Genomic DNA, 62,379 nt, shown 5'->3' on the forward strand with positions numbered 1-62,379 from the left:
TTTTTTTAGATTTTTTAATCGTACAGTTTTCTTTGAATGATTTTCTAAAATAACTTAAATTCTTATGAAAAGGAGGGTTTTAAATAATTGTAACAAAATATAAGAATTTTGAAGAGTCATATAGATTTAAAGAAATGGAGTTTAAAAAACATTTTACAATTAAAAAACTAAAGTTTCATTATATTATTTTTGTGTAAGAATATGAATTATTCAATTCTCTTTAAATATGACTTTATACTAATGAAAACGTGGCAATGTTTTCATTACAATTATCAATGTCTAAATTAAATTTAAACAAATACTATAAATAACTTTTCTTTAATATCTTCTTCACATAAATATTTATTATTATAAAAAAGTTTTTTAATAACAAATTATAGTTTCACTGCTTAAATTTGATTTATTATTTATTTTTCAGAAGACGATAATGACATTTTTTATATTTTGTGCTCTCGTGTTAAGATAAGAAAAGTCACGTGGCTCCCCTTTACTTTTTTAAGTTGGAGAATCTTCATAATATCACCTTTTTCATTTTTCGTACTATTGTAATAATTTATATTTTATTATAAAATTAAAAATTTTTGTTTTTTTACACTTTTAAACGAATGCTAGCGCGATGAAGGACAATTACCACGCGCGTTAATTATCATGAATTACAGTGCAATTAAAATTTTCGAGCTATCTTTATGGACTTTTTTTACAGAATTAAAATACAAATAGGAAGGGTATGCCGATTTCGCAAAAAATGCACAAAAATAAAAAAATTAACTTATTTTTGGTTCGTATAGCTGTTACCTGATTTAAAGTTTGCTTAATATAAAAGTTCTATAATTTATATGAGTAGCATAAGTATCCAGTGGACCTCAGATTACTTGAACGAATAATACTGAGTATGTAGAACTTAGATTGAAAGTCTAGAAAAAAATGTTTAAACGTAATTCACGTGTCTAGCAATTGTGTCTAGTAATAGATGCTTGATTTTGCAAGAGATGGCGTGCAATGTTAGATAAAAACCGACATATGTATTCGAGACAGAACAATAATGTAATAGATCAATTAAAGATACCACTATTATCGACATTTTAAATTTGAAATTAAAAAAATCTATGCTGTCAATGTCGATCAAGTCCGGCCGTCGCGCTAGCATCTCCTTAAAAAATTTTCAAAGTAAAACAGATGTGAGCAATAGACACAATTAAAAATTAAAACGATTTCTTAGCAGAGTTATAAGAATAGTTAAATGATTCATTAATATAATTGTTATTGTATATTCTACTTTTCTGAAAAAAACAAATGTTCCGCCTTACATACGTACTCGTGAAGTTTTACTTTAATATACACGTAAGATTTCTTGATCTATACAGAATGTCCCGAAGGTACGTTCAGATGCAACAATGGTCAGTGTTTGCCAGCATATGAATTTTGCAACGCAGTAGTTTCCTGTAGGGACGGCAGCGATGAACCCAAGGGAGCATGCAGAACGCGCAATCGGGGTCGAATTACCGCAAGATATTGTCCGTTCAGATGCGACAATGGAAGATGTCGTTCTGATGCGATAACTTGTAGCGGTCGAGATGGATGTGGCGATGGTTCCGATGAGAAACGCTGTAACGTCTGCAGTAAGTACTTTTGTAAAAGGAGAAAGATTTAAGATATGACGAAAAATGCATTATAAATTCTCGGAAGATTCATCTGACATTGTATAAACAAAACAGGACCTTATTGAAACGTTAAATTTAAACTCGCGCAGTTTTTCTTGTGATTTGTATCTTCTGTAGTTACCTCTATAGTCACTTTTGTGCCGTGTCTCTTTAATTTACAACCAAACGAGACGTTCGCAATTTGTTGAGAAAAAAACTATGTGTTGCAATTAAGATGGTTCTTTAGTAAAGTGCCGAAAATCTGGGGTGCCGAAAATTTAGTTGCTTTTGACTTTTCGAAAGCATTCGACACAGTTAACCAGCTTCTTGTCAAGCTTAGTTCCCTTGATCTATCCGTTTTTGCCATATTCCTAATGAGTTCTTTCCTTACAAATCGTTCCCAGAGAGTCCTGCTGTAGGATCTGTTTCCCACTTTCTCTCTTCCCCGTATTGTTTCATCTGGAGTGCCCCAAGGTTCCGTTCTCGGATTATTATTCACCGCGTTTATTGCTGATCTCGCTTCTATCCCCACTTACATCTAAACTCTACATGTATGCTGATGGTGTAGTTCTTTTGCATTTTTTTTTCATTTATCTAAAGTTTCCTCCGCTTTTATGGCTATAAACCGTGATCTCCACTCCGTGGCGGAATGGGTTTCGTCAAATGCTTTACATCTGAATCCTTCCTACTTATTGTAGGTTCCTTCTTATTATTGTCTCGTCTTCCTTCTTTCAATATTTGCATTAATTCTGTGCCACTTTCATAAAGATACTTGACATCTACTTTAATTCCTCGTAATCATTTAATGATTATGTCATTACCAAGTGTTGGTCTGTTTTCTTATGCCTTCGTCTCTTATATCTCTCTCATCGCATCCTTTCAACCTCGCAAAAACTTCTTGAATCACAACTTTTTATAATCTTCTTATTCGATTACTCCGATACAGCATTATACATTCCGGCTTTGACTCAGCGAATGCTTCAGCGTATTCAGCGTATACAGAACTCCCGTTTTCTTATAATATTTGCAAAGATGATCACATTTCTCCATTATATCTAAGCTCCAGTTGGTTAAAAATCCAACAACATTTTATTCTCCATCTATGTTGTCTTGTTTATCGACTTCTTCGCTCTAATGCTTTATCTATATAATCTTCTTCACTACAATTCCGACTTCCATTCCCGTTCCACTCCAGATACCCGTTATCACAATTATTTATCCTCTCACTTCCATCGTTCCGCCAAATTCAGAGCTTTGTTCTCTTATATATCAATCAAATACTGTAATATGTTACCTTCTTCTATTCCCTTTTCCTCCTCGTTTTTTTTTCGCGTTAAGGTGGCCAATTTTCTGTTATTAAATCATTGTTAACTTTGTTCTCTTTCTGCAATTTTATTATTATGAATATTATATTTTACATTTTCCTATTATATTGAAAATATTCAATGTATAAGCTTGGTCGTATATCATATTTGTCTCGTCATATTGTAGACTGTCTATCTATCTACTATTAGTATTCTTCCGGTATGCCTATATAACAGCAGTTCGTTGCCGGCGCTTCACCTCTTGTGTATTTAGTTATTTCTGTACCTTTCAATATAAATATAAATGTAACTCTAAAAAATGTAATTCTAAAAATATATACACAATTAATTAAATTGAATTAAATTAAATTAAATTAAATTAAATTATATAAAGAAATTATGCATTTCTATTATAACTCGATTTACTAAAGAACTATCTTAATGGCCACTTTGGGATAAAAAAATATCTTTGAAACAAACGTGAGAGATACTTCTTTTCCGTTATTCTCAAATAAATAAATAAATAAATAAACAAATAAAGCGTTGCTTACAAACGCGGTTTTCTTTCCCTGAAATTTTTATTCTCAACAATTGCTATCTTATTTATATGTTGTACATATCTTCAAAACATCCAGGATAACCGCGATTCGATGCATCAAAAGGCCGTCGTTAGATCTGTGCGCTTATTCGCTTCCTAGAACCTAATGCGAAGTTACGCTCGCGTGTAATTAGAGCGGGATGCATCGATTACGTTGTTATCTTCCACAATAATCTCTACACGCATCCGGAAGAATACAGTAAGAAATTACATAAATGAATGAGTCATAAACGAGCGTGTATATCTTGAGATGGAAATAATACACGCGCGCGAATCGTAGGCATTGTCCATGCAGATTGCTTTTGCGGGCTATTTTATGCAACTGAGATAAGAACGACCATTCTTGTAAACAATAGTCACTTACAACAGAAAATAATAGAACATTTGCAGAAATAGGGAAAAAAAGAAAAGAAAAGGCATTTACGCGATTATTTTAGGGAAAAACAATATACTATTAATATTTTGATTATTTTATGTAATATTTCGTATATCAAACAGAAAACATATAAAAGAATAAAGTTTTGCTTAATAATCTGTCATTAAATTGAATTTAAAAAAAAAAAGATAAATTACACAACATATGCAACCAAATGGGAAACTCAATTTTTAATTCGCTTCTTTGTTAAAATTAATACTCAAATTCATTGAAAAATATGTGTGACATCGAACTTTCTTGAATAAACGGTCGTAATCCACTTCTTTTCGAACGCTAATTGTAGTCGCAGCTTATCATTCTTAGCGTGGGTGCATTGTTCTACATTAATGCATGCGACAGGACGTCGATTATCAAACTGACATGTTGCAGGATGCGGAACAATGATCTAATCTCGACCGGCCGATCTTTTCGCCACATCGTCCGACGATAGGAAAAAGAGAAAGATAACGAAAAGAACAGAAGCAAATTACCAACTGGCTTGTCGAAGGGTTTCGTGAAATAAGTGTTTCCAGAATTGAGTAGATGGGCGTAAAAGTAAGTGTGACCAAAGATCGTTAAGCCGTATCGCGGTGATTACGACTTCCAACGCTCCGCGATTTTGAGACTGAAAAAGCCGTTTTTACTCAAGCCGGGTACAACTTCGGCACTCATAATGAACAGAGGTAGAGTGAATTTTCCGTCGCGCCTCTTGCGCGAGATCTTTCATTAACTCGAACCGGGCCAGTGACCGCCGCCGCGCGCCGCGCCGCTGTAATGAGTCGCGATCTCAGAAGGAATGATAGCGCTCGTGTAATAGTGTGCCTTCCAACAAGCGACATAGTGCGACACAGTAATCATGTCATCTTTGTTTAACATTGGCAAACAACAAGGATGTAATGATCCATTGTGTCACACGTATCATTTGTGTCGCTTGTTGGAAGGCACACATAAGCTATTGGAACTGAAAAACGACTGTTATTTGGAACTAATTTTTAATGTAATTTTATTGATTCATAGGATCATTCGACATGTAAATAAGGTAAAAAAAATGCTGTTAAATTAAGCGTTTTCGAGACATATTAAAAGTAATGAAAAATGGCACTTTAGATTTAACTGACTCCAAAAAATATCACTTATTTAATAGCTTTTTTTTATCTTATTGATTATATGATCGTATGAATCAATAAAATTGCACATTAAAGAATTAGTTCCTTTTAAAAATCTCCAAGCAATAGGCTATAATGGTACTTAATCGTCGTTATATAATAATACCGTAAGACGGGTATAGGTTGCACCAAGGGATAACTTCGTCGCCCTGCGAAGAATAAAAACATGTACTCAGGTTCTTTTTCAGGATTATCTCTGACAATATTTGATAATAGAACAATAGAATATTGATAGAATACTGTACGTTCGAGGTTCCTATTTTAACAAATAAATTTTTAACAGACAATGAGTTAAAATTCAGATGCAAAGATATGATTGACATTATTTTTTGTTAACAAATGGATGCTAGATTGATTAAACTCATAAGATAAGCCCTGAGTATCATTTCGTATATCTAACGAATAAATGAAAATTTTGGAAACATTAGATCGCTTTAAGACAAAAATTCCATGTTTTGAGTTTCTAGTTTCCGTGCTAGTCATATGTTGCATAATACGACTAGTACAGAAACGCAATATCGTAAATAAAAATGTCATTAAAAACATGTATGCTGATAGTATCAATATATATTCATTTAAAGAGTAGGTAGTTTAAAATTAAATGTAAAACGTATTGCATATATTCAGATTCAATATTATCCAGCGAAATATACCAAACTGAGAATACGTTTTCCGTTTTAATCAGAGTTGGTATGAATAGTATCAGACAGGTTTTTTAACCTCTGGTTTTAACCGCCCCAATCAAAATCAATTTTGAGCAAAATTTAGTAATAGTTTTTATTTTTCCCTGCATTACGTTATTAACATAGTTTTTAAGCTAACTCAATCCAGAGTTAAGATAGAGATAGAGAGAAACCAGTTTTGACCAGTTTTTGACTGGCTCAAAACAAAAAAGGAGGACATTTGTCAATCCTGGTTTTTCCCCGACGCACTTTATTTATTAAAATAGATATTAAAAGAATTGATATTTTATAAATGTCAGAAATGTATAAATCATATAAAATTTTCAAGGCAATAAGACTAATAATAAACAAATACTTTTGTACAAGTTTGTATTGTTGTCGATTACTGTTTCGACAGGATGTCTGACATGTTTCGTATATTTATCTTGTAATCTATATCGTACGTACCAAAATATGAAATAAAATGTAACTTAATAAATTTTAATAAAATATAAAAACATGTATTTATTATATATATATCGTTATAACAAAAACCGTCGTTCTGTCTATATGAACTATAAAACTTTTGTATTAAGGAAACATCTACGTCAGGTGACAGCTTTATGAGTTGAAAAAATGTAAGTTTTTAACTTCTTTTTTTCGATTTTAGTATAAAGTCCACTGCAGCACCTCTCAATTTTGCGTCTAATACTTCAATCCTGTAAAAGGATTTTTTATTTCATTCGGTAAATTCGGAGATTTTTATCGATCTGCAATGTCTGTGATCTCAATAATTTGGTCACTCTCTTTAAGTAACGAATGCATTTTACAGTACATAGTAGCAAGCGTAAATAGTGTGAACCTTGTTAGCGGGTCATCGATAATTTGTATTGAAAAATGCGGCAACAAAGGTTGTATTATAAATTGTTTCATTACATCAGTGGCCTACTTTACACTATAGAGACCCTCTAATAAGCTGCATTCCGTTGCACGTATAATGTGCATAAGGTATCATTTTATCTTTGTTGTTCGCAAAGTGTTAAACAAGGATACATCATGTGCATTTATGCATGCAACGGAACGCAGCCTCAGAGTCGCGACACGAGCTGATTTGAGCCAACTTTTGTATGCAAGGTAGTAGTTTCAGAGTAAAATCTATAACAGAGAGAGATATATACTGTATCTCCGTTTAACCTTAATGTGTCTCTAACTTAATCATAAACTTGCAGTAACGGAACACGTGTACTTATGTTGTATACGTACACGTGTAAAAAATATGATAGTAAATCAATGGCGATGCATAATAATTTGTAAAATAATTAAAATAAATGTTAAAGGTATAATTGTTCAAATGTATATATTTAGTATAGTTATCATACAATAATATAAAATTAGCACACGAAAACTTGCTTGACTCAGATAGCTTCTCTCATTACACAATTTTGAATTGCTATTCAATTGAGCCTCTTTATTAGATTAATTTTAAAGGTATAAACAAATTTTATTTTTTTTACGTTTTACGTACCAGAATATTGATTGTGTATCTTGAAACGTGCGGTGAAAGTTACAGAATTGAGTAAATTTATTAGATATTAATGAAATTATAAATATTTCAGTGAATTTATTCACTTTTGTAATTTTAACTTCGTTTCAAGATATACAATCAAATCTTTAAATTTTCAAAATAATTTTGTTAAAAAAAAGGTGTTAAACTAAATAATTCTCGCATGCATTATTTCGACACGTAATGTAAAGAAATTTATTTGTTAACATCTTTAAAATATTTAATTTTAATTGTATTGTTGAAATTTAAAAGTAACACGAATATAGGTACCTATGCAAATATAGAGTGGGAATTCTTGAAACATGACAGATCAATCAACGTGCAACTTTCTCATGTCGTGACTCTTATTAAAGAATCATCACTAGTTTACATCATACGTTTAGGCCACTATAGGTTAAACAAGGATAGCTATAGATTAAAGAAAAATGCCTATCATATAGGCAGCGGCCTAAACCTACGATTGATATCGACGGGTATATAAAGATTGCTTTGATTGACAGCGAATAAAAAACAATACAAAATAATGAAATTAATATTATTAAGTGAAAATTAATTGATGGAATTAAATACATGTTGTGAAAAATGCCATATTAGGTCAAGATGGTTTTTCGTGCTTATAATATAATACTTCTTGTGAATTTAACTATACAATTTTCAGTTTGAGCAAACTATACACCGATTATTTGTTTATCTTGAAATACAATTCTGAATCGAAGTTGAAGCAGTACCATAAATTAAGTTGACAAGCAATTTAATATTATTGATGCTGTGATCCAGGTTCGAATCTCGGCTGAGGTAATATTTTTTGCAATAAAATTTATAGGTTTTTAAAGATGCTTTACTACCATCAATGATATTAAATTGTTTGTGATTACAATTAATTTGTGATATTATTACTCGCGAGCAGTATACACCTCCGCTGACACACACAGAGGGCTGCGGTGGAGATGCATTATTAACACTTAAATAAGAATCACATAAAGAATATAAAGAGCGCAGCATTTGGCCTGTGAAAAAAGCCTTCAAAATTAGGTTTCAAGGTGAAAGTACATGAAATGTGTTTGTGACAGTAAAATTTTATTTAAAAATTAATTCAGAGATCACAGAATCTGAAATTTTTAAGAAAATTATAATTTTGCGGAATATACATATATATATATATACACACACACAGGGAACATTCTGTGAATATGGAACGATGTATGAATAGAACATTTAACGATTATTTGTTGCTTTTACATTCTGTAAATATTTCGAAATATTCCAGAATACTTTTGGAATGTTATTTTGGAATTTTAGAAACATTTTACACATATTTCAAGAATATTTAGCGTTAGCTGGATTAATCTATTTGTTTATCATTATTTTAATTATGAGGAGTCCTATTAATTAGTTAAATTAATATGACCATAAATCATTTGAATACCTAAAAATATAACAATTATGACAGTATTCGATGAGGTAACATGATTAGAGTAAAAATTTTAGTACGCTGTATACCTTTGTGCAATAAAATGTCGGTCGTTGTTTATGCGGTTGATGCTGGTCCCGAATAATTCTGCGACTGCGTGTCTGGCTTCGTTGGTGCTCGTCGATAACAATCCGTACGATATATCTCAGAACGGCGTGCACGTGCTGCAGCAGGTACGTATTCTATAAGCAGACTTGAAGACTATACTCTGTAATACCACGCAATAATGATGATCTAAATTTTTTAGCTTTTAGAATCAGCAGTGACATTTCAATAACATTCTGTAGAGAAAAGAAATTTTGTATATTTATAAATTGTTAAATCATGTTTTCCATTTCGTATTTTTGAACCTTCGAGAAATGCTTTTAAATTATTAAATATTACACAAACACATTATATAAAAAGAAAATTGGAAATAATCGATGGAAGTTGTTAAATTTGTTGGACCGCAGTGCGTTATAGTGTTTGAGAGTTAATCTTATCGACAGAAGTACCGTACATGCTTTAAGCACTACGTGGGTAGCTTTTGTAGGATAAAAGTTAAATTAAGTTAGGGTTTAATTAACTTTTGACCATAATCGCATTCGCTTTTTTCCTTACCACGTTCCGACTTTCAATCCCGGATCATTAGGGCGTAGACCGAGAGTAATTGAGATCTCATTTTTTATCGCGTTAATGTCGAAAATTCGCGACGTAGAAATTAACTGATACTTATTAATAGCGCGAATGGAGGATTAATGGACTTTATCTTTTTTTAAGCAAGATATATAAATCTCGCCATCAACGAGGATTCAGTCAATTTTAAATCAATGTACTGTCATTATTGGATATGGTGGTGACAAAATTAATTATTATAATATATATTAATCTGAAGAGGACCGACGATATAAAATATTATCCCACATCAACATGTTCAGACTAGAGATTTTAATATCAATTTTAATTGTATTCATACCGTACTGAAGAAGATTCTGTGAGTTGAAACGTTTATAGAAGTATATTATTTATTTATTTATTAATTAAATTGTAATCTCTTAAATATACCTTGATTTACTCGTTTTTGATCGTTATTAAGAATTTTTATTGCTTTGCAAATTGTCGAGCGTTATTAACATTGTTTATCTTTTTTTATTTCGCCTTACTTCTTCATATTAAATAAAACATGGATGATTAGGATGACGAAGACATCAACTTAGATTTCATATATGTATAACTGTGATAGTGTTAGGGATCGCACAATTTGCGATCATGTCGATTAAAGATGAGGAATTCGCAAGCCCAGCGGGGCTTTGTTTCAATTATGCGTACTCCGTCAAAGATGATCTGGCATAACGAATCGATTTACGCGCACATACCAACATGATCTATGCATGATCGAGGTGCGGGGGAAGTTCCGCTTCTTTCGTCGTGTTTGAACCACGCGAGAAACTGCTTCCTTTTCGAAGCGTTCTAGTTTTTGCTCGTGCGGTGACCAGATGTGTTTTCGCAGTTGCGGTTGTGACGCTGCTTCGCGGCAAGATTTTCCGTCGTCGACGTAACCAAGATTTCCGTCCGCGAGATGGATTATCGTCTACATGGCAGAAGGAAGGTGGAATGAAACTCGTTTCGCTTGGAAAGTCGTACGCCTCATGACAGGGGGGAAGATGGGGTGGAAATCGTTTCGTGTGAAAAGTCTAATGCTCCGAGGCAGGGAGGAGGAAGGTAAAATTGAAATCGCTTCGCTTGGAAAATCGTACGCCCCTAAGCAAAGGGGAAGGTGAGGTGGACCTCCTTTCGCATGGAAAGTCATATGCCCGTCAGTATATAACAGAAATAAGACATTATTTTTTTAACATTATTTGTTAATGACTTTTGAACGAACAGTGACCACCGAAAACTTTTTGAAGATCACTTACAGTCATGACCTTAACAACATATGTCAAGATCAAGGTTATCGAGGAGGTGCCTCCTGATGTAAAGATTTATCGTAGAATTTTTTAATAACATAAAATCTAAATTCATTTAAATGAATTAATTTCAGAAATTATAATTGCGTGCCGATATGGTTGTCGGACTTTCAACGCAATCAAATCTGAAATATTAATAATCCCCCCAAATTTCCCAACTTAAAAACTGTAATAAACTTATTGCGAAAAATAATGCCTCGGCCGGGAGTCGAACCCGGATCTCTTGCATTCCGTGCGAGCGTCCTAAGCCTTTAGACTATTTGCCTTTAGACTACCGAGAATTGTCTCATATTGATAAAATATTTTTCAAAAAAATCAATGAATTTTATAAATTGGAAAATCTGCAAGCAGAAATACTCAATTGCAAAGTTGCGTTCCGGTGTGGAGTCGCGTGGCGCGCGCATCGCGAATTGGGTCGGCAGGCGCAGACCGGCGCGGCGCACGAGTGGAGATACCTATGCTGATGGTCGTCATCGACGCGACGACGACGACGGCGACGGCGACGACGACGTATGCGCAAATCTCCGTCAGTCAGTGACGGAGTTGCCTGGTTGTAGCGTGGGTGGTACGCGCGCGCGTTGGCCCGGCCAGCTCGATTCGATTAAACTTTGCAGCAGCCCTCGTTCGTCGCGAGCGGGGGTGAGACCTCGTGCCGTGGCTTGTTACATGCCGAGCTTCATTATCCCTTCGTGCATACGTCAGAATCGCATCGCAGGACGCGAATCGGGATAAACGTGACAATTTGTGCATCTGCATCCCGACGTAATCGGAGGACTTACACCGGAAACTTGCTGCTTCCCATTCGTACGACGTCACGCGGGTGCGAGAGGTAATTGAAAGGAACTTCGCGAGGCTATTTCTCATGACTGTTCGTGCGCGTGCGAATGTTGAGATAGGTGCGCACCGATCGTGTTCCGAGATATCGTCGTCTTTGTGCCTGAGAGCATGAATGTGCAATGTGCATCTTGTGTATCTTGCAGATGCGTCGCCGCGATTTAAAAGTTCCGTAGTTTCCAAGATACCAATCGTATGGATTGTCAAGGTTTTCACTCAAGATTTTACTCTTTGAATAAATACCAATTTGTGAAGCTTTAATTGAAATACCAAGTAATCATAAAGATAATCAAATTAATCATAAAATTAAATCAGGAAAAAATCATTGTTGCACTTACTTGCATTATAAAAATTTAATTTTTGATATTCAAGAACTTCGTTTAAAGAAAAAATCAAATTTATCAATTTATCCAAAGCTATCCGTATGTAAAAGAAATAGTACGATTTTAATTTTGTATGCAGATTGTGTCCAGAAGGAAAAGTCAATACTCTAGGAGGTAATGTTATCTGTCATTTTAATTAAAATGTTCATACGAACATTTTTCAAACATCCTGTTTCGAACGTTTCCGAGAAATTTCCGAGAAAAACGTTTATATAAATGCGTTCCATTCCAAACGGTGTTCGAGACTGTGCAGTTGCAAAATTACTATTAAAAAGGAGATATTACGTACGTTTTCTAATAATTCATTGTTCAGGTGATACACTTTTTAAAGTTTATAAGAAATTTTCGAAAATTCCACCGTTAGTGAACAAATAAAGTAAGATAACGTTCGTTTGTTTGCAAAGCAAAAATATCTTAATTTAAACGACCAAGAGACGAGCAGGTAAAATATTTAAATAAAAAAATCATTTGATTATTTAATAAAATAATGTACCTGCATAATACATAAATGCATAAATAAGTTTTGGCTCACAGAGTCTTTCAGTTCAAAATTAAAATATAAATGATAAAACACTTACAAAATTTTAACATATCTTTTTTTTAAACCTCAAAATATGGAGTAATGAGAGGACGAGTCAATAAACCAGACAATAGTCTCCATCCGCATATAATATGGCAATTGAAGATACTTAAATATATCGTGTCCAATGACAAATGTAAGTAGTTAACATCAAAATGTAAAATTCTAATAACGAATTTATCGTTTGATGGCGAAAATCATGTTTAGTTCAATATATAAAGTATGTTGTCAAAAGTATAAAATTAATTAATCTAGGCAGTTAAATTCCATGTAAACAAAAATGTTAATAAATTTAAATTTATGATAATATGGTGTGAAGTAACATATCGGAGATAAAAATTTAGATTGTCTGGTATTTATTTATTAGTCTCTTATTGCTAGCGAGTTCCTTTTTATATATTTAAAAAAATCTTTTTTTGTTGAAGTGTTGCCTTTTCCTCATCAATCGAACTCTAGTCATTTAATATTTTTAACTTATTAACAAATAATTGTTTTAATCTTTTGTTAATGACGTCAAAAATAAAATCAAATAACTATTGTTTAATAATATATCAATATATAACTCAATTTTCTTTCTGTCCCTCCAAATCTTGCATAATAACATTTGCAATAATTGGTGATAACGGAGAACCCAGGAGTATCATAGGAGTTTATAAATTACATTATTAAAAATAAGGTAAATGATAATACAAATTTAATTGTAGATATAAATTTATCTTTTGCAAATTTATTAACTTTGTCTGGTTTATTAACTTGGCCTCTCATTATTTTATATTTTAAGATTTAACATGTTAAGATTTTGTAAAATTTTTTATCATTTATATGTTTAATTATGAACTGATGAAGACTCTGTGAGCTAAAACGTATTTATGGATTTATGTGTGTGTGTGTGTGTGTGTATTATGTATGCTATTTAATTAAATAGAATTAAATAATTCACTTATTTAAATATCTTATTTGCTCGTCTCTTGACGTCGTTTAAATTAGGATATTTTTTTGTATGTTTCTGTTCAAAACAAGACACACGTTCATATGAATATTTTTGCTTAATAAGCAAAAATATTAATAATAACCAATATTAATAATAACCTCGTCTCTCGTTGTCAGAATATATTAACTTTTCTTCCTGAGACACCTGTATATTTGAATCATTCCATATTATACAGAATTAAATTTTGATGTATTCTGCTAATTTCGACAAAATACGCAAACCTTTACTTACTTTATTTACTTACATAAACCTGTTCCTTGAATCTATTAATGTCACGCTTTACATTTTAACGTTACTTTTGTCGGCTACTGTATCACGCAGCACACAATCCGCGTCATTCAACATCCGATATTCAATTATACATACACCTACGCTTCCTACGAAGGAGATATATGGAGGGGATTAAATTTTTTATCTGGCCATCCGCTCTTCGCTTATGAAGTATGATATTGTTATCAAAAGAATGTTATCTTCATTTCAAGGGCTTTTGTGTTTTTATATGGGATATAATCAAATGAGGAGAGGAGGAATTTTTTTTATTCAGTCCACGCGTTGGATATAGCTATAATATCATTTCAAATATTAAATTATTAGACAGCAATAATATCGTTTCAAATATCGGATTATCTGAGAGAGAGAGAGAGAGAGAGAGAGAGAGAGAGAGAGAGAGAGAGAGAAGAAAATATCATTGTGATTTATAGTTTACTCTATAAATCCTCAAGTAAGAGATTGGACACCGTTTAGACAACTTCTGACTGATTCGCCATATCTTTCAAGACATATATAAGATAAAATGAGATACATGGATATCTCATTCCCTATCTTATGCATAATCTATCATTCATATTTTATGCAAGTCCTGAGAAATATGATGGACCAAATGTCATGGTGTTCAATCTCTTACTTGAGGCTTTCTAGTTTATCCTAATAATTTCTCTTAATTTTTTTGCTCTTTCGTGCACGCTAAATATTAGGCCTGGTCTACAATAAGCCTGTTCTTTTTGACTGAACTTTTACACCAGTTCATCTTTCTTCCTCTTCTTTCTTCCTGGAGAGAAAATGAAGAAAGATGAACTGGTGCAATAGTTCAGCCAAAAAGAACAGGCCTAATGTGGAGTAAGCTTGGTGTAAGAAGTAAGAGTAAGAATTGACCAATTACAGTTGATTATTCTTCTCACATTCAACTATGATTTGATTAATTTCTTACTCTTACTTTTTACACCAGTCTTACTCCGCATGTTATAAACCAGACCTTTACACACAATAATGAAGTATATTTACCATAACTCGTATATTGAATAACACCTGTGCATTATGTAAATACATTCCTGTCTCTCGATAAATTACGACTATTTTTATCTATGCACAAACGAATAAGCGGAAAGCGTGCGCAATCAAAATTCATACATTGACTACATATTTACACGGCACTCTTAGAGTCTCCTTCGACAACTTTGATTAAGGCTAACAGACGGTTAACTCTCAGTGTAATACCAACAGTAGTCTTAGAAGAAGAAGAGGAGATGTGATACATTGTATTGCTGTTAGTACTACTGTGAGTTAACCGTCGGTTAGCTTTAACCGAAATTAGTAAAAGAGATCCTTAATCAGATTTAATAACATCCGTAGTTATAAAAATGGTCAATCACAGTCATTCCATTCTTTAGAGAAATAGCTATGACTGGTCAATTTCAAAACTATGAATGTTATTAAACCCGATTAAGGGTGCTGTGCGTAAACGTAGTTTATAATAAAAACAAGAATTGCAAAGCGTAATAAGATATTATTCTGTGATAAGATGTTATTCTGTGCATAGTAAAGAAACAAAACGGATATACTTATTAGGAAACATAATCCATTATATTGATATTTATAGTCGGAATTTATATTTAAGACCGTCTTAAGTACAGTCTTAAAATGTTATAAGCTAATCACAGAACAATATTAGATAACTTGATGAACTTGATTCAGTTAGAATCTGATTTCTTAAAAGTAATATACGGACAATGTAATTTCACATTAATTTACAATACGTTAATATAAAAGTTTCATGATAGGTTCTTCGCTCTGTTGAAACAATACTTCAGTTTTGGAAATCTGTGAGTGACTCCAATGGACTAATGAACTAATTTGCATTATTCGTAATTTATTGCTGAGAAGAACTCCAAAGTGAGTCGAAACGTCCAATTTGAAAAATTTGAATGATGTCATGATGTCTTGATGTCATCTTGCCATTAATGCAATAAAGGTTTTTACACATTCTTTTTCTGAACATCATAATCTGTGCTGCACTTTCATTAGCTTTTTAATTATCGCTACTAAATTAGTCAAGCTGAAAGCGAAAGAAAGTATTCATTGGACAAAGGAATAAAGGTTTTGATAAATAAATAATGTTCTATTTTTGTAACAAGACATTGACAACATTCGATTTCAGAACAAGGCTCATCATCGAATCAAAGTACGGCGGCTGCTCGATGACCGTCTTGCCTTGTCAAGAGGACGAAGAAGCCGAGGACGAAGAGAACAATAATTCGCGGAAAGACGGATGTTTATGTTGCAATTGGCGATGTTATGCAAGAGAATTAGGAGACGAGTGGCGAACAGTTGAGATGTCCTTCACAAGGGTAAACCAATTGCGAAATATAACGAAATTTATAGAAGTGCGATGCGATTCGCAATGATGCAGAAACACTTTTGATTTCCCGTGACCCTGAGAAAGGCGTGACTACGACAGCATAATGTGGAAGACGAAATGGTTACGTTTCACCGAATGCTTCTGCCGAAGGTCCGGCCTCGTTCTGGTTTTACTATGTTTGATGATTATCATCCTCTACCTCGTTTCCGTCGACGAATACGAGTACGACGTTTTACAGTATCCGTCCTTCAAGTCGTATAACATCGCCGAAGGTGAGTCTCATTTCCTTGTATTGTCTTACCTCCTCATCATTTGAGTACCCGGGAAAAAATGAAGATTTCACTATATATATGTAGATCTCATTAGATCTAAAAAGAGATCTTAAGAGATCTCATTTTGACCTGATCAAAGTAGATCGATGTAGATATACTTTGATCTATTTATATTCTAATATATAAACATTGATCTCATTAGATATAATATATTTTTAAGCTTTAAAATGCGTGGTTGAAAACTTCTGAGATTTTTTTCGTCAAGATACTTAATTTTTCGTAAAATGCGATAAAATTGCAATTGTGTTTTACTGCCTTATATGTTTGGCCAGAAGATTGTAAATCTATTTTGTTATTTATTATTATATCTCTGTAGATCTCTGTAGATATGTATGCCAAGTTTTATCAGATTACACTTGTACATATATATAAATCTTCTTTGACATTATTATATCATCGCGATACATTTGATAGCGTTGTCAGCGATACGTTTTAACAGGTCGTTCGCGCTTTCAACTTATCGAAATCATTCGATCTTTCGCGATATATGATATCCTTAAGGTAGTCCAAGAGAAAGAAATTTACATTAGATACATCCCTTATGCCCGTATCAGACTACGGATTGATGATTATGATCGATGGTTACCCGGTTCTATTTCAACCAATCACGATGTAGCGAGTCCATCATAATTGGCTGAAATAGAACCAGGCAACCGTCAATCGTAATCGTCAACCCGTATTCTAATACTTCCCTTACAGAAAAAAAACTGCTAGTGCATAGTATAGTGCACTACATTATCGAAATCTGAGGTCTAAGTGGAATTATATCGAATTATGTTTGGCGATAGGCATTGTGGATGGTTACCTCGTATGGAATTCAAAATGTCATATGCTGTCCAAAAAGCCTTTGGATCCGTCCATCGTGAAATTCGTGAAGAAGGAAAAACTGGAGAAATGCCCGAATGATCGTGTCTTTTCGCAAATTTCAAGGGAACCTAACGGCAGCGTATTTCTTTCCCTCGATCCCGCCATAAAAACCATGTATAGCGACGTTGCCTGCTGCTGGTCGTCCGTAGTCAGGCCCAAAGTGGATAAGCCCAAGAAGGACAACTATGACTCTACGATATCGTAAGATTTATCATCGTCACTCTTTGCATTGAAAGTTCCAGTGTCATCTTAAAATATTCAGGTGCCTTAAATAAACAAAATTTAATCTGCTGAGAAAAGAATTAAGAATTGAAAAGAATTAAGAAGTGGCAAGAATTACTTTGTTTATTTATTCACGATATAATATAAAAAAAACTGTACCCCTGAAGAGATCGAAGTCGCAAGCTATTTGGCCTATATGATTAGAATTTTTCCTGGAAAATACTTGCCGATCCTTTCTTCCCAATAGAGTCAAGCAGTGCGAGAATTTCACGGGACAAGTGATGCTTCCGCGCGAAATGGAGGTGGTGTACGTATCATGCAAGGTGAAGGCGAAATCGAAGCCCAAAACCAAGACGAAGAACACGAAGCTGTCAACTAATACGGTGTATGAGAACGTTCACGCAATCTTGAACCCGGAGAAGGTACGCGAACGCATAGATCATAATGGCAGCCAGCCCGGAAACTTTTCAAGAAAGTTGAGCGTGCTCGTCCTTGGCATCGACAGCGTCAGTCGGCTGAATTTCTACCGGGCTATGCCGAAAACCGAGAGATATCTGCGCGAGACTGGATGGATCGGCCTAAAAGGCTATAATAAAATTGGCGACAATACGTTTCCGAATCTGATGGCGATTTTGACCGGTCAGACACCACAACAAGCATATTCTCGGTGCAAGCCGACAGTGGCGTACAAACTCGACAACTGCCCTTTCCTTTGGCACAACTTCCGCAATGCTGGCTACGTAACGGCCTATGGTGAGGACGAGACTATCCTCAACACGTTTAACTACCTCAAGGTTGGCTTTGTCGAGCCGCCTACGGATTACTACTTGAGACCCTATATGCTGGCCAGCGAGAAACTTCTTAAAATCAAGATAAGGTAATGAGTTAACTACTACCGTCCAAAGAGCAATATGATCTTTTTGCTGATTGATGAAATTTTCATTCGCGCTGTTTGCAGATTCAACATGAAATACTGTACGGGTCCCAAATTAAGCTTCGAACGAATCTTCGATTACGCTGTGAACTTTGCTCAAACCTTCGTCGGCGTGCCATATTTCGGATTTTTCTGGACAAACACGATCAGCCATGACAATATGAACGGCATTTCGTCGATGGACACTCGTGTGTTGAAGAAATTCGAGTTTCTAGAACAGGAGGGAATACTGAACGACTCGATGATAATCTTCCTGAGCGATCACGGTATGCGGTGGGGCGAGTTTCGCAACACCTTTGTCGGCTGGTACGAGGAGAGATTACCATACATTTACATCTGGTTACCCGAATGGTTTCGCCAGAAGAATCCCGAGGCCCAACGAGCTCTTGCAGTGAATCAGAATCGACTCACCTCGCCGTTCGATCTCTACGAAACGCTACGGGATGTTCTCGCCATCGGGGGTGGTGATGCTGATGCCAGTCCAGGATGTTCCACCTGCCAGTCCCTTTTCGCGCCAGTCCCTAGAGAGAGGGGCTGTCAGGACGCGGGTGTGGTTTATCATTGGTGCACTTGCACGGCTTTCAAGTCGGTTAACGTCAATGACAGAATCGCCAACGGTGGCGTGCAGAAGTTCCTGGATCATGTTGAGAGTATCGTAAAAAATTACAAGAACAAGAAGGGCCGGCGACTATGTGCGCGGCTCAAGCTAAAGAAGGTGCACCGGGTGGATCAGATGATCGACTTCGGCACGGATAACCTGTCCAGCATCACATATTTCTATATGATTCAGACAGCTCCTGGTAACGGTAATTTTGAGGTAACCATCAGATATCATGGTGATGGCAATTATACTCTATCTGATAGCGAAGTCAGCAGAATCAATCCTTACGCCGTGAGTGCCAAGTGTTTAAATCGCGGCATGAAACAGTATTGTCACTGTGTAAAGTAAACATGAACTCACCAAAATTTGACTTTATGCGCGTTGTCACAATTTTGTATAACATTCTGTTGAATCCGATCGAATCGATCGAAAAGAGTTAACTTTTTTAAGCTAGAAAGTCTATAACTGGCTTTGAAAAAACGCTATTCCTAAATTGAAAATATATGACGATGAAAAATATTCATGTTATTTTAAATAACTTTCCTCGAACGTAAAACCTTGCGATGCATTTGCATTGCGATGGTGTTGTAATAAATTTTCAAGTTTTATTTTTGTGTTAAGTTTTATTATTGTAAGTTGTACTTTACATGTATTTTTTCCGTAACGATCGGTTGAACTTTTAATCACTTTATTATAAATTATTTTATATAATTATATCGCGTAATCTTGAATCGATTTTTGTGAAAATATGTAAGGCATAGTTCTACTGATTTGCTTCGTACATATCGAACACAAAGGTTGATTGCCTCATCTCAAGGAATTAGGGACCTGAGTGTGGATATATGTAGATATTTGTTCGTTTACTAAGAATAGCTAAGACTAGAGTTTTCTAAAGCTATAATTTAAATTTTAACATTTAAATAATAAGTGATGATATATAGTCGACATCAATGAGTTAAATTCATTAATCTTTCTAAATATGTAAAATTATTATTAATGAATGGAAATTAAATATAAGCTAAGTGTCAAAAATTATTATAACATGAAACATATGATGTTGCATATGTTTAAATTTATAAAAAAGTATGCTACTACAGATATTTATAATATTATATGTGCAATTCTGGATAAATTTTTGACAGTTAGCTGATATTTGTATCCACTTTTCACTATCACATGTATGTGTAGTTTAACAACGAAGATATAATCATGAGAGCATTGTGTAAAAAAAGTTGAACTTAACACCTTGATAATTTCATACATTAATAGTACCTAAGTTATCATACATATCTTATCAGAGGTGTTCATCATACGGGTTAATTTTTTCCATGCATTGTTGCACCACGATTGATTGTGAATGTACGACACAATGTTCGTTCGAATCGATGTGCATTAAAACTGCACGAAGGCTTAAGTGCGATATAAGTATGTGAAAGACATAAGAACGTATCTGGAAGAGAGGATGATCGAATATACTTTCGTGGTGACGTTGCAATGGTGACATATGATGCTCGTCCTTTCTTATGAATATGTATCACAAGGCATTAGTCGTTTGTAAGTAATGCGTGTGCCTGTCTTACAAGAAGTGCCAAATACGTTCTGTGTTAATCTAGGTTTGAAATCATAGACCTTATAATAAGCATGGACTGGCATTACAAGTAAGATCGTGTCTGTATTTCTCTTTTTCAAAATGTCTGAAAATACCCCCAACAGCACAAAACTTGCAGCAATATTGCTTGCTATGATATGTTTATTATACATTGTATGTTTCATTGAGATTATCTCTTCATATACGGTTTTACAAAGTTTTGTTTCGCATATTTTTCAATTACTTGCATTTTACATTTTCAAAGGACTCTATTCAACCAACACTAAGTATTCCTGAAATATTTATAAAAAGTTCCTGAAATAAAATAAAAATTCTAAGAATATTCTGGAATGTTCCGAAATATTTATAAAATGTAAAAGCAACATTCAAATATTGGTTAAAAATTCCATTTGTATTTCGTTACATATTCCGAGAATGTTCCATATATATTCCGCAAAATTTTAATTTTTCCAGAAATTTCAAGTCCGGTCATTCGTGAACTACTTTTTAAATAAAATTGTACTATGAAGAACACATTTCATGTGCTTTCACCTTGGAGCCCAATGTTGAGGCTCACTCACAGGCGAAATGCTGCGCTCCTTGTATTCTCTCCGAAGTGATTCTTGTTTATAGTCCGAGAAGCCGCGTGAAAAAATTGTGACCATTTTATAAAATCTAGATTTTTTATATTTAGTTGTATTTAGGATAAAAATCAAAATGCTAAAATCAGCAGGTCAGGTGTTAGAACTCCTGGTGTCGGCACTCCTTCAAAAACTATAGGCACTGATCAGTCCATACTTATAAGGTCTGTGATTGAAATGAATTTTTTTACTTCCTGCACCGATATGATTGCCATAGATTATGTTATTTTACGATACATAGGGTAAAGTCACCTATTATATGAGATACCTTTTTTTAAAAGCTTGTAATTTATTTAATTTATAACCTGAATTTTTATTTATAATTTATAACCTGAGTTTCATGTCAAATTTATGGGAAATATATTTAAGTTTTGTCGCCAAAAGTTAGCAGTCGATAATAGCTATACTTTATTATATGTGAAATTTTTTATCAAAAGTGCCGATCATTCAAAAAAAGAGTTCCTAATATGAGATACAAGGGTTTTCTTGTATGAGGTGGTATCTCATAACAGGAAACAAAAGAAAAAATAAAAATAAGTTTTTTTATACACGCTTTTATTATATTACATACAAGTAGGAACAAAGAATTTATAATTATTATGTTATATACATAATAATTATATAATTTTTCGATGTGTGTGTATGTAAGTATGTGTATATGTGTGTGTGAGTAATCTTAACAAATAGAATCGTCATTTTTAACATTTCGTTCGATAGTATGCTTTGAGATATTAAATTGTTTAGATGCTTTCATATTAGCTAGGAATATCCTGAGTATCTCATATTACGACTTTCATGCCTTGCGGTTTCACGATCACCAAATCTAATCTTTACAGTTAAACAAATCATTATATCATGTGTTTTCCTATGAATACGATCTTCTCTATCACTGTATGCAGATTTTATTACCCAATATTTATTTTTGTATAATAAAACAATATTTAAAGACTAACCTCAATAAAATTTGACAACATTCAATTTCATAATCTTTTTTTGCAACGACTGCACGCATGATCTAATAATGAATTTTCTACTAAACAGGTTTCACACTAAGAGTAAAAAGTTCATGATAGAATCAAACACATGCGCGCTTGTTAGTTTAGCAGAAACCCCGCTATCTCATATTAGGAACCTATCTCATAATAGGCGACTTTACCCTACATTACAGCTTATGCGAATGCATAAATGGGAACCAAAATATTACGTTTGTGTGATAATGAGAATGAAAGCCGGACTAATAAATTTATAACATGTTTTAGACCTACCAAATAATATCTTAGAGACAAGTTTTTTGGAAATTTTTTTCTCAACAGAAATATTAAGAGAAATTTGTCAAAACTTTTCAGTTTCGTAAAAAATTTATCAAAATATTTATTTCTAAAATATTCTTTGGGGGCCTAAGATAATCTACAGAAATAGAATCCAAGCCAATGTGAGTCAACATAGATTAGTCGTATATACAATCAAATATTTGAGACAAATATTTGAGACAAAAAATTCTTTACAGACATTTCAACCTTTGGTATTGGATTATCTTCAATGTGAGATTAAACAGTTGTATAATAATCGTTTAACAAAAATAATAGAACATTTAATATAAAAGTCGCTAGCTGCTCGTTAACTGCTGTCAATTAGTAAAAATTTAAATGTCGTCCGTTATATTTAAACAAAAGTTACAAGGAAAAATAATCACTTTCAGCACACATTCCAAAGAAGGTAATTTTTGAGAAAACTTTTTCCATTAGCAAATTCACATAAATACGATTTTACATTTTCATGAATTTCGATATAAAGACACAAATTCTCTTATGTGTAAAATCTTCGTCACATTTCTCACATTTGTAGGATTTAAAATCACAGGATTATGTCATTTTTCCATATGTGAAGACACATGTTGTTTTAAAATTTTTAAAGAACTTAACTGTTCATCTTTAATATTAAGGAGGATAATTGTTATAAATTGTTGAAATAATAAAATTATTAAAACCACTAAAAATATTAATCACGAACTACTTACCGCAAAGATGACAAACTTGCAGCATTTTTATTATTGTTCGGACTAAAATGTTGCAGAATTTCTGTTTTAACAGATGTTGTTTTTATTTTAAATTTTCTAACAATACGTTTACCTTAAAGTTTAACAATAATCTATAAGATTCTAGATAGATAGATATTACTTACAATTAATCGTAGTAGATCTTGCAGAATTTAAATATCTACCTGTTTGTTGACAAATAATCTCGTCAAAATCTTCAGAACAACTAATGTTGACCAAAGGTCTATCGTATATATTTATACATATCTGTACTTATATACAAGATTGGGTAGTAATTATAAATATCAAATAAAAGCTATAAATATCAAAAACTATAAATATTAAATAAAATTTGTATATAATCACAATGTCATTTAAAAAACTGAATCAAAAACTTACATTGCAATCAAATTAACGATATCGCTAAATGACATTATGATTAAGTATAAATTTTAGCTTTTTATTTGATATTACAGATATTTCTAAATGTTTGGTTTAAGTATTCGGTTAAATATAACAGACGATATTTAAGTTTTTTACTGATTAATGACAGTTAACGATGAGCTGGCGACTTTTATATTGCATGTTCCATTACTTTTGTTAAACAACTATTGTACATACAACTGTTTATTTAATTTCACAGTGAAGATGACTCAATACCAAGGGTTGAAACGTCTGTAAAGAATTTTTTGTCTCGGATATACGAGTATATGGATTCTACATACGATTAATCTACGTTGGCTCACATTGACTTAGATTCTTATTCCTGTGACTTATTCTTCGGAGCCTTTTATAAAGATTAAGATAATCTATTTCTTTACAATGTATATAGATCGTTCTCGCATTTAAGAATATGAAATTTTACTTGTAAGCTGAAAATAAAAGCCAATGAAATGTTTGATTATATTTTACTACGACGTTATGTATGCTTTATTTTAAGCAGTATGAATACGTAAGTCTTAATCTAATTAAAAAATGTAATTAATGAGAGTATTTCGAGATTATTTGGAGATTGTCTGTGTGGGATTTTCGTCGAGAGTTAATCAAGCCAAATTAAACAATATTCCTCAAATGGCAGAAGTAGAATTAATCTAGTTACCAAAAGTGTGTAGAATAAGTATCACATTCTTCGAGCATACATTCTTAATTACAAGATTCCAGTGTCAAAGACAAACACAAATTTATCGTAAGTTGTTTGACAATTTTCTGAATAGATATAAATGGAATTATTAACTCAAAAATCATCTGTAAATATTTGCGTATACGTCTTTAAGAATAGTGTTTTTTATGATCATTAAATTATTATTATCGTTGTATCATATAGAATTCTTGCTTCGCTCTCCTTTTCATTTTTTTTCTTCTGAAAATAAGATTTCATAGAGTTCAATCTGATATTGCGTGATTCATTACTTTTGACATTTAATAATTAATTATTATTAAAAATTGATTTTATGCAATATCTAATTATCAATGTACCTGTACATAGAATTTTTCTATCTTTTTAAATGTTAATTAATTTTTTTATAAGCACAATGTAATTTTTTTGTTATTTAATTCGATTAAACTAATATATGTAAGTCAAATTTTTTTAAATTGCATTGTCGAGCATAAGTAAATTAACTTGATAATAAATTATAATAATGTCACGTGTGTGTTTTTAAGTTCTTCTTCGTTTGCTTTTTAATTAAACAATTAAATTTATACAGGAAAGTCACCGATACTGACATCTCCTAAAAAGTCATGCCATTTCTTGGAAATTATTGCACTTTATTAATACTGATAAAAACAATCTATTTAGATAATTAAAGAAATAAAAGTTCATAATTCATACACTTGTGGTTTGTTTCTATAATTAACTAAAAATGAATTCTTACAAATGTGAAAATAAAATACTTACGATTTTCTTTTGCAAATTGCGTAGTTTAAATAATAGTAGCTATATTATTGATAATATTACATTGTTTTACATGTTTGTAATACATGTAGTTTCCTAAATTAGTTTTATCTATTTATATTTTTTCTTTTTCATATTTTCGTGATATGGTTTCAAATATAAAATAGAGATGCAACATAAACTGGAATACCTGTTTGTAAGATAGATCATAAGCTTACCTAATCTTTATCATGTTGCGTTTTAGTGTCAAATAGTCATATCGGAGCTAGAAGCAATCGTATATTTATAGATAATATGTAGCATTACTGCCTGCTGTGTCAGTTTTGGGGTCCATTTTGTCAGATGCTCATTTTTGCTGATCTTAATGAAAAAGTTAATTACTGCAAATTTGCAAAAGATGTGCAAGAATGTTAACTTTCTTTTCAAAAAAATGTCAAATATCATTAAAAGTCATTCTTTTGACATTAAATCTCAATTATCTTAGAAACCTGACGCGCTGGAACTTTTTAAATTACGGCATCGTTTTTAGCATTCAAAAATTTATAAGAAACACCTAGTTCGGTTTGAAGTATATAATTTTTTACTGTGTAATTAACTAGTATTATCAAAGATTATATTATTTCGAATTTTTTTCATTTTTAATTCATTATCAGTGAAATTTTCATAAATTAATTTTTAGTAAACTTCGACATGTAGATCAATAATTTATTTTCTTCGATCCTTACTCTGTTTATAAAAGAAAAATTAATTACAACTATGTATAATTAAAAATCGACCAATATGTGAATAACGCAAATAAGCGAAAAAAGTTTTATTTAGTTAAAGCTAATCTTTGTGCCTAATAATATCTTTCTGTAAAATTACACTGCTCAAAGAAATTAGGGGATCATTTTTCTCAGTAAATTTTTTGTCCATTTTTAAATTGTAATTACTCAGTGAATAATTAACGTAAAAAAAAAGATTACAAAGGATTTTACAGGGCAAACTCCCTACTATAAGGTGTTTTTGTACAATTTTTACTTAATTTAATATTCAAAGGCATGGTCAGCTTTGAATAAGAACGTATTTGAGATATCTAAAATCTTGAAATTTGCATGATCTTCTACCGACTAACAAAAAAATCAACAAACATAATCATTGATACCATCTCAAAAGTATGGACTTTTAGCTTATTTATGTTAATATAAGTGCAAATGCTCGATTACTTTGTTATCATTAATCAGCTTCGTCAAACGAAAACGAATTAATTTGATGGGACATCTTCGTTGGAGCGCCAAGTACGAGCGCGTATATATCTTTCTCTTCTTGTTTGTTCCGATGCAATTAGACTGCACGTGGGTTCGTGCTTTGGTGTACCGAATAGTATCACGGTGACCGAATGTCGGTGTTCATGATTGATATTGGAGCTTCTTCGTGCTAAATACGAGTCGAGGATCTTAATGCCTTCATATAAACTGTCCACATCGCAGCTGGAGTGTCGACGATCACTATGACGTAATCGATGGTTTTGAGTAATGCAAGACATGCTCTTCGGTGTGTCGTTCAGCGTGTTTGCTATTGTTTTAGGACTGATATGTCCGACGCTGTTGGCTGCTTCCGAGACAATCTCGAAATTGTCTTGCATCTTGTCACAACAGTTGTTAATCGTTGAGATCTTATTAACGCAGCTATCACAGGAGAACTTTTTGGAGGAACAATGCAGAGGCGATAAAGTGGTTGCTAAATTGGTGCTGTGACAAAATGGTTTCGTCAATTTGGAACCCAAACATTTGACGATAGCACTTTTTGAAGCAAAAAGATCTTCCTCTTGATGCTCGTCGATTTTCCTCACGAAAGAAGACACGATTGCTATTTGATCGCTTTCTGACTCCGGTATCTGACAATCTTCGCTTATCATAGAAGTTGATAGATTACCAACTAAAAGATTTTGTAGGTTGGAGCAGCTAATAGCACAGCCACACGCGCCCTCGCAGGAGCAACTAGTATTCCTTTCATCCGAACTATTAACCCTTTAATTAAATAATTTAATGTGAGCAGCAGTTAGAGAAATAATATGATAAGTAGATAAGCTAGGCCGTTCTAAACCATTATGTGTTAGTACCTATATTATATATGTGATGTGAGGGTTAAGGGAGGAGGGAAGTGCGTCAACAGACGCTGGGTCCAAGGGGCAAGAAACAAGACAAGTGGACAAGTACGTCGCTACTCTGACAGAAAAAAAAAATTTTACGAAAAGATACAGAATAACTACATAAATTGAGACAAGATCTCAAAAATTCTTAATTTTTCGTAGATATTCGTAGTGGGACGTAGAGTGAGGTTTGTCTGTCTTAGAAATTCTTAATTTTTCGTAGATATTCGTGGCACGTAGAGTGGCGTTATTTGAAGGAGCAGGATTTCTAAGTTTTTCATACAAACAACGTCGCTCTATGTCTCACTACAAATATCTATGACAAACTAATAATTTTTAAGGTCTTGTCTCAATCTATGTAGATTTTCGTAAAAGTTTTTCCCCCAGGGTAAGTATGCGGGAAAAGGAGATTTTGCTCTTTCTCGGACTTAGCTGTGAAACTCGTCTGTGACGCTCCAGTAAACACACTGTGTTATATTACAGTTATCTTGTTGAGCCGACATTGCATGTTACACGTATGTTACATGTAACATTGCGTTCACTGCACTGGGACGCTTCCTCCCTTCCTTGACCCTCACACATAGGCCTAGAATCGACCTAGCTTACTTACTATGATACACATAAAAATTATGAAATTACTTATCAATGAGCTCTTCATAATCCTCTTCTGAAACATGTCCGTTATTCTCTTGCAATACTACCGTAGTATCTTCTTCAACAACTTCACGCACGATCCGATCTTTCGGGGGACTTTGGAATTGTTGATTCGTACTCGAAGCGATACAATCCGTCTGATATGTATCAAGAGTCTCAGCGTTCATGAATAAGGATGGACCACTGGGAGATGGACGATCGCCAGAGGAGGCCTGAGGATGTTGCGCGCTGCATCGGAGCCGAGCAGGACAAATTTGTTTCATCGACGTCGATAAATTAGCTATGTTTCTCAATATAGTTCCTGGTGGTGTGATATACGGAGGCGGTGGACTTTCTGATGTACATAGTACACGTTGGTTGTTTTCCGATGTTATTGGAGTTGTTTGGTTGCTACGGTCGTTGCTCGCGCCCTCCATGACCAAATAAGTAGAAGAATTTGCATTCTCGTGCCTTTAATCGCAAAGTTTAAAATTGAACTTTTAGAAATTGTAGGTATAGTTTTGCAAAAATCAGAATTTGATTACACTATTTAATAGAACATGACTTTTGCTAGCAAAATAAAATCAAATTTAGATAATTGTGCAAGCAGAAAAAAAAGAAAAATGACATAAAGAAAGAATGAAATTGCGAAAGCAACTGAATAAGTTAGATAAGATATTAGAAAAGTTATAAAAATATGAAAGACTACATACAATAAAAGTTCTTTGATAGTGTTTTGATAAAAATGAAGAAAAAGGAAGCAATCCCCAATGATCTTGATATGTTGTCAATGTCACGACCCAGAGTGACTTTTAAGAGATTTTAGTCGTCGCTTGTTATCCGTTAAAAAGTTATTAACAAAATAATATTCATCAATAAAACGTAACTTTTGGATGCTCCGCTGAAACAATTTCTCTGTTTTAAAAACACAAATTATTTTTTCGTATAAGTTTTGTGTTTTTAAAGTAGAGAATATTTTATTATGTATAATTTATACTCTCTTATTCTTTTTACAGGAATTGAAGTTTAAATCTAACATTTCTTTAAAATGAATACTATAACTATAATACTTTTTTGAGGCTTTCAAGGATACTTCATATTTGAACCATTTTCAAGCCCCCAAGGAAGATCGGGGAAATCTTGAGAAATTCTAAAGACTGAAGTCCTCCACTGAGTTCTGCAGGAGTATATAAAATATCTTGCTATTGCGGCAAAGTACCTATACATCGGTGAAACTAGGAAAATGGTTAAAGTGTGCATGAAGGAACATCAACGGGATGTCAGATTAAAATACGTCACACAATCAGCAGAATACAGCACTGAGTCAGAACATCAAATACTATTTGACAAAACGATTACTATAGCTACAACAGCATTGTATTTTCGAAGGAAGTACAGGGAGGCTCTAGAAATACAGAAACATCCAAATAACTTCACAGACATGGGCTATAACGTAAGTAAATTTTGGAAGACCGCAATCCTTCTCGCCTCTCCCCAAACACCCCTAGGAAGAGGTTTTTCCACACGTAAAACAAAGTCCACTTTACCTCCCCCCCTGCCTAGGAGAAATGATGCTGAAGTATGTATCTTGTGTTAAAAATTTCATTCATAAAAATTGTTTTTTATTTTGTTTGTAACTTTTTAATGAATAGTGAGCGACGGAAAAGGTCAATGACTTTGATCTTCTTGAGGGTCAAGGTCAAGGTCGCTCGGAGGTCATTACTCGGGGCTAACTGTGTAGAAGGGAAACATTTACCAAACATTTCTTTGAATCGAAGAAACCTTTCTCTAGTATTTTGGTATACGAGATCATATTTAGCACTTAAAAAACTATAGGAAACGATTATCTTTGTTCTTAATTTGCATTTCTTTGTTGAACAGTGTTATCAGAATTTTGTATTTAAAATCTATAAAAATTATTTTAAATTATTTAATAAAAAACTAAAAAGTTTGATCAACCAAAGTCCAAAATATATACACAATAACTAACCATTTATCTATTTAATTATGATTGATATGTAGTTATGATAGATAGATAAATTATCTTAATTTAATTTAAGAAGAAAATTTATATCATAGCTTATAAAGAACATCGAAATTCACTTGTGACGCAATTAAATTTTAAAGATATAGAGAAAATAATTAAAAATATTTTTAAATCTATATATATAATTAAAAATGTTAATTATACGTATACATAAGTATATGTGCGTACTTTCATAGAATATTTTAATATATGTACATATATAAGAAAATTATAAATTAAGTTGTTGCAATCAATAATCTATTTGCGATAATTCGAACTTATTGAAGAATTTGTACTTGAAATTTCGCTTATTAGTTTTGGACAACGTTTTGCTGCATACAATATATAGGGTAAGGTGATATAATTTCGAACATGGTATGAATCCAATTTTCGAGGTTTAAATTTGTCAACTCTCTTGTACTGAAAAGTATCAAACAGGAAAAAATTGAACTTGGACTTTGAAAATTGAATTTAAATCTTATTTCGTTCAGAATTGTACCATAGCCGAAATTGTATCACTTTACTCTATAAAATAAAAGAGAAGAGCGTATGATTTGAAAAGTTTCTGTTGAAAGTTCTGTCGCATTTCAAGCATTGAGCCTTCTTTGACAAAGCAAGCTTTGCGACTTCTTCATAATCTGGCGGAGCCTCATAGCCAGGAGGATCATCCGAAATAGATATTTCATCGATTCGTGCACCGTCTGTAATATCAAAAACTGTCCGGAGTATCGTGAGAAATGTTTGCTCGCACTGATTTATGGGAGCTAACTAACTCCCATTAGTAGTCAGTATGCTAATTCACATTTTAAATTCGCGATGTAGTCTATTAATTTTCATATAAACAATCTGATAGAAATGTATCAATCGCATTTTTTTATCTCTAAAAAGTACAAGTGAATTTATACAAGTAAATATATGTTTTTAAGATAAAAATTGATAATAGGGGACCCAACTTCGATAATCTTGACCTTGATATATGTTGTATAAACACGTTGCACGTATAATTACACGAGTACAATTATTAATTTCAAACTCTCTTTTCACTGGTCCAGAACATAGAAGACTTTCTGCAATATCTGCAAGCATGAGAGAAGAAAGCTACAGAGAGAAATTATGAATTTATAACAGAATCCACGTGCTATGGACTAAAAGTATCCTTTAAAACAGCCCCAGAAATTTGCACTTTTTTGAAAAGTCTTCAAAAGTGCGATTTCAGATATTTATAACGCACGACTTAATCAAAATAATCTAGAGGTATACAATCGTTTTATTTTTAAATTTACTGAATTAGCACAATGTAATTTGCATAAAATCGGTTTTTTTAACAATTTTATGCTTTTCTGCATTTTCGAACGATCTTAATAATATTGAGAGTGTCATATTAAAATCTAAATAATTATTGTTGCGAAAAATATTACTTCGGTCAGGAGTCGGCTCAGTGACATATTAAAATCTGTAAATAATTAATTCTTATTGCGAAAAATATTATCTCGACCTCAGTGATCTAAAGGTTTTGGGACGCTCGCCCAAAAAGCAAGAGATCCAGGCTGAGATAATATTTTTCGCAATAAGAATTAATTATTTATAGATCGTTCGAAGATGCGAAAAAGCATCAAATTGTTAAATTACTAATCAATTTAACTCGTGATGTTACTGCGGTAATTTAGTAGAGTTAGTGTTTTAAGACCGAAAAATCATTTCGGCGCGCGTTTCAAAGGACTATATGTAGTATATAAATTCACACAGAATCATACAAGCATTTAAGATCCAGTTAGACCGTTTAAGACATTGATTTCTGTAGTTTGTGTTATCACGGTCCTATAATATATTATATCGTTTCTTTTATTTCAGTTTTTCGGCATGACGCGGAATTGCTGTGGGTCCAACGAACATCCGGACTTTTTCATTCAAATGTATAAGCTAATGTCATCATATTCGCTAGTTAAATCGTCAAAACGTAATAACCTATCTGGCAGAAGACTTACGAATGTTCTTTTGAGTATAAAACATAAAAGAGACCGTAATAAGGCAACAGCAATAGCTAAGTCAGATTGACACTATATTAGGCAAAAATGTCGAAATTCTTGCAGAGGCTGCTTCTACACTTGACAAATATGACTACTTCTTGTACACTTCCGATTATGCGTTAAGTTATATTGCTGAATACATTGCCAGGAAAGGACCAAGGATTGCCAAATTTAAGGATCGTAAGCAACTCACAGTGTGCGATTGTCTTAAAACCTTAGTATTAAGACTAAATGATCCAATACCAGAGAAATATCGATTACTATTGCTAAAAACAAAAGGGAGCTTTATAAACACTCGTCGGTTGCACTAGTTGATTTGCTAACGATTTTAGAACAAGAAACAATTGGAAGCGACTAAAAGGGGTAACATAAATGCCAATACGTTATTTAAAACAAATAGAATAGTCCCCTTTGCTTGTAGCGATTGCATAAAACATGACAATGAGGTCACGTAAAAAATTATACAATTTTTTTCTAATCACAAGGGTGTTTTTTCTGCGCAAGTAAAGATAAATAATAATCTGGTGAAATACGGTGCTTGCTGAACCAATTCATGAAAATTTGCGATTGTAATTGAAGAAATGTAAACGGGTGCATTGTCATGATGGAATCAAAAGTTGATTGTTTTACACGAACGAAATAAAGAAACTAATTAACGCATTTGTCTGAAATTTTAACAGTAGCCGTGTAAAGGATCAAACTTGTCTAAAATTATAACAGTTTAATGTTTGTGGCATCATTTCGGTGTCAATCCGAGAACTTTTCGAACTATCCTCGTACAGGTCACAAATCAGGATCATTTTTTCGGCTCGCGCTATCAAGTTCGGTCTCCTTCTTTTTTACTTAATGTGATCTATTATTATCAATTTTTACCTCGAATAACATTCTTGTGCTTTGTTTGTTTTTGTGGTTTAAAAGAAATATATTATTTTCAGATCACACACACATGCTTAATTCAAACTTTCAAAACAAATAACTTTTTTAAATTGAACAATTTTCTTTATTTAAATAAATGTACTACAAGTGTCGAGATTCTGAATGAATATTTTCCGTAGAAAAATCGCGAACGCGTACCTAGAAGCTCGCTGATTGTATCCAAACGAGACTGCAGTTCTCTTTGCTGTCTGGTTCTGGCTCCAATTCTGTATAGCAGTATAATGAGAGCCGATATTAGAACGATTAAGCCAAGGCTACTGGCAACGAATATCAAGGTAGCCGTTTTCAAATCAGGATATCGATCGATCTTCGGAAAGTAATAATTCGCTTTGTTCATATGCCATTTACGATCGCGTGATTCCATCTCCCAATCTATACGACATTTTATTTGGAAATCAATTTATAAAAATGGTACATATACCTATACTATATTTAAACATCTACAACAATATGAAAAATACATATTGTAATAAAATGTTATTTAAATACATTACATATAAAAAAATGCATATTGTAAAACAATACTTAAATATTTTATATATATTTAAATTATTGCTGCAATTTATTTCATTAAAAAAAATATCAAATTGTTACATTGCCATTAATTTCGATATAATTTTCTTTGCATTAAAAATAATTTTAACACTCTTACAAGATCTTTTTTAAATAAAATATAATCGATTGGAATAGATACTTACTTTGAAAACACGTCGTTGGTTCATCGCTGTTATCACCGCAATGATCAAAACCGTCGCAATTCAGCTTGCTTGGAATACACCTGTGATTCTGACATAGAAAATCGGTGCCCGCAAAGCAATCTGCAACATATAATCTAGAGCTGGGCAATTTTCGATTTGGTTCCCTCCCCTTATCTCACTATCCCGCGCGCAGTCTAAATGCCGATCTGAGCCAATTTAAACTTCGCGCGAAATAGTAAGGTAAGAGACGGGAACCAAGATGAAAATCGGCCGAAATGTGCAGATGCCTAGCTCTGGCTATAATCCAATAAAAAAAAAAACGAAATGTATATTAAGGTGGGTCTTTAGTAAATCGAGTTAACCATAAAAATATCTAATTTCTTTATATAACAAAGTTAAGTTAAAGTACCGAACTTGACTAGTTCAAAATTCTAAGGTGGGTTAAGGATGAAATGAAATAAAAAAAGTTGAAAATGTAACTTTTAACATATATAATATTCTGACGTATTCAATATTCATCATTCCATCGATATTTGCACATTCTGTGACGATTCTTTTATTGCTTCGAAATATTCGGCACATTGGGAATACATAATTAAACTTTGTATGAATATTTAACATTAACTCAGATGTTTCCTTATAATATTTCCTTAAGATATACAGTTTTAATTTTATTTAATTGCAGATTAAATTCAGATATTTGTGATTTTGGGTGAGATACTCCAAATTTACAGCACTTTTTTAAAGAACCACCTTAAAATGCTTCATTGGAATAACCATCTTGCATCTCATTATCTCATTATTAAGATAGACTTACCCATATAACTGAAGGCTGCATACGCCATCGCCAAGTGAGAACTTGGACTGAATGTACCACGAAGACTCACATGAAATCCGTTGATAACTGGCGCAATGTGTTCCCTGTGTATTAACGGTTGTAATTGATTCGCTGGATGTCGAATAACTTCCAGTGACGTCAGGGCCGAAGTTGGACCCTCCTTGATGATTAACTCCGTATTGCCAGCTGAAAAATAATTGTGCTCGGTACTTATGGAAAAGCCGATTCTGTCTATTTTTCACAATCAGAATCATGCTTCATATTAATTTCATCTTTTCTATGAGGTTGCACCATTCATGGAAAAATAGACTAATTTAAATTAATTGATAAAAATGGAAGGAAAAACAAAAAAAGTTTTATATTTGATTTCTATCATTTTTTGTCGATTCCTTCTGTTTTGCTCGTTTTCTAAGATTTCTACAGGACATTTATAGAAATGCAATTGTCGTATTGTTAGGTATTTTAATAAAATATTTAATTTGTTTTGCAACGTACCCATGCCAGCGAAACTCACTACCTTCAGATACATGTGCGTCTTCATATGCAAGAAGTTCTTAGGTGGTCTGATTAGCCAAACGCAATCATAGATCTTTACTCCTCGATCGACCATGTTCATCATCGTGATGGTGCCGCCTAGATTTTTCACATATCCACCGCAGTCGGTGATCGGTTGTACGGATTTGTCATATGTGTGACCGATGACGAAGGAATAAAAGGCCTTATAACCAAGACCTGTACCACCATTCGCATAGAATCTTATCAGTAACGATGAACCAGAACTCACTATGATTGGAGGTCGAAATCGGGCACCACTACTCACGTCCAAACGTTGTCCGTTCCAATCGTAAAACTGCTTACGATAAACGAAAAATCAAAAACATCGTTTAGTCATGAAAAATTATTCAAACAGAATAGAAATATCCGAATAGATGTTCTAATATATTAAACTTTATTAAACATCCTTCAGATTTGCGAATTATGTTTAATTTTTATAAAACACTAAAGATGGTTGTTTTGGAAAAAGAATCAAGATAAAATCAGAATATTTGACATCAATTTGTTTCACAGAAGTTTCTTTGATAATATAATTAATTAAAAGATAATTAGAAATACACACCTCTATTATAGAAACCGTCGCTAATTGAAAGTCGCTAAACAACAATTTGATGCGACAGGAGGGAGCCTCACTAGGGCACGTTATGATATATTCCAAGCCCAAGTCACGAGGATATTGAGCCGGAAAAAATGGCGACATCAGAATACCTCCGCCAGTACCGTTTAAACCCTTTGTCGACGCTTTTGATGTCATTTCTGTCCCTTTCAGATGCAATCTATTTCCTGTGGAACAAAAGTGTCGATTACAGAATACTTTATCCGCGGCCACGATAATATTCGATTTAAAAAAGCATTTATTGTATACTGCCGTAATGAGTAAATACGCCTATTGGAAAATTCGTGTCAGCATTCTGCGAGATTTCTATAGTTTTAAAAGAGAGGATCGGAAAAAATCCAATTTTTCCAATTTTTTCGCGGATTTTTTCGGTTTTTTTCCCAAGGGTAGAAAAATTCATTTTGGAAAAATTTACGCGTGCTAAAACCACGTTTGCTTCTCGGTTCTTTCCGTAAAGCAAATAATTGCGTATAGGATACACAGTGGGAGTTAACAGAAATTTTGAAATTGTATTATATAAAAGATTGAGGTCGCATAATGTATTCAATAAAACATACAAAACATACACTATTGCATCATTAATGTAAGAATTAAAAATATAGAGTCTAAACATCATGTTTACATGATAATAGTAGGTCTAGAAAATAATTTGGATTTAAACTGAATTAGTAACACAACATTTGAAAAAAAAAATAAACTACAAAGAGACACTTCAGGAGTTCATTAGACCGGAGTGTGACAAACTAGAGTTAAAAATATGTCTACTTAAGCTTTGCTATACTAAAGAAAGGTTAGATTAGGTTTTACTCTAAAAATAGAAGGATAACTAAAAAATTTTAATAAAAATAATGTTACATAATTTCATAGATCGCATTAATTTTATAAAGGAATTTAGAAATTACTTATTATATCTTTTACATAGCAAAAACAGAAATTTTTCTAAAAAAAACCAATTTTTTGGAAAAAAAAGACCGAAATTTTTCCGATTTTTTCCAGCAATTTGAAAAAAGCGGCTTTTTTAAAACTATAGAGATTTCACAAATAGAATTGCAATTTACCGTGAATAGAATAAAGATTTAAAAAAGGATTTGTCTAATCTAATTAAAACTCTGTATTATTTTAATCTTTCATTCAATATTAATATTTGAACACTACTTTGTATTCGACCATTAGTATAATATTGAGTCTAAACGTATATAAAAAAAATCATGGTGTCACGATATTATGGCAAACTACTAAGTAAATAATTTCATAAGTGTGTGTGTGTGTGTGTGTAATAACTAAAAATTGCCACCTAATAGTGGAGATATTAAGAGATGTCATTACAATTATACATTAGACGTAATACCATCTTCTCTTCCGTTACAATGTTAATTACTAATTTCCTTACTAACTTTCTGCCGTATATTCGATGGTAAACGCGTGCTTGTGAAATTGGTTGTAGAATAGAGTTATAGACAGAGTTCTCGTGCTCGATCTATATGTGATCGGTGCGTACAATCCACAGAAAGGTGTACCGGAAACCTCTTCGTAGGGTGGTTCCGAGAGCCATACGTAGTCGCATCTATAAAACGTATATATGTTTCAAGATGAATTATTTTCGGTTACCACGGTGTCTTCTGTTAAATAATATAACAGTTTTTATAATACTATTTGCAATTTTGCAATAATTAACTTTTTTGTAAGATAAGCAAAAATGAACGTCTGACAAAACTGAACCTCAAAATTGACACAGTAGGCAAAAATGCCATATATTCTTTTTTTCCTTTTACAGGAGTTATATTACAATACATGTATTTTACATAATTATAGGACTGTTCTTTTTGGCTGAACTTTTGCACTAGTTCATTTTTCTTCCTCTTCTTTCCTCCTGGAGAGAAAAGAAAAAAAGATGAACTGGTGCAAAAGTTCAGCCAAAAAGAATAGGCCTTTTATATGTATTTTTAAAGAAATGTGTGATAAAAATATATATGTATTGTTTTAAGTTTTAACATAGCAGTCTGAATGTGAATGAGTACAAATAAAAAATGTTTTAAGTTGAGTTTTATCATGTTGCGTATTATATATGCAAATATAAGCAATGTCTAAATCGGATAAAATTCATATAACAGAATAAATATCAGGTTATTATTCATATAACAAAATAAGTTCTAAAACATGCATGTTCTAAAAGGTCATTCATGTCTTACAGCCGAATTCGACATAAGATTTTATTTGATATTTCACTGGATAGCATCTTCAGTGATCACCGATGTATTGATATCCCACCTGCATGGGCTATCCATGATGATTCCTCCGTCGCCACAATAATGTGGAAGCGCGATATATTTGAAGGTGAGAACTATCACACAGGACGGACAAGTCACTAATTCAAGGCTGCAATGATGATGTGAACTGTTAATCGTCGTGGCGTAAAGACGCGGCATCAGTTGTCTCGATAAATTTTTGACGAAAGTGACATTCTTTGCATAGAGGATGCTTCTCTCGCCCAGCTCCAAATACAGACGTCTACCATTATAAGATCCACAGATGTCATCGTTCCGAATAATATTCGCAGTCGTAGTGAGGATCCACCAGAATATCGCAAAGAACACTGAATCACGATTTTGTAAAATAGAAACGCGCAAAATACAATTTATTTTATTTCTGAAAATTTATAGAAAATACAATCTTTGTGTGTGCGTGCGTGCATATGCGCGCGTGTGTGTGTGTGAAGAGGAAAAATAAGGTGTAAGAGAGAGATAAATAAAAAGAAAACATGTAATTTCCTTTCCATAAGAATTAATTCCAAAAGAACATTATTTTTTTACGGGAATATATTTTTTTAAAAAGAGATAATATAAACTAAAAACTTTGCAAATGTTTCCCGTGTAAATTACGGTGAACTAACGACATCGATCATTGTATTGCTTACCGTATTTGAAATGAGACATATTCGTAGCGCGAAAAACGACTACTGCATTTTCCGTCAGGAAACCCGACGTGATTGTGTATAATTTCGTTAACGCAGTGACGGTGCAATATCTCGCTAATATCGAATAAGGCACTCTTATATGGTATCCCTTGAGTACATGCCTATCTATTCCGCTAAGTTCAACAATATCATATCGTAATAAAATCGATATAAAAAACTATCTTATAAGCAATATAATTTTATTTTTAAAGTTTTGTAGCTATAAGTTCAACAGATTATTTTGCTTATCGAAGTCATCTGGTAATTGGATCTATGATTATAAAATCCAAGTATGTATAAATAAAGTGCAATTTATTTCTTTCTTTTGAAAAAATTATGTCACTTTGTTTATGATCTAATTATGATCTAATTTTTTCCGTGTTGTAAAAACAAATAACAATGGCAATTACAATAAGAAATATTTCTGTGATAACTTTCTGGCAGGGAAGGGGGTCCCGTTTGCCTACAAAATAATTGCTTACAGTTCCCTTTGCATACGATTATGGATATGTTCTTTTTTTCTGTCAGCAACAATCATGACATTACAAATAGTCCGCTGTCACAGCCGTTTTGAAATTATTTTGATACTGCCAGTAGCACTGTGATGTCGTATTTCGGAACAATATTGTAGTAGTTGCAATAGACTTATAATATAGACACGGATAAATACATTAAATCAAAATGTCAATATGTATAATAGCATCCCACACAGCACAAAGCTCCGATTAAGTTCCCAGAGAGTTCATTTTGCTGAGCTCTCGGGAAGCTTATAAAATTCGACAAAACGAACTCCCAGGAAGTTTATATTGCTGAACTTCCAGAGAGCTTACAAAATTCGACTAAATAAGCTCTCAGTTAAGGAATTTATTTTGCTGAGCTCCCGGGAAGCTTAAAAAGAACTCCCTGCGAACTAAAATGAAGCTTCTAGGGAACTCTTAAAAGCGGACATAGGAGTTCCCGGGGGTTCTCTTTGAAATTTAAATGAAGTTCACAAAAATTTTATGAGCTCCAGGAGAGCTCCCCGTGCTGTGTGAGATATTAGAGATTTTGAACAAAAACAGCAGTGATAATTCTTTCGAAGAACTTATTCATTTCTAGATCTAATAACTATTTTTGACATTTCTTTATCAAACGCTATATTACACTGTGACTGCCTCACGTCGAGAGTAGTCGAGAGCTGCAATAGTCACAGTGGCAATTTATGTAACTATACTATTTATGACATTATTGATGGAACTAGCACAGAACGTTGAAAGAACGTTGCTGAGATGTTGCAATGTTAAAATGTGAATGTTTTATCAATGTTGAATTTATATTGATTTTTCTATATTGATATTAATGTTGCTATAAAGTTGAAACGTGACATTGAATAAATTATATATCGATATTTAAAAAATGAACAAAAATAGAATGTCATGTAAATAGAAAATTCAAATTACTTATAGTTATATTGATCTTTTAAAGAAACTCATTTCAAACGATATATATTTACGCGGGAATTAGCCGCGCGCGCAAAGTGCTCGCTCGTGTGACAATAGACGAGTTCAAGACGGCACAGCGGCTAGGCTTACCGAGCGATTGAATATGATTGGTTGGATCTATAAGTAACAACCAATTATGTTCATTTGTTTGGCGAGCAGGCTAGCCGCTTTGTCAACTTGAACGCGCCCATTATTAGGCCAGAGCCCCTATTCTTGAAAAAAAAAAACGTATACGAAAAACTAGGGAAATTCTACAGTATACGTAACGTACATTATAGTTTATTATCCTTTAGTTTTTCGTAGACGTTTCTTTTCAAGAATGGGGGCCCTGTTCATTTTAACTGAACTTTTGCACCAATTCATCTTTTTTCCTTTTCTCTCCAGGAGGAAAGAAGAGGAAGAAAGATGAACTGGGCCTCTATTCTGTAACTCTTGACGCAAGTTTCGTTATCGTTATAACATCGTTGCGCAGCTTTTTTATCTGGTAAAAAAGCTGCGTAACGACGTTATATCGATAACGAAACTTGCGTTAAGAGTTACAGAATAGCCCTGCAAAAACGGCAAGACCTGTGAATTGTGAAGCATGCTTGCCGAGCGAATAAGTATGATTGGTTCTTATCTGTGGATCCAACCAATTGAATGGTCCGATGCGCGACATCGACGTGGTCTTTCTACATATTACGTTCCCTCTGGTTCTATACTTAATAGGTCTGTTCGCGTTGCATGAAATTCCCAAATATTTTGCACTTAAAATAAGATAGATATATATTTGGCCTTGAAAAGAGAGAAAGCGAAGATGCCGAGTGCCAAAAGTGCAAGCAACGCGACAGACCTAATATTATAAAGGCCATCACACGTCCAAAAATTTTAGTCGTAATCGTAAGGCCGTAAGCAAATCAGCCAATCATAGTCGAGCATTTTTAAACGCGAGATCGTAATTTTGATTGTGATTGGTCGATTTACTTGCGACCTTACGATTACGACTAAAATTTTTGTACGTGTGATGGCCTTAAGGCTGTGCGCACAATAGAAGGAATAAGGAATTAGGAATAAAGAATAAACGATTTCAACCTATTAGAAACCGTATATTCCGATGTATCCGATTTCTGATAGGTTAGAATCGTTTATTCTTTGGCTGCAGTCCACTTGATGCTACAAACGCTTCGAAGCATTTTTTTATTTGTCAATTTGTAAAATTCTTTGTTCTGATTAGTCGCTCAAACGCTTTGAAGCGTTTGTAGCGTCAAGTGGACCGCAGCCTTTATTCCTAAGAGTATATCCACACAAACTTGTTTAGCCGCATAAACATATGCATAAAGAAAATTATCCAATCACATTTACATGTGTCTTTATAAGAGAAATACGATTGGGTAAGTTTCTTTATGCATACGTTTATGCAGGTATGTAAGTTTGTGTGGATATACCCTAAATCCTTATTCCTTCTATTGTGCGCAGGGCCTTAATACTCGTTGGTCGTGTTCGGCTGTCCGGTGTATCCACTGTTTGTTTGTTGTCTCGTGTGTTGAATTCAATTGAGCTTTGCTGACGCTGCTCGAGATCGCGAGGTTATTATTAAACTGCAGGCAATAATAAGCATCAGGTGCATATATTTTATTTTATTTTACGTGTTCTTGAGTTTTCATTGCTCTGTCAAATGAAATCACGTATGCGTGCACGTGATTAACCAGTTTTTGAGGTTACGTATAATGCACATGGGATTAATATTTAATAATAATGTATATCCATTATTATTACATATTATTAACATTATAAGAAATTTAGGCTTCCAAACATTCTCTCAGAGGAAACATTTACTTACTACGTTGTATGTACTATATGTTTCGAGTAAAATTGTTCTCGAAAAAGACGTTTTGGAATGTATAGTAGCTTTTAGATTTTTATGTGTAATTTTAATTGTAAGTTTACATGTTCATATATGATTTTTATCATACAATAGTAATAAGTTTTCATATGAAAAAAGCAAATTTTTTTCATCTCAAAACTCCAAAATTTGAACACATTTTGTCTCAGTGTTTGTTGTGCAACTCTTTTGGTTTATTTGATAAACAATTATGAAAAGTAGCTGTATATAAATTATATATATATATAATAGATTATATTAACTGCAATATGAAGCCTATATTGATACACCAGTTGAATACTATGAAGGGAAATACATGCATCGTGTTACATGAAAGTTAATATAATGAACAGGTGGATGTACATATTCTTATACATACTATCTAATATAATTCTTTTTTATAAATATGTATATATATTTTTTAAATTCATATTTATAAATCAATTATCTATAGACATAGAAGATAATATTTGAATGCTATCAGATTAACATTGTAGACATTAAATGATATTCTGTTAAATATTATACACAATTAAAATAATTATTCATTTTAAAATAATTATAAATAATTTAAAAAATGTCATTAAATCCCTTCAACTTTAACCTGATACATTCAAACATTATTATATTCTGTATGTATATAGGTAAGTAATTGATTTATAAATATGAGCTTCAAATATATTCAACCTCTATTTGTAACCTCTATTTATGGATTATTAAATAAGCAAAGAATTCAAATTTGTAGGATAAAGCATGAAAGACATAATATGTGTTTAAAACAACTTGATGTACATATTATAAAACAAAATTTAATAAAATATATATATGATCGACAGGATGTTCCGTAACTGATGCTGGTAACCGAGAAAAGAGTAATTCTACGAAATAAGTGAAAAACGTAGAATAAAATTTGTTCATATGGGACTTTGTTTTTGGGAAAATTGACTTTAAATATTTGCCGGGTACGTGTGTACGATTTAATGAATCTCGCTATAATACTATCTCTACTCATATTTGTGTTTATAATTGTATTGAGTATGAAGAATGGAGAATACATACAAGATATTCATACACAACGAATTTTATTGTTATTATAAATTGTTGAAAATATTGCCTGTAAGTAAAGTCTTATATGAAAAAATATTACGTTCTAGACATGTTTTTGCATGTGTAGTAGACTCACCCTTTTCTCGATTATAGCAACGATTATATTAAAACATCCTGTATATTTATTTAGCTGCAAAATATGTTGCTACAACGTAAGTAACTTTTTTTTGTTTAGAAAACCTGCTGCGGTTGGCAACGAAGTGATTAATGAGTAAAAGAGATACAAAAATTTAGTTAAGTTTTATATATTATTTAGATATATTATTTTTAGATTAAGTTATAATAATGCGTTATGATATTATAATTTTAACTAGAAAGTTTTACAATTACGAAATATACGGAATGTAAGTGTAATCATATAATAATATACAAAATGTAATTTTTAAGAAAAAATGCACAAATTGACTTTATATTTACTATTTATTTGTAGATATAAAAGTATATTTCGGTATATGAAATGAATTTTAAATAATAAAAAATCAATATTATTTTTAAAATTAGATTTTCCTACGATTTAAAGATTAATTTTATTCAATTCCTTTGAAAATAAAAAATGTACGTAATATAAAAGTAATCTTAAATCTTCACAAAATTAAGAATCGTTTTATGTAATTAGTTCCCGATTGATTATGTTGTGATTGATCACGTACCGATTACTTATGGATCTAATCATTTATGTTCAACCGCTCTACGAGCTAGACTAACCTCTGAAATCTATCGAAAAAAATGTGCAATCTCTTAGTTGATGAGAATACATGTCTGGTCATAGGAATATTTAACGTAAATTATGAACTACACGGAGAGAATGTTCTTTTAGAGTTACCCTGAAAATATGATAGTCATGGGACAACATTGTATTTCGAATTTTATGTAAATCTCTCTCATTCACTAATAAAACTATAATAAAATATAAAATATAAAATAAGTTTAATATTGAAGTACATAGTAAAAATCTTTAAAGTATCGTAACTACCATATTTTCAGAGTAACTTTTAAGAGAAAATTCTTTTCGTGTAGTTTTTATAATATAATTAGGGAAGATTAATTCTATAACATATAAATATTTCCAAGAGATTCAAAATCCAATTAATACATGTGACATGTTTCACATGATTGTGAACATGTGATTCGATGTTTATGTAATATATAAGAAGCATTGTTTCTTTGTTTTTTTTTGCTGTATAAAAGACTTAATTTATATTAGTTTTATTTACATGAACGTAACATACGGATTGATTGTAAATAATGAATTGGCCGTACACACTTACTCTTACATTTGTACAATTTCGAACTTTTATTTCAACTAGCGTATCTACGTTTCACGAAAAGTTATTCTTGTTGAAATTATGCCAGTTTCCATTTACATTTCGCTTCTCGCCTCGCACCCATTGCACACACGATGCATCGATGTCAGCACGTCGGTTTCACCGTATAATAAATTTTCTGAGCGACTGATGATATTTTGAGATAACTGCCGCTTACCTTAGTCCTTGTTGCATCTCACATTCTCTTCTCCGTCACCTCCGAAGATGCATTCAAAAACAGTCCCGTTGCGAGTTGGATAATGTCGACAGTGGTTTCATTCATCGTTCCGTATATTTTTGATTTCATTCTGCCCCCACTCCCTATCCGGCCTATCATCCTTCATCGCCACCGGTTTCCTCTTACGTCTGCGGGCATCACTTGTTGCTGCATTGACGCATCGTCTCCTATATATAAGGTGTTTTGCAACTACCGCATTACATTTTTAAGAACGTGTTTTTTATGAAATAATTTTGAATCGAAAATCCTAATACAAAAATATATAATAATACGAAAATATCGAGGCTATAATACTTTTTAAATACATACAATATATAGAAATATTTTCGGTCATAATTTTTCTCTTTTTTATTTTTTATCATTCAAACTATAAAAAACCTAACAATAGAATCTTCATAATCACTATAAATCGTAACAATAGTTCCATTCGGAAGAACACTCCCGTTCTGTGCGGTCGATGCTGGATCTTGGTATATTTTCTAATAGTATTGCCTAATAATAATATTTTTATGTAAATTTTTTAATATATTTTACACATTTTACTATATCACGAATTACTAATTACTGTCGGATTTGAAACAATCTTACAGAAGTTAGAATAAATAAAACATTATAATATCAATTTCAGAGGAATTAGTTTAAAATATCAATATTACTTTAATTGTAAAAAAGGATTCATTTGTATTTAAGAAAAAACTATATTTTTATGCATAAATAAATTTATATGGAAAAACAGAATACTCAGTAACTATAGTAAATGCTCGAATTGTATGCCATTCATCTCTATTCTGTTTTTCTATTTGCATTTATTTTTGCATAAGTAATATAGTTCTTTCCTGGGAACAAATAAATCCTTTTTCTCTCAATTGAAATAATATTAATAATATTTTTTTATAATGATATTAATATATTAATTTATTTCGACAATTCGAAACGAATATGATTATGAATTTATTTTGATTAGTGAACTTTAATCGCTGTTAATTTAAAAAGTTTTATAACCTCGACATTTTCGTATTAAAATTTTTCGTACTGAAATTTATTTCAGGAATACGTTCTTAAAAGGTAGTTGCCAGACACCTTGTATAGTTGCTGTCGAAACACTCGATATTATTTTCGACATTCTATTCTGCTGTCACTGATCGAGATGGATGAAATGAGGAATCGAAAGAGAGAGAGAGAGAGAGAGAGAGAGAGAGAGAGAGAGAGAGGTGTGAGCAAGATGTCTGTACGCGGCGATCTAAAAATAAGCGGTGAGGTATCGCGGGATAACGCGGGGGTGTTACTACAACCGAGATAGATAGATTCTCAAGCGACCAACTCATTCGGAGATAACAACTCATGTGAGAGACGACATTAATGTTTATTGCCCGTAAGCGCTCGCGTGCACTCACGCACAAGCTCCTATTTTTAGACGGCACGATCGGCAGCTATACGGGCACCGTCAAGGCCGCATTGCAAAACGATTATCGATGTTGGCGCATGTTACTGCAGTTGGTCACTGGATCCGTTTATGTTCCTTGTGTACGACTTTGCACGCGCGCACGCTATTTCGCGATTGGCCCACATTGGCATTAGAGGATAGGATTCGTCGTTCGTCCAAAGTTGCTTATATTTATAGATTACGTTTTCGTATGTATGTATATGGTTACACACTCTGCAATTCTGTGGAATTACGTGGACGTGTGGTCAGTAAGGATTATAGTTACACACACACACACACACACACACACACACACATACCCATTAAAATTGCTCTAAAGTTTGTTTCGATATATAGCTAAACGAAATGCTAGCATCGTAAAAATAAATTAGATGCTTATACATATGAAAGAACTAAATTAAAACTATCTTAAAAATAATTTATCGAAAATATAATTTAATATATCTGTAGATAGAGCTGTTACTATTAGGTATAATATCTAATTGTATCAGCCTTATCTTTAGATATAAAAACTTAAAATTAAATATTATAAACATTATAAAAAGATTTTTTTTTGAGGGAATGCTGGAGTGGATGGCCGAATTTGATTGATGTCGATAATGCAGACTTTTTAATTCTAAAAACCGACTTTCTTACATTATCGGTCTATTATATATATATACACACAAACGCGTAAATCTATCCTTATTTAATATATTGCAATGCTATCTCTTGTAAGAGACCCGGTATCTATTGTTAGACACGATATCGCTCTATTTTATTTTTCACACCGATACACTCGTAGCGTACAAATGAAATTTTCAGATTCACTTTCCTCTTATACTAAAGCCCTTAGTTCATTTCTACAAGAATAGTACTGTTCTTTTATATAATCTAGTGCTATCTAAGCTTATTTCAAACGTACAAAGTCTAAAACTTATATACAGCACATATTGCCACGAGTCAATTGCAGAAAGCAAATAAAACTATAATTTTTCAATTTCTTTTTGTTTGTCATATGAAATTGTTGCCTGCACACTGTGTTTTGTCTATACTTTAATTGTGGAGAAGGATTTTTAAATTTGTTTAAATGCAATTAAAAGATTAGAGAATCCGAAAATTAATTATATTTTATCCATAAAACAAAACAATTGCAGCATTCCCTTAAATTGATAATATTTTATATTTATGTGTTTTAATTTAATAATATTTTATTTGACATTCTTAATAAAGTTTGGATTATTTAAAGTTTATTTTACTGTATTTACAATTAATTGCTATTTCTTATTTACAGATTATTGTAACATATTGTATTTATAAATGAGTAAATTAATTATTTTTCTAAAGAATCGATTTTAAACCTGCTTTTGTAACTTGCCTTTAATATATCTAATCTTATATCTTCGATAATCTTTAATACTTTTTCTGATCAAAATTGTCGGAAAAAAAAGATTATCATGGCAATTCGGATCTAAAAAAATAATTATTATTAACTTCAAATTCAAACTTTTATGAATTTAATGAATCATTTTAATTCATAACTCACTGATTTCATATTTTATTTTTAATGTCGAGAAAGTTCCGTCGTTAAGGTTTCTATTGGAAACTTTTCGCCCCAGAATATTTCTTAATATTTTTCCTTGGGCACGTACATTATCTGTCCACTTCTCAGGTGTGACCAGACAAATCTCTTACAGTAAGCAATCGAAGCTAATAATATAACACTGATTCCCATACCCTTGATAAACATCCGTTTTCGTTCATCAAATTCTTGCGAAGATGTCCAGCTTAGAAACGCAACTATGTCCTTTGCCATTTGCGACGTCGTCGATGGAGTGCCATCGTCATATTCCACCACTCCTCCAACTAGCATCTGTACACGATTCTATATCATAATATCTTGTAACGACTATCAAATACTAGAGCGCGCAATTAAAATTTCATTAGCATGAAAGATTAATCGAAATAAATATTAAGTTACAGTGTTAATGCACAAATAATTTCTCTGATAAAGTATAATTTAGCATAATCGTATCTTATTGACATTTATCTCAAATTTACGGAGAGAATAATTTATTATAGATATTTATTATATCTGTAAACTGTCCGATTATTAAGGGAAACTAGTTTATCATAGTTTTTAAAAAAATTAAAAAAAAAACGATGCAAGATTTTCAAATGCTATATGTATACGTTTTAATATATCTACATTCCTTAGGTATTAGAAAAAATATTACTCTTGAATACGCATCATATAAATAAGTTAAATGAACAGTAGTATCTATCATTAAACTTTGATGACAGGTATAATATAGTTCATTTATTTTGCAATTTCGTGTCTAGAATATTTTTTTTAAATTACATGAAATTAACAATTTAGACATAAATTTAAGTTAAATTGATGATATATATTGCTAAACTATCACTGAATTATTGATATACATATTATACTTATGACTATATGTATCAATAATTTAGTAAATTAAATTTATGTCTATACTTTAGATCACGGATCGGCATACGTTACAGATTTTAACCGATTTTAGCAGTACGATGGGTCTTGAACTCGCATCTTTCGATTTCTAATGCGAGTACCTAACTTGAGCCACTTGCAAAGCATGTTAATGGAACCGCTCAAAGCGCGACCGATTTTCGAAACTTAATAACTCAAAAACTAAGACCTGTATGGAAAAATCGCCAAACACGAAATTTCTCTTTTGACCTACAGAGTTATCAAAAAAATTGGCATCTAAATCTAAGGGTACTTAGATTCTATGAGGTTGCCCTTGTTAATTAATTTGAAAATTCAATGAAGAAGTGCATGAACATAATACATCTTATACACAAACAATTTACACAATACTATATCTTGTTGCAAATTTCTCTCTTAATTTGCGTTTAATTTATGACGACTGCTCAGTGTTGAACTTTTTTGTTTTACAATTTGTATTTTAAATTCTTTTATTATATTGAGAAAGATCCGAACGTTAGATCGGAACATCTATATTTTATTATATAATACTAATAAAATAAATTTTATTAGTATGCAAGAATCTTTACAATATGTGTCAAAGTCAAGATTATTGGAGCGGAGTCCCCTATTCAATATATTTACCCATTACTGTTATTAACAATAAGTATTATTATATTTTGTGTCAAACTTTATTGATGTATATCTTTTAAACTGTGATAGATACATTAATTTGGTTGAGTGTTCTTAAAAACATTTAATTCTACGGTACTAATTTTTTAATTTTGTATATGTATTGTATTATTTAATGAGGAGGACGCAAACTCGATGTTAAGCCAGCACCCCTACTTTCAATCTTTTTCTGTTAAACATTCGAGCATGAAAATTAGGACTAGCATATAAATAAAGCATATAATTAACACATATAAGGTGCTTAATTTTGACATTGATACCGTTTAGATTTATTGAGGGGGAGGGATGCTAACTTAATCCTCCATCGGCAATGCAAGGTCTTTTAAGGCTCAGTTGATTCTTTGATTGTGAATTTTAAGAAAATAATAAGAATAGATAACGAGATTCAGTATCCTTAAAATAAATTTGGTTAAGATTATGTGTTTACAAGGACGCTAGTATTCAATTGTTTGTTTTGTTGCAAGGACGAATTGTTGCAAGAAGTCGTGCCTGTGATCTTAGCAACTCATATTGCAAACCACGTAAAAATTTGTATCAACATTTTATCTCATAATTAAATTAATTGATAAGTTATCGATAAAAGAAAGCAAAAGAATAACTCTTTATATATATAAAAATATACTTATATAATATATTTATATAGAAGTAATATTGAACGATACCATTACCTGCGCCATACTGATTATATTTCCGGGAAAGTAGATATTAAAATATTGTTGATCGCTTAAAGATATACCTGCTGGCGGTTCCGTCCAACCCGTCAGCAAAGAAAATATATAATTTCTACCGTTCCTCCTGGTGAAAATGATGTAGGTCAGATCTGGTGGATACGCACCGAAATTGGCCGCTCTTGCCGCTTCCTCATTTGGAAAAGGAGGTGGCAATAAATCGGACAACCTTCCAGGTCTCATGTAATAATTTCCCTCTTCGTCGGGTCCATCTTGAATCTGCATATTCGGATGCAACATATTATTCTATGAAATATAAATCCAGTGAAAAGAAAATTAATTTAAAGATTTACACTAAAAGATCTATCGAGCATTTTTCAAGAATTACGAATATTTATTTTTATTTAATTAATTGGATTAAAAATACAATTAGTTAACACACATATTAAATTTCTTCATGAGATATTAATATATACTCGATACGGATAAAAACTACACTGTTAAAAAAAAATTGCAACTTCCGTTCATGTAACGAAAGTAAATTTCAAACAGGTACATTAAAAACATTTACGACCATACACGTTCAAGTAATCTTTTTAAGTATACATGCGCAAATCGCTTGTACAAGTTTATTGGAACACGTGTGTGACAAAACCACACAGTTATTTTAGCTTGCTCAAATGACTGGAGTAAATATGAAAATTCATTTGACATACTTGCACTAACTGACTTGCACAAATAAATTGGAGCGTGTGTAGTGGCGTGGCACGTTCAGTTCAAACTAAAGATTCTCTAATGTCATATATGTTCAAGTAAACTTATCAAATATACATGTACAAGCAGCTTGTATAAGTTTATTGCAGCGTGTTTATGATAAAACTATACAGTTATCACAAATCAGCACACACGTTTCAATCAACTTACACAAGTATACTTGACGAGTTATTTAAACATGTGTGGCCAGCCTTAGAGCCGTTATATCTTTATTTACTTTGTTATAACATTGAATAGAAAAGTAAATTTTGTGCTACAGGGAATGGTAGTTATCTCATTTTTACGTGGACGGAACATTTTTGTTAAGCCAATTTGTAATTGTATTACGTGTTTTCGAGCGCGGACTTGAAGTCAATTACAAAAGCTGCAAGAAAGGGAAGGAAACGAAATGCCTCAGAAATGAAATCAATAGGGCGGACACGAGATAAATTCAGGCCTACTGTCTACCTCATACTCGGCGGCAATGGCCTTGACCTCGTCCTTCGTATGCGACACGTCGATCAGATCCATGAATCGTACGTAGCGCAAGCTGTGGCACGTGTGACATATGGTTCTGTAGACTTGCCAACCCCGTCGTACGGCCGAGTGATCCAGAGATGTGAGATACCCCTCAAAATCCCAGGGATAACTGGGCAGGTGCGCGATGTGGCCCATTGCCTGAACCGATCGGTCTAAGAAATACAAGAACGCTCCGCAAGTAGCACTCGCGCCCACCAGTACGCTTAAAACATTCCTCAAAATTCTTTTTCCACACTTCCACTCAATACCGTACCACGTATAAACCCCACTAAATTGCTGCCGTTGAAAGCAGCGTTTTATTTGGAATGAAAAATAGTTTTTACTCAAAAGCAGAGCCATTTTTCTCTGACACAAGACAGTCTCGACGAAACAATTGATAGTACAGCGAGTCGAACCGGTCAAACGTTTATGGGTATATCACAGGATATTTATGTGTAAAATACCTCACAAAATTGAATTTTTATAATTATAAATTGATTTACTTAAAATTAATCACAATTTATTAACATATAATTTATATCTCTGATTCGTATTTATAGTTTATTAAATTTTGTTTTTGCTAAAGAATGTAACTAAAACTAATCTTGAGATATAAGAATAGATTTGATAGATAAATCTTGAGAATCTATTTGATATCGATACACATTTTTTTTTAGATTCATATTTATTATTGCATTTGAAAAACTTGTCTAAAATCAATTTCAAAGGACAATTTAATTTAATAAATATATTATGTAAGAATTAATTTAGTATTTGTTACATTATATTTGCAATCGCGATTAAATTGAGAAGCTTGATTCTTTAGGGAAGATTATATGTGCATATATGTCAATAGTTTTCGAATTTTACAATATTTTTCCGAAAGTGACGAGAAGAGAACACTTGTTTAATAAAAAGCATGACTTAAAAATCCGGAAATAATTTTTTTAAAGTCCTAATGTAAAAATAATCAAATGTCATTCTAATTGTTACAACATTTTTACATACATTTACTAATAAATAATGCCAGGTGACAATATTTTTTTATATTATATATTGATTTAGATAAAAGTATGGGATACTTATTTGAAATTAATCTTTCCCAAATTCGATAATATCTTAAGTACTTGTATAATTCTGTGTGAATTTATATACTACGTATGTATAATACTTTTAAACTACGCGCCGGTACTAAAAAAATTATTTTATGCTCAAAATTTTTTTTAATTAAAATATTTTTTTAGTGTAGCTTTTGGAAAATGTGAAGTATAATTTATTCAAGCGATTTTAAAACAAGCTTTTGATTTTTTCTCGAAAAAAAATTCTTTTATTCACATGATAAGAGAATTCTAAAGTCGTCTGTATTATCGACTAAACCATATAATTTTTGTATAACAATTACTTTTTTCCTTTCTTTCTGATTTGAAAATCCTTTTCCAGGATTAAAGTATACGCATTAATATGTGTCTGTGAGGTAGAATTTATGCTGAGAACAACAAAAAATTTCGAAATGGAGACCTTTTTTACCATTTCTTAGTCCAATATGGTACTTCAGGACTGTCACGTCGCGTCGTGACAACATTTGCTTCATATAAAAGCTGTGCAATTTGTACTTACGAAATAGTAGTAGTCCATAGACTAGTAGTTTGCATGAAAAATCAGTGTGGAGTTCTTAAAATTGAACTTAGACGTCTAATTAAAACGTCATTGTTGTACTAAAATTTATGTGTATGTGTGGCGTGTGTGAGTGAGATATTGATGTAGTGATGTGTCAATGACACGTGAATCGTCTGTGTGTACGTGCTATTTTCAATATGACTATATAATCGTCTTTAGAATCCCCTTAATAATTTACTGCCATATTTTTACTTTTTCATTACGTTGTTAATCGTACATGGTTGTAATTATAAAACTTCCAGTAACAATTAAAAAAAAATCTGTGAATGTACGACGCGTTATAACGAAATGACATTAGATCGTAAAAAGATTAAATTTATCGTAGCGGTTTCATCCGATTTAATTTTTATCTAGTCTAGTTTATCATCGCGCGATCACACTCAGCGACGACGAATAACGAAGAGTTAAAATTAGGTAGTCCGATATATAATTAATTCACTCCGTTTCTTTCCAAGAACAGCTCGACGAAGATTGCGGTTGATTGAAAATCGATACGGACCGAATCTTCACCGCAACCATTTCAGCGTTTATTTTTAAGATTTAAGCATACTGAAGGGGAAAGAAAGACACGTTTGGAACTATCGTGCCGTCTGCATTATTTATTCACGGGATATAGATAGGTAATATAGCGCTATGGTCTTACCGCACGGCGGTCAATACACCACTGTTGAATAATTTAGATATGATCGCGTTCTCCATTTATTTTCTCGCGGGACATTTTTGCTTATTCGGCGAATAAGGAAGGAAATCGTTGAATCGTGTCAAAAAAAAGAGGAAAAAAAGGAAAAGAAAAATGCAAAAATTGTAAGTTACCAGCTAACGTTGAGTCGATTAATTGATATATCGCGTTACGAGACCAATAATTTCGCTAGAAGTACGCGCGTTAAAATGTTTTTATGCGATCGAGAGGAAGAAGAGAAGAAACCCTACGAAAAAGTATCGTGACACTTCGGTACCAAGTGTGGTTCATTATTATTAATACACGCCGAGGCGGTGTGGTTATAAGCGATTTTACGAATTTTAGCGAGATTTAATTCCATTCACGGTCCCGGGAATTTAACAATTAGTTTGCCGATCCAATTGTCTCTTCATTCTTCCATAATGTCTATCTTTCTTCAACAACACTTCTTTGTCCCATTTTAGGAGAGCGTCTCTCTAGTTTCAAGCTGGCTTAACGAATGCCATAATTTTCGTGACTGGAATAGAATTGATTTCTCGTTGTCCTCATCGTTGCGTCGTTGTCGTTGTCTTTAGCTACAAATACATTTTGCATAATAATAATGATCCATGTGCCGTTATTCGTCTAATAATAGATAAGACAGGATTGGTCGATCGATACTGTACGACCAAAGATGATATCTTGTCGAGTTCCTCCTCTTCGTCCCAACCATCCTCACCGCGTAATCTGGGCTATTCGCGTCCGACGCGAGCAACCCACGGTTTGCAGACGCGATTAATTATTTCCTTACAGACGATGATTATTGGAATTCTTTTTCCTCGGGAAGGCATTCTATCTCGAATTCAAATTGTCTTGATTGCCTTCGCAATACTTGAACATTTTGAAAAAAAAATTATAACGGAATTGCATAAAAATGAAAATTACTTATAATTTGTAAAATTATTTATTATTTTATTAACATTTGGCATAATTTAACTATCATCTATATTTAATATTCATCTATATTTAAAAGAATTTATTTATGAAACATTTAAGATAACAAAGTTTGTCACTCTCGAAATCTGAATTGCAAATAATATTTCTAGAAATAGTAAGCGAAATCTTTACAATATTATTGATTTACATATTTATTTATATATATATACATATTTATTTATATATTACATGATTTTTTTTTTATCAAACGAGAATTTTGAAGGAATAGGTAATGTAAGTTTCTATGAACGTAAATCAAAAGATTTCTTATTTTATTTTTTCCCTAATAGCACACTTTATTCGAGGGGCGTTCTGGCGAACGTTCTCAGGACATAGAGATATCCTCTGAATGTTCTTTGGAATGTTCCTTGGAGATCTGTGTTATTAGGGTTACTGAATGAAATAAACAAATGCGCGTACTTTCCTGTCATTTATGAATTTTTTTTCTATACAATTGTTTCTTGTATAACTGATATTTTTCATAATGTCTTAAACGTCTTTCTTTCTCTTTCAATTATCCTGCGACATCTTTATCAGTCAGTATTGTCTGTTTCACTTACATGTTTTTATTTGCGGCTAAATTTTTCTTAATGAACGCGACGCTAAAAATAATGAGCTATCCACGGTCATTCCGCGAGAAATTATCGCGCTGTCCGTATGGACAGTAAAATTATCCATTGTTATCAGCTGCGGTATGCACTCATGATAAGATTATTTATGTCGTTTCTCTGCACGAGACAATACCGAGGGAACGTATCATGAAAATTGACCACGCGGAAAAATCATCGTTGCACTTTATACTTGAACTATTGAGCAGGCTTCCCTCTCTTTGTTTCTGTATGACGAGTGCTAATGTGAGTGCAGAAACGCGATTAGAAGAGTAAATCGTTAATGTTTATTTGATTTGATATTGCATTCATTTATTCTTATTAGTCCATTAAATTTAATCTATTTAATTTATCCTTGGATAAATATAATTAATTCGAGATTTCAATAATTTAATTAGACCAAGTTTTTCAATAGATAATCGTTTTATTTTTAAGATGTACAAAAGACTTTTGTTTTCAACAAAAAAAAAACTGAGTTGAATAGTTAATATCTTAAAACGCGAGAAGAGCAGAAATAAGTAGTCATAGCAGTTTTATATCGTTAAACAAAATAATTTTGACGTAAAAATTAATAATTAAATTGTAGCAGCACCATAAATTAATATTGATATTTTTAGATATCAGGCTGCAAATATTTATTCAATCATATTAATTTGTTATTTTTTTAATTCTATCATAAATTTTTATATTTGTCAACGCATTTCTGTGAATGAAACAAATACTCAATTTTATTATATTTTTATTCAAATGAAATTGTTAACTATTAAATACTATTACTTCCGTTTTGTATTGTTTACGGAATATCGTCATTTTCGATTTCATAAAGCAACTTAGTCAGAAGTGCAATTTATTGACTTTTAACGAAGTCTTGTGCATTTGTAGTATTTATTTAGCGCGACTGTAACGATTGACGGTTATGCACGAGACAAAATCAGCTGGTAGCTACGAAAGTGCGTGCTTGTGTGTAAAAGACGTGTAACGCGTGCATGTAGGTAGTTCATGCAGGAAACAAAGGTATTCTCTCGATTCTCGATGCCTGGTCATGTGTTCACAACTATGCACCCGCAAGAATAAAGGAGAGAAAGGGAGAAAAATATAAAGCGGCGCATCATATTGCGACGTGCTATTTTCTGACTAGTCTCCCAATAATAAAGTGAAGAAAAAAAGATTTGTCGCAATGAATCGTCTCGATCAATACGTATTTAGCGCTGCTAACCAAAACCATGATAGGATAGATAGATGTTACAAAACAAAAACGGGAATTCCAGACAAAAATTTTCTTCAAAATTTTTAGTCATGTAAACGAGAAATATGTATAATCCGTTTAAAATTTCCATTAAAACCACGCAAAATCGTTTTGAAAACAGAGAAAGGTTGATCACTGTAGAAGGATTGTGGTCACTCTATATATTGCGTAATGGGCAGTATAAAAATATGTATAATGGTATATTTTATATGAAACTGATAAAAAATATTTCCAACTTTCGTGATATTATAATATTGATATAAATTTTGCGATATAGTTGAAGTTCTTCAATATTCAAAGCGCAATGACGATTATGATTATTTTCATAATATCTATAAAAGTTTTTGAATAGTGAAAAAAGTATACAAAAATTGATCTAAAATATTTGGGCGAACTTTTGAAACATCCAACGCCTGATTGCCATGAATTTTGGCAGAAATACTCTAAATGATGTCAAATGAATGCTCACAAATGGATTTTCACCGATAAAAAAATTTAATGCCAAAAATTTTTTAATAAAGTTAAATACGTATCGCTGCGAAGTTTGCTCTATATCCTCATATATGTCTATGAGCGTTCGATTTTCCATGCGAAATGAGGTCTACCTCCCCCCTGCCTAAGGGGTGTCCGACTTTTCACGCAAAGCGTCCCTACCTCTCCCCTGTAAGAAATAAGCGACAACACGAGAAAAATATCCGGGCGCTCCGAGATTCAGACCGAGGCTTGGTCTTCTTCATACTGGTAGATTTCCGTTCTGTCATTAGCCCTACTGACGCTGATAGCTTCTCTATTGTGCCTATTTCCTCTAAATGTCTTACACCCCTTGCCTAGAAGTGCAAAAATTTCCACGCGAAGCAAGGTCGACCCCACCTCCTCCCCTACCTAAGGGCGTACGACTTTTCACGCGAAGAGAGTTCCACCCCATTTCCCCTCCTGCTTGGAGGTAAAGCCAGTTCGAAAATTTCCAGTGCAACGTAATTCGTGGTAAAACAGAGACGACTTAGAATCCTCTTAAAAGGTACTAATTTTAAAGGAACAAAACATAGAGATGTTTCGATACGATTCAATATTTTGAAATATCGTATCGTTACTCTTGATATTCGATATTTGCATCAAAACTTTGAGTTTCCTTATCGTAACATATTGGATCTATATGTCAATTGATTTGCTGTGTTTCCAAATAAAGGCTATGTTTTTTTCGCAACTCAAAATACTATCTATAGCAAGAAAGTTTTCAAAAAATTAAGTAATAAAATTATTTATAAATTTTTATTTTAAGCAATAATTTCTGAGATATAACAGTTTAAATATGGTCAAATACTGACTACCTTTAGGTAGTCACCTGTAATTATTAATGAGCGTGCTAAAGTGACCGCTTATCGACACTCATTAATACTACTGCACATGCAATTTATGGACAGGTAGTCATCTAAATGTAGTCTGTAATTGGCCATATTTAAATCCTTATAAGCTAAAAAATTATTACTTAAAATAAAAATTTACATACAACTTTTTTACTTAATTTTTCGAAAATTTTCTTATTATAGTATTTTGAGTCGCAAATTTTTTGACATCCTGTATATTCGTAATCAGCGACCTAGAAAATTTTTTTTACACTAAATTTCAACGAATTTGTGTGTTAGGAAAAATGTATGCTCCACAGAATTAAGATGTTTAAGGTTAAGCGCGCGCGCGCGCGCGCGCAATATATATTTCTATTAAGGTAAAATTTGTGAAATACATATTTTAATATATTTCCTGTCTTAGCGTTTTGCAGCTATTTGACTCTATGCACTGTTGAGCTTTAAATTTCGCGCTATCTTGAAGTTCCGAATGCTCAAGCACACGCTAAATACGGATTAATGAAATTGGGAGTGAGGTATTTTACTCACGCTGCGCATCCATCTACCCCACCGCGTATGTAGTGTTCCCATAGCAGCATTGACCGCTTCTATTTATATAACACGCTCGTACCTTCGCCGCACCCCCACGCATACCATCTTCGCGCTTCCATCCACTCTGCCATCCGCCCTCTCGCCTTACGTATGCTCGTGAATGTATGAAAATACGACAGATAGATATATGTACGTATGTACATATCGCACGCGCGAGCACGCGCACATACACAAACTCGCAAAGAAGTATACGTGGGCGGATTATTTGCAAAGAAACATTGACTTAAGGCAATATTCATAGTTCGTTCTTATTTTAAGACCGTCTTAAGTAATGGCTTAAGATGCTATTACAGCCCTCTGATTGGCTTATGACATTTTAAGATTGTACTTAAGACAGTCAAATATAAGAATCGACTACGAATACCGGCTTTAGATTCGAACGTAACTAGTGGCGCGCTCGTCGATTCGACCTAGCTACGCGAAAAGAAAAGTCGTTCGCGGGAAAAAAGAGCGCAGAAGAGAGTTACCGAAAGTTATTTTCCGATTCTTGTTAATTTGGCTAATGCGTTTTTCGCCCAACTTTTTGTATCACAAGAAATGATAATGAAGAAGTGGATAAACTCGCTGAGTTAAGAGCGATTCGATTATTTACATAAATATATCCGTATTTTTTAAAGAATAAACTGTTACGAGAGCGTTTTGCTCTATTATTCACATATTTGGTGAACTTTCATTACAAACAAAAGATACAGAAGAAAATGAAGATGAAGTTGGTGATCAGGGTCCATATTCTGTACAGCTGGTCACGGACAGGTTGTAAAAGGTGCATCACTTTTTTTCCGATGTATTTCGGAACTTAGCCTTTCTTGTAGAGCGGTTGAATGATGATTTGATTGACGATGAAGTTAGACGAAATGATTAGATCCATAAATAAGAACTAATCACTCGATGAGCGAGCTGCATTCTGAAACCCATAAAAAAAAGTGATGCAATCTTTCTGTGTCAATGATATGTAAATCGTCTGCGTATAAGTCCTACTTAATCGGTAAAACGTCTTTAGAATCTTCTTAACTAGCGACAATTAATGATGAGAGCAGTGCTTTTTTCCAGGATCGTCTTTGCCATTAACTGTCACCATTGACAGTTGACGATAGCGACAATCATAGGTAAGACGTTATAACTTACAAGAGAATCCCACTTCAGAGTTCCTATTCTGTAAGTCATTATAACCGAGGAGGTAACCACTTAATGTAATCGTGGGTCCTCGAAATCATTATAAAATTCATATGAAATCTCTATGTATAATCCGATAATTGCATATGCGACGAGAAATTATTGTATAATATTATATAAAATCGTGTATTTTACCAAATTATTTCATATGTAGTGGAAAAAGTTATTTGTAATCAGATGAAGTCATATGAAATCATGTACCATAATCGATGGGACAATATTTCAGCTAGTAGTTACCCCCTCGGTTATAACAGTAACGACATTGTTGTTGCGCAGTTTGTTTACCGTATAAAATATCTGTACAATGACAAAGTAACAATGTCGTTACTGACATAACGAGTTACAGAATATATAGAGGCTTTGAAAAGAGAAATGGGCTGTATTTTCGAAAAAAATCTTCCGATTCAACTGAAACTTTACAGCTAATACTGTTATATAGTGATTATTTATGAATATCCTATATGTTCGGATTTTTTATAGTTTAAAAGGTAAAAAATAAGAAACAAAAATTATGACGATAAGTATGCCGATTGAGGAAGACCTTCCCGATGACCTCGATCTTGACATATGTTATCAAAGTCATGACCCTGAATAACCTCCAAGAAGTTTTAGTCATCTCTCGTTATCCGTTAAAAAGTTAATAGATTAAAAGTTAACAAAACCGTTTAAGTGAGATGAACCTCACTTTGCGTGGAAAGTCGGACGCGAGAGTGTTGAGACTCCTAGACAGGAAAAGTATTGAGATCTTAATATTATATATAACAAAAATAAGATGTTATTTTTTAAATAAGTAAAAGTTAAAACCTATAACGGTCGAAACTCGATCTTATTTTGTTAAATGCTTAAATTTTTATATGAATTTAAATACTACATATGTAATCATTTGAACTGCGTGTCAAATTGGTTTTTCGGACTTAGGCGCAATTTAATTACTGTAGTAATTCCAAATTAAATTAACAAGCAATTTTTAATAATTTCATGTTTAATCAGGCAGGTGTTAGAGAGATGTTAATGTACTGAAAATCTGTAAATAAATTTATTGCAAAAATATCTCACCCGGGAGTCAAACCCGGATCTCTAGCATTCTGTGCGAGCGTCCTAAGCTTTTTAGACCACCGAAACCTTAGTAATATTTTTCATAACAATCAATATGTAGGAATATAACGCATCTTTCAGGCAGCATGTATAAACAATAATAAAGATTTATTATTATTTATTTCTTAAACTTTTTTGTTAATAATTTTTTAACGGGTAGTTCAGAGAATCAGTTAGAACCTCTTGGAGGTCACTTAGAGTCATAATAACATGTCAAGGTCATCGGAGAGGTTTTCCCTAATCGGCATATTTACCGTCATAATTTTTCTTTCTTATCTTTCCACTTAATCTATATAAAATCCAAAGATAGGATCTTCATAAATAATCACTATTGTAACAATATTACCTGTAAAGTTTCAGTTCAATCGGAAAGATGTTCTATTTCGAAAACAGAACAACCGAGAAATGTCTCTTACACATTCAACATGCATCATATACTTTTAAATAACATCTGCGCGCTTGCTTTTGTGTGTGTGTGTGTGTGTGTGTGTGTGTGTGTTGAGTATAGAATTATCATTCGTATTAACTATGAGCCGTATTTATAATTCGTTCTTATTTTAAGACCATCTTAAGTAATGTCTTAAGATGCGACTCTCTGGTTGTTTCATGACATATTAAGACTGTACTTAAGATAGTCTTAATATACGATCAGGCTATGAATACCGGTATATTTGACTACGCTCATATGTCTGTAAATAAGAGCGAAAATAAAAGCAAACTTATCGAACTCAACAAACTGCTCCGGTTATTTTAAGTCGCATTACGACGGTAACCTTTTTACGACGAATAAACTCTTGATTATCGGCAAAGTCTGGTCGAACACTATTAATAAAACACGTGGACGCGTGCAACTGTCTTTGTACTATTTTTTAATAAACGATAAGTTCCTCGCCAAATATAGCAGGGCGTCGTAAAGAAGGGAACGATTTCATTCGGGTATTCCAGGATGCGAGATATATTGTTTGACCTTCGTTCGATAGCATAACCTGCTACTTTTATCCTATATATACTCGTACATGATTTCTATATATAAATAATCAATTTTGCCGTTAACTCGGTACATTCAATCATCTAACATGAATATATATTTTGCTGAAGTTATTAAAACAATATGAGAAATTTTATGAATTATGTCCTAAAAATTCGGATACACAATAAAATCGAAAACAATTCAATGTTAGAGAAAAATAGGTTAACCCCATTTTTTTTAATTAATAAATTTTATTTTGACTAACAAGGGAAACACCAAGATGAGCATTCTCCGACTTGGCTGAATTACACATATAAAGTAAGTTTAGCCCTCCAACTAATTTGTGTTAAAATTATAGGATGCGCTTTCACAAGCGGTTTTCCTTTGTGAGGAAAACGTCGTCTAAAATACGGAGTAAGAAATAAGAGTAAGAGATTGACCAATCATAGTAGAATGTAAAAAGAATAATCGATTGTGATTGGTCAATTTCTTACTCTTATTTCTTTATACCGTAGTATTGTAGACGACACATAAAGTGAAACTCCGACGAGATCACTGTTTTACCGATAAAATACGACACATATATCTTTATATACTGCTACATCGATATTTCGCGCACATATTTATGTATAAATACATAAATTTTCATAGAACAATAACGTTATAATTAGATGCCCAAGTCTAATTCTAAGAACTCCACGTTGTCTGTTCGTATAGATTACTAGTTTGTGAACCTTAGACATATACACTGAAAAAAAGATTGGCTGG

At 32.6% G+C, this 62,379-nt stretch overlaps 4 protein-coding genes across 8 annotated transcripts in view; 2 read left to right on the top strand and 2 right to left on the bottom strand.

Moving 5' to 3' along the window:
* The window catches only part of ImpE1 (Ecdysone-inducible gene E1), a 19,145-nt gene extending 14,737 nt beyond the window's left edge, over nt 1–4,408 (top strand). Inside the window, exons 7-8 of the mRNA XM_018455219.1 lie at nt 1,365–1,619; nt 4,348–4,408. Of these exons, the coding sequence (XP_018310721.1) occupies nt 1,365–1,619; nt 4,348–4,367 (275 nt within the window). The 3' untranslated portion in view covers nt 4,368–4,408. The remainder of the gene's footprint in view (nt 1–1,364; nt 1,620–4,347) is intronic.
* Nucleotides 4,409–11,310: 6,902 nt separating this feature from the next.
* On the top strand, nt 11,311–19,662 carry LOC108727160 (uncharacterized). Of its 3 annotated transcripts, XM_018455144.1 has the most exons (6): nt 11,311–11,595; nt 15,989–16,178; nt 16,274–16,461; nt 17,310–17,589; nt 17,858–18,487; nt 18,569–19,662. In XM_018455144.1, the coding sequence occupies exons 3-6, from the start codon at nt 16,293–16,295 to the stop codon at nt 19,491–19,493; spliced, it is 2,004 nt and encodes a 667-aa protein (XP_018310646.1). In that variant the 5' UTR covers nt 11,311–11,595; nt 15,989–16,178; nt 16,274–16,292; the 3' UTR covers nt 19,494–19,662. The 3 variants fall into 3 exon arrangements, with proteins under 3 accessions (XP_018310646.1, XP_018310647.1, XP_018310648.1); XM_018455145.1 differs by lacking the exon at nt 11,311–11,595 and adding an exon at nt 12,624–12,699 and having other exon boundaries at nt 15,989–16,461; XM_018455146.1 differs by lacking the exon at nt 11,311–11,595 and adding an exon at nt 15,769–15,802 and having other exon boundaries at nt 15,989–16,461.
* A 6,704-nt stretch (nt 19,663–26,366) lies between these two features.
* Nucleotides 26,367–44,864, bottom strand: Culd (CUB and LDLa domain). 3 transcript variants are annotated; one of them, XM_018455149.1, is made up of 11 exons: nt 38,678–38,832; nt 38,032–38,356; nt 37,158–37,327; nt 35,710–35,930; nt 35,088–35,442; nt 34,572–34,778; nt 33,755–33,874; nt 33,195–33,428; nt 30,644–30,809; nt 28,074–28,538; nt 26,367–27,312 (listed from the first exon to the last, which is right to left on the bottom strand). In XM_018455149.1, the coding sequence occupies exons 1-11, from the start codon at nt 38,694–38,696 to the stop codon at nt 26,547–26,549; spliced, it is 3,048 nt and encodes a 1,015-aa protein (XP_018310651.1). In that variant the 5' UTR covers nt 38,697–38,832; the 3' UTR covers nt 26,367–26,546. The 3 variants fall into 3 exon arrangements, with proteins under 3 accessions (XP_018310651.1, XP_018310649.1, XP_018310650.1); XM_018455147.1 differs by having other exon boundaries at nt 30,644–30,794; nt 38,678–38,698; XM_018455148.1 differs by lacking the exons at nt 38,032–38,356; nt 38,678–38,832 and adding an exon at nt 44,648–44,864.
* Nucleotides 44,865–47,757: 2,893 nt separating this feature from the next.
* On the bottom strand, nt 47,758–51,593 carry LOC108727156 (cytochrome c1-2, heme protein, mitochondrial). The gene is made up of 3 exons (XM_018455139.1): nt 51,183–51,593; nt 49,962–50,240; nt 47,758–48,003 (listed from the first exon to the last, which is right to left on the bottom strand). The coding sequence occupies exons 1-3, from the start codon at nt 51,591–51,593 to the stop codon at nt 47,758–47,760; spliced, it is 936 nt and encodes a 311-aa protein (XP_018310641.1).
* Between the last annotated feature and the right edge of the window lie 10,786 nt (nt 51,594–62,379).

The sequence above is a fragment of the Mycetomoellerius zeteki genome, unplaced genomic scaffold, assembly GCF_001594055.1.
Source record: "Mycetomoellerius zeteki isolate Tzet28-1 unplaced genomic scaffold, Tzet1.0 scaffold471, whole genome shotgun sequence".
NCBI lineage: Eukaryota > Metazoa > Arthropoda > Insecta > Hymenoptera > Formicidae > Mycetomoellerius > Mycetomoellerius zeteki.

Coding starts and splice junctions, on each gene's coding strand:
- LOC108727156 (XM_018455139.1), bottom strand. CDS start 51,593: ATGGCTCTGCTTTTGAGTAAAAACTATTTTTCATTCCAAATAAAACGC. Junction 50,241..51,182: donor CCATTGCCGCCGAGTATGAG/GTAGACAGTAGG, acceptor CCGAATATGCAG/ATTCAAGATGGACCCGACGA. Junction 48,004..49,961: donor ATATAATCAGTATGGCGCAG/GTAATGGTATCG, acceptor AATCGTGTACAG/ATGCTAGTTGGAGGAGTGGT.
- LOC108727160 (XM_018455144.1), top strand. CDS start 16,293: ATGTGGAAGACGAAATGGTTACGTTTCACCGAATGCTTCTGCCGAAGG. Junction 17,590..17,857: donor AACTATGACTCTACGATATC/GTAAGATTTATC, acceptor TCTTCCCAATAG/AGTCAAGCAGTGCGAGAATT. Junction 18,488..18,568: donor CTTCTTAAAATCAAGATAAG/GTAATGAGTTAA, acceptor CGCTGTTTGCAG/ATTCAACATGAAATACTGTA.
- Culd (XM_018455149.1), bottom strand. Junction 35,931..37,157: donor CATCGAATATACGGCAGAAA/GTTAGTAAGGAA, acceptor TTTGTTCCACAG/GAAATAGATTGCATCTGAAA. Junction 27,313..28,073: donor TATGAAGAGCTCATTGATAA/GTAATTTCATAA, acceptor ATTTAATTAAAG/GGTTAATAGTTCGGATGAAA.